A 71662-nucleotide genomic window follows, 5' to 3' on the forward strand; every position below is an offset into this window, starting at 1 on the left:
TACTATTAAACCAGTTCAGCCAATAATAAGATCTCACGCTCAGCAGCAGAAACAACCGCTAAATTTAAGACAATACTCCTTATTTTATCAAATGTACCCAGAACATACAGCTCAAAATTTCGATGATTTCCTCAAAATTCAGTTCATTGCTGTCTCAAATAATTCAATCAGTGTATCCATTAATATCTCAATAGCTGACTACGAGTTTACGTCTTCAAATAACTCATCCCCCACACTTTGATTAAAGCAAGGGAACATAAATAAGGAAGAGGTGAGTCAGACGATAGGCTATTCGTGAGAGATGTAAAGGCTGAGCGAACGTAAAACAGAAAGCAAGTAGTTAGCTACGCTACTAGTCCCTGCAAAAAAAAAATAACGTCACTCTACCCAATGTTCGTCCAAAAATATGCACACCCTCAAAGTCTCAATAAGTATGTTCATTACTATCATCCAACTCCGAACTTCTTCCTATGAGCATTCTATCAATTAACCAATTTAGTAAGTCGACAATTCCTAAGCTCCATATTTCTAAATTTTGCTATGAGTACGTCATGAATACCCATCACACCCATCAGAATACTCTTAACATTCTAACTGAGTTAAGATACAATAATACTACAACTAGATTTTAAAATTAGGAAGAAATAAGAACAAACAACACGAAAACAAATGGTTAGGGAACATGTCGTCTACCCAAATCTCCACTAAGTAAAATCCAATAACAATTAAATATAACGAATGCATTACAAAATTTACACAGGATAAGCATTAGGACAAAAAGTTAGTATACCCAGATGAAAAATAGAAGAAAAACGAAAGGCAAATAAGATGCAAAAATAGTTAGAAAACAAGTTATCTGCTCCAAGTTTCCTTCCAAGAAAATCTGGCCATAATTCTAAATCATAGAACTTAGTAAGTTAGTATTAATTAACAAATGCATAGAAAATTAGTCTTAACATCAATCTCCCCGGCAACGGCGCCAAAATTTGATACGTGTCGTTTGCGTATACAAATTAATAATTTATAAAACCTATCTTAACCTCAAAATAACAACATAGTAAAGGATAAGTAGGGTCGATCCCACGGAGAGATTGGAAAACTAATTAACTATGGAGTAATATTTACAAACTAACTTACATATTCACATGCTATTAACATATTTATGGAATTGGGGGGTTCAATTTGTGATTTTAAGCAATCTAAAAGGAACTAATTCTATTCTAATATGGAGAAGTGAAACAAGCAACTCAATTAAGCTCATAATATTCCAGTTACGTGTCAATCGTCTAGCAAATATTCAGTTTAACAATAGGTTAACTGTAGAGAATTTAGCCGCTAAAAACTCCCCATCTTTCCTTACTTTTAATCGGTAGCGAGCCGCTCGACTACCAATACTAACTAACCAATTACACGCAAGTTTCAAGGTTCCGCAAGCTGACTAGCCGCATTAAGAATTAGAAAGATCTCATTAACCATATTAATTATCTAAGTGTTATCAATACTCAAACAATTAACATATCTAATTATACTCCCAGTTTAGTCTAGTGACATCATTGCAGTCCTAAAATAAACTAGTCGCTACTCGGTTAATTAATCTAACGCCGCGCCAAATTAATCAACTAGCAATCGGTTTGTACCATCCACGATTAAAACGAGTATAATGAGAATACCGTAAAACGAATATAGCTTAATACGAAATTAACGATTAATAACTGAAAGATTAGTTCAACAAGGTTCCAAAATTCACAAAGAACAAACCGAAATTAACTAGTAATTAAGATGAGAACTAATAAATTGAGTACAGAAAACCGTCCCTTGTTTCGGTTGCAATGCCTCCGCAAGTCGGGCCTTCCATCTTCCTCCGGCCTGAGCCGCTCCACCCGTTGGACCGCTCCATCTTGAATTACATCATCGTCGATTCCCGTCGCCGGATTTGGGGTTATTTTGTATACTTGCTTCCCCCCTTCTGATTGGAAACTCGGGTATTTATACTTGAACAAGGTCGGTGTTTAGGATAGATTCGGGATAAATTTTGCAAGGAATAGGATAAATTTTGGATATAATTTGTGGGTGAATTATTGAAAATATAGAATTTGGAGATCATCGGGAGAGTTGCATTTTCCATCTTCGAACTTGGTGCGTCTTTTCCCGTAGCTTCTATTCAAGTTATTGTTCTCCTGCTTCTTTATCTTGCTTTTGTTCATATGGACTTGGAAATTAACCCACGTGTGTTTTTGAATTGGTCCACAAGTCTTGGGCTTTGTATGTTCATCACCTGTGTTTACTTTGGTCCAACAAATATTTCATCCTGTCTTCACGTGAAATCTACCTCGTCATTTCATGGGCTGCGAATTGGGTGATTAATTAATAATTACGTACGTGTCTGCTTGCGTGCTTCTTTATTTGCTTTGTTTCGCTTTTGTTTTGTTCCTTGGTCCGTTTTACACATCCTCGTGTCATACTTTTGATCCATTAAGCGCGTCATTCAGCCCATTCTCTTCCGTCTTGTAATCTGCTATACCAAAACACACTAAATAAGCTCATTTGCATTTAAAATAATAATAACAGTAATTAAATCTCGAATTAACGAATATATAATAATTTAGCTCAAATAATGCGAAAGACGACACTAACAATATCCAGATATGGGATAAAAACATATATAATTATTGGCTTATCATTCGCCCCTGCTTATCCACCAAAATTGAAATCAGTCGACTAAAACTTAACCAACTCAAACCCGACAAAAATAAACCTATTTAACGAGCCTACAATCTACATACACCTCCATCCGCTCTAATACAATAGTGACCCAAGGTTAACACAGGTCAACTTAGTCTAAGACGCCGGACCGGACCGAACAAATTAACCTAACCACGTGAACTATTTAGGCATTTTGTTATTGGACACGTGTAGTCACATGTCACAAGAGAGTGTTTGAAGAAGGAAGGAGTATTATGGAAGAAATAAACAGAAAGAAACAAGAAAAGTATTAACTTTATTTTGATGCCTAATTAGATTTTTTTTGTCTCACCCCATTCATTGTTGACACAATGAAGCAACTAACGTACTTTTCTAGATTCTTACTAAAACAAGTAATTAGTTATTCTGGAATGAAGTTTGGAGAGTTACAAGACTATCTTTCATAATACTCCCTCCCAATCACTATATTGTTCCCATTTAATATGGATACAATAGTGACCCAAGGTAAAAGAATTGTGTTGGGTTGGTGATAGGAGAGAGAGATGAATTATTAGTAGTTAAATAAAGAATTATGGGGTTAAAACATAAAGGCAAGTAATAAAATAGGAGTAAAAGAGTTGTGTGAGGTTTGATGATAGGAGAGATGAATGAATAAAATAAGAGTAAAAGTTAACCAGAAAAGGAAATGAGAACATTAGTTGACTAATCCATTTCGGGAAAATGGGAACATTATAGTGACTGGGAGGGAGTAGTAGTTATTGGGTAAAACTATCTTATATTATGTTCGATTTTTTTACAATACCCAACTCAATTTTGGAGAGTTTGAATACGAAGTTTATTATTAATTTATTATCATTACAGGTCAAACTCGAGCCCCCAATTCACTGTCGAATTATTCGAACCGAGTCAATATTGTGGAGGTTTACCCGCTCCAAACTTGAAACATTAAACCCGACAAAATTGACCCGACCTTAATTACCCTACCCGAACTCAAGACCAGAACTTGACTCGAACTCGAATTGACTCGGACTTAGTATAATCCGACCCGAATTTTATTGTTGCAAACTAATTATTATCCACAAATAACTTGATAATAGTTAAACTGAATATAATCCGAAATTGAAATGATCCGTCCCGACCCAAAATTTACAAACCCGAAATTAACCCAAACCGGACATCCCTAAAATCACGGCCAAAAAGGCAATAGTGCAATACCGTTACCTTATTTAAGTTATTTGTGGATAATAATTAGTTTGCAACTATAAAATTCGGAAGAAAAATCATATGAGAAGTTAATTTAAATTAAAAGAAATAAACCGAATAAGAAAGGGAAAGGGAAACAAAGTTATTGATTTCCTTTGTTGGTGTTTGTTTGATACAAACAAAGAGAATGAAATTCCCTTCCTTACCTCTCAATCCATCTAATTCCTTACCCCCCACCCCCCCAAGGTATGAGATTTCATTACCCTTGTTACCCTTCAACTACCTTATTTACCAACCACCACACTTACGACTCTCACCGGCCACCACACCCGTCACCATCAAGACACCACCGCCACCACCACCACCACCACCAAAACCACCACCATAGCCACCCACATAAACCACCACCACCACAACACCACCGCCACAACCACCTTGACGCCACGACCACCCCACTACCACCATCACCACCACCACCACCACAACCACCCCACCTAAACCACCACAGCCACCCCACATAAACCACCACCGCAACACCACCTCTATAACCACCATGACGCCGCCACCACCATCACCACCACCACGACCACCCTATTGTCGCCACCACCACCACCACACCACACCACACCACCGCCATCACCACCACCACAACCACTCCACCTAAACCAACACCCGTACACCAAAACAAACCACAACACACAACACTTAATTTTCTTGATGTAACCAAACAACTAGTTAAGTTTTAGGTAATCCCTTACCTTTCCCCCTCTTACCCTTTCTAATTTCCTTTCCCTTTCCCTTTCTCTAACCAAACGCCCCCTAAGTCACTAATCAATCGTTAATCCATTCACTCTTCAAGGGGCAATCTCGTCTTTTCCCCACTCATCTCTAAAATCCCCAATAAAAACAAATCAAATTCCCATTAAGTTCCTCGCTCTTTCCGAAATCCCAGATTCTTTCTAATTCCCAATTTCCCATCTCAATTCATAACCTGTACATATAAATCACGATTCATAATCACCAAAACATCAAATTTGACTTTTTAAATCAGGGTTGAATCTTCAATTTTCTGGGTTTGTTTTTTAATTTCCCGCCATAAAAACCCCAAATTACCAGTCTTAAATTTACTCCTACACATATACAATATATGTATATATAATCAATCAATCAATCAATTAATCAATTGCAATCATAGTTAAATTCAATTCAATTTTTTATTTTTATTTTATTTTATTGTGAAGATCAAGTTAAATTGAACTAATGGCGGTATCAACAATCGCGATGTACGCAAGTCCACCGACAAGTAGTATACACGATTTCGAAATACCATCCACGTCAGTATCGACAACATCCACGTCATCATCTAGAATAATCGGCGGGTTGACCCGGTTATTATCATCGTCGACGGCGACCGGGTCGACCGCCGTGTGCGGAGGTGGTGGCGGTGTAGATGATGGTGGGAGTTTGGGGAGTTCGTTTAGGTACGGAGGGTGTTCGCCGTTGAAACGGGATTATCTGCAGAGTAGTCCGGTGTCGGTGTTAACAGGACCGGTTTCCGGTTCGGTGTCGAGGAGTTTTGATGATGGTGGTATTGGATTAGGGTTTAGGGTTGACGAGGTTGAGTTTAATTTGGGGGATGATCATGGTGATGTGGTGGAGGAATTGTTGAGTGGCGCGCAAATTAGGAATAAGATATTTTGTGATGATTTTGTTGTTAAGGCTTTTTATCAAGCTGAATTAGCTCATAGAGGACAGGTATAATGATTGTCTTTTGTTTAGTTGACGGTTTTAAATGATGATTCATGTCGGTCTTAGTATAATTTATTATAGAAGTAAAGCTTTAATGGTGGTGATGGTGGAATTGGGTTGTGTGGGATGTGATTATGTGATGTGATCTGTTGAAATGACTTTGTTTTGGTTTAGTTGGGTGGGATTGTACTTTATCTGTGATCATTGACGGTTTCAAACGATGATTCATGTCGGTCTGATCCTCGATGCTCTAATGTTGGAATTGGGTAGTGTGAGATAATGTTTTATTTGAATTTTGATTATATGCTGGTGATTGATTGGAAATTTTTATCTTTGTTTGATTAATTTAGTGGGATTTGTTGTTGCTTAAAAAGTTGTGTTAGGAATTGGGTTGTGTGGGATCTGTTGTTTCGGATTGCCAAGATTTGTTAGGACTTGTAAATAAAAACAATAAGATATCATACTATGGTGTATTGAGAAATTTGAAATGTTCTAAAGATTGAATCTTGTTATCGATTTACTATGTTATTTCTTGTAACATGGAGGATGGGGTGCATATTGTTTAATGTTTAGTATTTGGGGGAATGATTCCTGAGTTGAAAACGCGATTTTGGAATGAGGATGTTTCATAGTTTGATATTGGTATGACTTGTGTATTTTGTTGCCTTAGATGTGAGGGATCTTATTTTCTCATGATTTGGGATCGGATGTTTAGCGTACGTAGAGTCTTAGAAATGTTGTTGTATAACACTTTGATCTTACTGAAGCTAGTAAAGTTTGCTGTTTTTTTGTAGCTTTTAAATCTGATGTTATTAATGAACCGCGGTTCCATTGTTGTATTTTCGAGTTCTAATTTTTAATTTCATTATTTGTTTGGCAGTTGAGAGCTAGTGGCCATTTATATCTGCAGCACTGTGTAGAAACAGCTATGCTTCTGGCTTCAATTGGAGCAAACTCGACAGTCGTAGCAGCTGGGTTGTTGCATGATTCCATTGATGATTCTTTTCTCACTTATGACTACATTTTGGCCATGTTTGGACAGGCAGTGGCTGATTTAGTTCAAGGGGTACGGCCATGTCAAAGCACTTTTAATTCACTTTTCGATTCATATTGAAAAATTGATATTTTGATTGAGTTTAGCAGCAATTATAAATATAATTTGCTTTCTGATTGTGATTAGTTCAATCATTTTTACAGGTGTCAAAACTAAGCAACGTAAGCAAGCTTGCACGTGATAATGGCACAGCGTATAAAATAATCGAAGCAGATCGCATGCATACCATGTTTCTTGCCATGGCCGACGCTAGGGCAGTTCTAATAAAATTGGCAGATAGATTGCACAATATGATGACGTTGGAAGCATTGCCTGTGCACAAGCAGTACAGGTTTGCGAAAGAGACATTGGAGATATTTGCTCCGTTGGCTAACAGACTTGGTATATCTACGTGGAAAGAGCAGCTAGAAAACCTTTGTTTCAAGCATCTGTTCCCAAATAAGCATAATGAAATGTCCTCGAAGCTTGACAAATCTTTTGATCAAGCAGTGATTGAGTCAGCTACTGAGAAACTTGACCAAGCTCTCAAAAAGGAAGATATATTTTGTCAGGAGTTATCTGGCCGTCACAAAAGCCTATACAGTATTTATCGCAAAATGCTCAAGTATGATCTCACTCTATCCCTTTTCCCATTGTTTTTTATAATATTAGACACCTAAATTACCTTGATGCTTCACTTGGACACTACTACACAAAAGCCTAGAGCATAACATGGAAGTTTTTTTTACAAATATAGCCGTAACTGACCATCGACAACGTGTCACAGCTGAATCAGAGTAACATAGCTAGCTTTATTTAGAAAATCTACATATCTTTGCTGTTAGTTTAGTTTCTTGTTGTGGTGGGTGTTTGGACTGATCGTGAACATTTCTCTATAGGAAGAAACTGACGATGGACGAGGTTCATGATATCCATGGATTACGTTTGATTGTTGAGAATGACGATGATTGTTATAAAGCCCTGAAAGTTGTTCATCAGTTATGGCCTGAGGTGCCTGGGAAGCTCAAGAACTACATTGATCATCCGAAGATTAATGGGTATGTTATACTGAACATATGAATAATTACGGTTCCAAAGTTCTCTTCCTTTTTTTGCTTTTTCTTTTCATTATTTTAGTTTTCATTACCGGTTTCAAATGATTACTCACTCAGGTTAGCTAACCCCAAATTACGGGTTAAGGCTATCTTGTTGTATCAACATTACCTCGATGCTGTCCATAATCCGTCTTGTAATGGTTTTTGTTCTTTTTTTATTTTTAGGTATCGTTCTCTTCACACAGTTGTGGTTGGTGAAGGAATGGTTCCACTTGAAGTTCAAATCCGCACCCATGAAATGCACCTTCAAGCGGAGTTTGGATTTGCAGCTCACTGGAGGTACAAGGAGGGTGAATGCAAGCACTCATCTTATGTACTCCAAATGGTCGAATGGGCTAGATGGGCCGTCAGTTGGCATTGTGAGAATATGAACAACGACCAGTCATCTGGTGTCTTTGCCGATTCAGTTAGGCGACTGTGTAAGTTCCCCACTCATTCTGAGGACTGTCCGTATTCATACAAGCCCCAAAGCAATCAAGACGGACCAGTATTCGTCATCTTGATAGATAATGATAAGGTTTGTCTTTTGCGTTCCCTCACTATTGCTTGTGCAGCTGTTAATAATCGAGTAACCAACTTTAGCGCATTTTCAGTGCGATAGCACTAACTAATCCATGGTTTTCACTTCAGATGTCTGTCCAAGAATTCCCGACAAACTCCACCATGATGGACCTTTTAGAGAGAACAGGCCACGGCAGCCCTCGCTGGACACCTTATGGCTTCCCTGTGAAGGAGGACTTGAGGCCTCGCCTCAACCACGAGCCTGTTAGTGACCCGACTTGCCGGCTCAAAATGGGTGATGTTATCGAACTAACTCCTGCCATTCCCGACAAGTCTCTTGTTGAGTACCGGGAAGAGATACAACGCATGTACAATCGGGGTCGTTCTGTCTCAATGTCAGGCAATGCTACCACACGCCCGAGGGTTGTTGGCTGGAGAAACTGACCGAGATTCAGGATGTGACTTGGTAGAAGCGTAAAACTGTGGATAAAATCGAATAACCCGATGCTTTTACTCTTGTACATAGATCATCTGTAGTTCTGTACAGAACATCAAATATTTATTTCGTTGTTTATAGTAATATTCTTGTCTAACAAAATATGACAAATTGCAGAAATGTAATTACTAGCAAAAAAAAGGTAAATAGTATTCCCGTAAATTGATATGTTTACTGCAATTTCCGTCTCATGTCTATAATCTAATCTGAATGTTCAATGTTCAAGCATTATGGCTGATCTTCCGATACTCATTATAGACTAAGGCGGAATGATCCTTTCAGATCTTTACGCTTCTTGTATTATAAAGTCGTTTAGTATTCTCGTGTCTACCATTACAGTTTTTATTATGGATCGTTTAGAAACATCGTCTTTGTGATTATATCACAAGGGCAAAATTTCATACATTAGATCCGCTTTGTGCGACAGACGGATCAAATTTTCGATTTCATAAATCTTCGATAACTCTTTACTAACTTGCATCACTAAATTTCTTAAAAGTTTACACATTATAAATTTATTCTGGTAAACAGATCAAATCTAGAATCTATAACATACAGCAAGTAGCTACATTCCGCAAGCCTGAAAGAACTAATAATGTTCAGTTCCAAAAGAAATGTTGAACTGAGGTTTCCCAAGAGAGCACCAGTATCAACATAACCAAAACACCGGCAAGTCCCCAAGAAGAGCCTCCAAACCGGACCACTGAGCTCGGGTCAGACGAAGTTAAAATCTCTTTTCTTTCTCCGGAAGATGACGAGGATGTTGTCTTAATTGCGATTATGAGTCCGGCTAACACCATAGGAAGAACAAATCCAGAGTTCCACCTTATGCATATATAGCATCATTACTCCTTGTGACATATAACGGCGATAATACAACTGCCAAAACTAAAGCTAACGCCATGGCCACCGGCCTTTGAGACGATATTTGGGTTGAGTACGCCTCGGTTGCCATCTCGATGGATCTTGAATTAAAAAACCCAACAAAGAGAATTTGATCAATGTAAGATTGAAGGAAGGTATGTTTGTGTAAGGGTGGTTTATATAGGGAAAGATTGGGTAAATGTAGATTAAGGAATCTAGTTGTAAAGTCCTGAATTTTGGGTGGCAAAAGATGTAAAGTGGCCGTCCATAAAGTTGGAAAAGGAGCATTTGAATTAGAGATGTTTTTAGAGTAAGGTATATTCTTGAATTCTTTCTTTATGAATCTTCACATTTCTTGGTTTCACACGTAATTTTCCTTCTTTATTACGAGTACAAAAAGTTATTTAAAAGCGTTACACAAGAGTCCCTTCGAGGTAAGTGTAACAGTAACTGTTTAAGGCTCGACACATTTGACCCTGGTATGATATCGAGTCACATGCGGGAGCCAACGAGCCATTGGAGTAATGTTATGCTATACCAACTATACCGTTCCAAACCAGAATGTTCAGTTTACAGTAGTACTGGGACACTGTGTTATGGACTCATGGATGGTATGAGAGACAACGACTGTATCGTTCCTGAAACCAGAATGTTCGCTCTGCAGTAGCAGTGGGAATATGCCAAGTATCGTATATATAATGTATGTCATTTACAGACTAAACATAAGACTATTTTTTACGGCCTTCACATATCACAAAATGTTTGCGTGTTAAAATGAAAATCAGTTCAGTTTCGAAAAATATTTCATGCACCCTCCATTTGCCTTTAGCAAGGCGCCGTTTGAACAATGAGCATATTAACTGAATGAGAGACTATCTATCATGCATTGTGCAGCGGAATGCAGCATTCTATCAGAAACTATATTGCAACCTGGGAATGTAATTGAGAAAAAACCATTCAACATAAATATGTATAGAACCAATACATGAACGTGGTCAGAAAAATCTCCATTATCCTGTATATGAATTAAGAGTCAATGTACTAGAAACAAGATATATGAATATTAACACGGTAAGAAGGCGGAAAAAGAATTCGAAGGACAAGAAAGTCTATCAAAGAATTACCCCATTTACAGAACTACTAATACATCAATTGCTCTCCTTCCAAATACTTGAGGTGAATCTCCCAAACCAATATCGAATGTCCAAGGAAGCCGATTGATGCCACCCCTCCACACCATTATCCAAGTACTTGTACGAGACGTCTCATCCATAAAACCAAGCTAATTAATTACTCATATAATTAAATGAGAAATATCAAATACAATGACGGTCTCATACAATAGTTACTGCCAGCCAAGATAATCACCATGGCCATCAATTCAATCCAATGCTCAACCGAACACGATACAACCAACCACATTTCTCATCCATTTGGGCTCAAATCGGGAAAAAGAATAGTAAACAATTTCCTAATCAAAGGTAGGCATAACAAGTTAATACAAACTAAATCCTCCCTTCATGATCAGTCACGCATCTTTAGAAGCTGCCTACTCTTGAAAGCCAAGAAACCGACCACCCCAATTTGTAAAATGATGGCAATGCCAGCAAATAACAATCCAATCGTTTGTCCCTTGTTGAGATTATGCTTTTTCCGCTGTGTTTCCCGATGATTAAGTTGAGAATTGGTAACCAACTCATTGGGGGACTTTGGAGGGGAATGTACCTTATATAAGTGGTATGGAGGAGGTGCTAAATGATTAGAATTTCCCGAAGGTGGTGGCGAATGATGAGGGGATGGGGGAGGAGGTACAAGAGGCGGTGGTAAAGGCAATGGCGAAAGCCGGGGAGGAGAATTAAGGGGAGGTGGTGGTGATGATGGGGGTGGTAATGGTAGTGGTTGTGATGGCGGAAGCGATGACGGTTCATTCATTTGTTGCCCATTTTGTTGTTTTTGTTGTTGTTGTGGAGGTGGTGGTTGTTGTTGTGATTCAACATTGATAGCTAAAAAAGCCAACAAAATCACTAAACTCACAAACAACTCCAGTTTGAACGGTGGTTTTTCCTCCATTGTTATAAAGATTCAAACTTTCACCAAATCTCAAAGATTTCATACATCCAACAATAATTTCCAACCTAGATTTTCCCCCAAAATCCTTCAAATTTCACAAAATCAACAAACTGGGCACTTGGGATTTATCCTAAATCCCCTAGAAATCAAATCTTTCCGTAGGATAATTTTCCCAAAATGGAAACCCTAATTTAACATCAAATCCCAAAAATCAAACCAATTTCACAAAATCACCTCAAATCACAAAAATCCAACAATATGGGCACCTAAATTCAGCTACCAATTACACAATTCTTGATTCAAATCACCAAAATCCAACAAAAAATTCAAACTTTATAAATTCAAAAGGATGAAGATAAGTGTCTGGAAATTACCATTAATTGACTAAGCAACTTCATAATTGAGGGATTGGGGAAGAAAGAGGGAATCTTACTCTCCCGATTGAATTCCCCAAAACAAATGTTGGAAAATTGAGAAGGGTAAAATAACAATGAAATTGCGTTAATTTTGGCCTTTTGGGGGAAATATGCGACTTTCTTGGACTTTCAGACAGACTAATAACAACCTGTCTCTTTGTGGAATAGAACTTGCAAGGAAATTGGGATACACCATACACCCTAAATTCAATGTTTTTTTTTTTTGTAATTTGTATGTTTTGATCTTACGTTTGGGTTGCCTTTTGGGGCTTCTCACTTTAAGAGAGACGTGCACGTTAATCGCTTGAGTTATGGAGAAACTCGTGTGGTGTCACGACGTGTGGAAGGGGTCCGGTTAGCGCTCGGGCTCAATACCACGGTTGTATACCGATTACCTGTTTTACAGATTGCGAGCCGGCTGTTTGGTGGACGGTGGCGGTGCCGTCACCGGGTTGTTTGGTGCCCCTGGTGTATCTCCGATACCAGTGAGGTGGTTTTGGAGGCCGTGTTATTTATTATTGTGTTGCATTGCATATTCATATTCATATTCACGTGTCATTTCATGAGTATTTGTATTATTGAAACTGACTTGTGTTGATTGCGTGTAAACCGTCGCCTACTTTAATTGGGGCGGCCTGTGATGAACCATATGATATTTCCGGTTATAAGGGGAGCGTTTTGAATACATGTTTGGATTTGGTAGCGCGCAGGATCACGGGCCGAGACACGGAGTTGGAATCGAGTTACTTAGTCGTATTGTAGTTGGTGTAGATGCAGTAGTGGTGATGTATAGAAATCAGTTGTATTATTCATTTATTCATTATGTAATTCACTACACATGTTATTTATATAAAATGTTACTTAATTGTAGTTTCGATTCACTGTCTCGGGAAACCAACATGGTGACATCTCCATTACCTTGACCGGGTAAGAAGGGGTGTTACAGAATACAGAATCCCCCGTTCTGAAGTAATCAACTCACAAGATCAATCATGAATGGTTCGATTATGTAACCCCAAATCACAGGATGCGAGTCATACGGGGAAAAGGAAAGGACGAGGAAGAGAACGAAGATGGTAAATATAAGGATGAATAGCTATAGAGCGGAAGAGGAGTATTATGAAATAACGTGGAGGAAGAAGGGGGAGAAGGAGGTGGACGTCGGAGAGAAGGTAAGGAAGGAAAAAGGAGGACAAGAGAGAAAGAAAGGTAGGGGAAAGAGGAGGACTGGACGAGGAGGAGTAGTAAAGGGTGGGAGGAAAAAGGCGAGTAGTATGAGGAGTAAAGGGAGGAGGAATAGTAGTAATAAAAAAAATCGGATATTAACTTGCGCATAAAACGTCAACAATCAAGATATTTAAGTAATTTGGTTTAAACACGATTTAATCATCAATTGAGTACAACAACAAACGTTATAGGTTTAACGACAATCAACATGTAAAAGAAATACGCTAGCATGCGCATGAATCATCATTGATAAAAATATCTTGGAGGACTGTGCGCACATACAGTGCAACCAACTAGTATATACATTAAAAATTGGATATTACGTACTATTTATAAAATCGTAAATACGTGGTGGTAATTTATAAAATACGTAAATACGGGTTTATTTGTAATCTTATCTTTATTAATTCAAAAGACAATACTCATTTCAGGATGCGCCACATCATTAATACAACTTTTTTTTTAAATTTTTTTTTTTTGAAATTCAGGTTATGGTGGGACCCGTTAGTGTGCAAAGTATTTATTTCTTCAAAATCCGTCAATACAAACATGCGACAAATTCCGTCTTAGAACAAATACTATGAAATAATTTTATACATTCCGAATAAATGAAATTAATGGCATATAAGCGGAATGAATTACAAATCGGAATAAATGAAACCAATTACAAATTATTGATTTACATAATTTAAAAAAAATAATAAAATTCCATAATTACGAGAAGGAATTATATTTAATTACGGGATTGAATTACATATAATGCGATAAATTACATGCATAATTTTTTAAAACTAGATAGTACTTCCTCCATTCCACCCATTTCTATACATTTCACTTTTGCACATAATTTTAGGAAAATTATTATTTTATTTATAATGACAATTATACCCCTTATTTTATGACACCCACATCTTTAATTTCCAAACCTAACCCCAGAATACAACCCACTGTTCACCTAACCCACTAGCAACCACCACCACTTGTGGCCCAAACAGCCACACCATGTTCTACTCGACCCACCACCAACATTGCTGGTTTCCGGTGAACCGCCTTCCGTCGCACTCTCTTTCCCTTTCTTCCACGCACCATACACCACAAATTATTCTCCACCGCACAAAATTAGTCAGCCACCGCCGCACCCTTTCTTTGCCTTCATCACCACCACCAGATCCGCGCACAAGGCACCCAAAAATCTGAAGGGGAGTGACCAAGGTGTGCGATTTTGATGTGCAGCGTTGGTGGGGTGTTCGTGAAGCCGACGTAGTGGGTAGACTTGGTCGGTCGTCCGGTAGAGTTATTTGATTCGTGAGGTTGCAATGGGTTTCCATTTGTGAATGGTTGTTCAATGATGGTGATGGACAATTAATGATCTTGATCTTTACAGTGCTGGTGCTGGTGGGTCTAGGAGGTGGGGTGGGGTGGTGGTGTGCGTTGTGGTCTTAATGGAGGAGTTTGTGTACGAGTGGAATGAAGTAGATGATACTATGATAGATGATGAATGACAAGGGGTAACACACAAGGGCAGCACAGTCATTTTGGCACTTAAAGTTTACTAGATAAGGAAATGTATAGAAGTGATTGAAATTTCTAAAAGAGGAATATGTATAGAAATGAATGGAAAGGAGGAAGTATGATATATTTTTTTAAAAAATCATGACGGAGTATTTACTTATAGTAAAAAAAACTCGACAACTTAACTACCAGCCGCGTACACCGAAAATGGTAGGTGACAATGATACGCTACCGAGTAAATTTACTGTTCAACAAGCGTTTCAAGCAAAATTTATTTTTTTATCTCTAAAAAAACAAATAAATGTTGACAGTTGTTGAAATATTTAAATTTACAAATTTTTAAAAATTATCACACAAATGATTAAAAATTGTTTTAATAAATATTTTTCTAAAATATAACACGATAATTAAACAATTGTAAAAATTGAACATATATATTTTTTTAAAAAAAATCCGAGGATTTATTTACTTGGAGCAAAAATTATGGCAAATTTACTATCAGTCGCGCACTAAACCCGTCCACAACTTAAAAACGTGTATGAATCCTATTAAGACATTAGTAAATGTCACTTATCTGAATCTGCTTGCACAATTGTGAAATCCGGAATATCTCTAGCAAAGGTCAATCCTCGCCCATACTCACGAGATTGTTGAATCAGTAAATAAATATGTTTTGCCGCTTATTAAAAAGGATGAGAGAAATTATTTAAGCTCCGATGAGGTGTGTAGTGATGACAGAGGTACAGATGACGGTGATATTCACTCTACTGAATTCATCAACAGTATAAAATGTGTCGGACTCCCGAATCACCAATTGAGGTTGAAGGTCGGTGCTATGGTGATGCTTCTGCGAAACATTAATCAATCACGTGGGTTGTGTAATGGTACGAGACTAATTGTGACTTATCTGGGGGCACACGTGATAAGACGTACTCTCTTAGGTAATAGAGTGCATATTGCTCGACTACGACTACTAATGTAGTCTATCATGAAATTTGTGATTCGGATATGCGTCTTTTCTACCACGACTACTAATGTAGTCTATCATGAAATTTTTCAATTTTTAGAATAATTTGCATATGTTAAAGTTGATTATTAAATTATATTTCTTTTATCGGGATGTAAAGTTTTTTATGTAGGCAAATTTTATTTACAATAGTAGATTACGTTATTTTCTCTTAAACCATTGCATGTGAACACGTATTTGTAACAAGTTTAAACATTAATTATGTAGATCGCTGATTTAGACCAACTAGATAAGTAGAATAGAAATGCAAGAAAAAAAAAATACATCCAAAAATATTAATACCGACCCAAATACATAAATTGCACGGGTTTAAAACTAGTTTCCTTAAATTTACGATTGAAGTCTACGTCGAATACCACTGTTGTAACTCGCAAGTCGCCCCAAATTCTCTCTCTTACGAAATTCTGATCTACGAAACCCTAGATTCTTGATACAATCGCAAGATCCTCTCTTTTTATTCTTCGCATCCCCTTTAACCTCAATTTCGTCGATCCTAGATGTTCTTCATCGAATTCAATTCTATATCATGACGTATTGATTGCAGGTATACTTCTTTGTTCTTCCCCAATTCGATTGAAAATCGCTTTTTTTTTGTCCCAATTTTAGTAAATTATGGTTAATTTTATGCAATTTGTTGTGTAAGTAACCCTAATTATGTCGATATGTATATGAATGTCATGTTATTGTATGACGAAGTAATGAGATTGAAACGCTTCTTTGTTCCTCCCCAATTCGTTTTGAAATTGATTTTTTATCAGTTGTAGAGTTTTATGTAATTTATCACATAAGTAACGCTAATTATGCTGATGTAGTGTATATGAATGCGATGTTATTGTATAATGAAGTAATGCGATTGAATTGTAGATTTCAGCTTATTATGTTTAATGTTTATGCAAATTCTCGACCTAGTAAACCTAATTTTGCGGACGTAAAGTTTATGAATGCGATGTAATTCATGTCTCGAAGTAATGAGATTGAATCGTTGAAGTTCTGAGTATATTTTTATTGATTTCCGCTTTATTATGTGAATTTCTCCACTAACTAATCCTAACTATGCTGATGTAATGTATATTAATGCGGTGTTACAGTATGATGAAGTAATGAGATTTAATAGATGAAATTCTGTTTCTATTGTTATCTTTCAGTTTATCGTGTTTAATGTTTATCCAGTTTGTCGACTAACTAAACGTAGTTTTGCTGATGCAATGTATATGAAGGCGAGGTTATTGTATGATGAAGTAATGAGATTGAATTGTTGAAATTCTCTGTATAGTTTTATCGGTTTCAGGTTTTTTATGTTTGATGTTTATTCAGTATTATTGACTAACTGACCCTAATTTTGCTGTTTTATATGGATATGATGTTATTTTATGATGATGAAATGCGATTAATTGAATTATATGTTAAAATTGTGTGTACTGTAAATTGTAGACTGATGGAGATGGGCTGCTTTGGTTGCTTTGGGTTCTCGAGGAGGCACAAAGCGATTGCAAGGCCGAGATTTCGATGGGGTGGGTTTGCGGGCGGGATGTCCCGAGAAAAGTTGCTGAGGCCGGGGATAGTGGAAGAGGAAGAGGAGGAAGAAGACGAAGACGAAGACAACGATAGGCTGTATAATGGAGAGTCTACTAGTATGACTCAAGGAGATGATAGTGATATGCCCAGCACAGCTAAACGGTCTGAAGAGGTTCTCAGTTTCAAGATCAAGAATGGGTTGATTTGTAGGCAATTTCAAGTCAAGGAAACTTGCAAATTAGTTCGATCTGAGGTGATCATTGTCTCTGTTTTTGTTGTTGTTGAATATTTGTTGTTGCCAATGGTAGTATTGACTAGAGATTAAATTGATTGAATGTGAATGGAAAGTTTATTTTTTATGTGGGGTTTACTCGGGAAATAGATTGTATAATAATAGCTTGGGAAATTTAGACGCTATCAAGTTATTCTTAGTGGTGTTTTTGTGAAACTTTGCTGCTGTTTGTTCCTTTTATAATGTTTTTTTAACAACTCAAAAAGTACTCCAGTTCAGAGGCTCTGCAAACGATGGGGTAATGGGGTTTGATTTCAGTGTATGGAGGCTTGCCCATGTGCTAACAACAAATAGGGTTTGGTTTTGGATGACCCTTGATGAAAGTTGGGTTGGGTATTGCATTATTTGTTCTTCACAATAAGCAGAGGCGTAACCATTTTAGCGAGTCATTTCGATCTATTCCACCCTTCTACATTGTTATCATGTTAACATTTATTGTGTTGATTGTTCTTCTGTCGATTTATAGCAGTATTGACGATTGAGTGCACATTAGATGGGACGATATGATCTCAGATTGGGATTCGTGAGTCAATAATGCATTTAGTTTGAGAGTACAATGTGCATTGTTGTTGTAGAATTCTTTTGCCTGGCAGTGCCATCTCAAGCCACGTTTTATCCTGTTTTGTACTTGATGCAGTTGCATTTTGAACTGCATGAATCTGATTTGGAAACTTGTACTCTCCGTTATCATTTGGTTTTTTCACTATGTCTGTTGATTTACCATTATAATTTTCCTTTTCTGTGTAGCAAACTTGTCTGCTTTTGGAGTATTTAGGTTGCTTCTTTCTCCTTGTTTTTCTGGAATAGTGTCTTTGTCGTGCTACTTTTGCTGTTTTGCCTCTCTAAATTTATTTAAAATATTGTGTTCATACCTTTTACTTCTTATACCTTGTTGTGTCTGAAAGATGTCAACTGCCATGTTTGATAGTGTAAATGGCTGTATTTGTTCTGATTACGCATAAAGTGAAAATATCCGTTGAATCGTGATCATTTACCTCCTTTATTCGTTTTTGCCTTCTGGTGTTCGCTGCAGTTTAATTCGGCTTTTTGCATTTTCAGGATGAAAATGGAAATAAGATGATAAATGAGTACGTTCGAGAGTGTAAAATTGGCTCTGGGAGTTATGCCAAAGTGGTGAGCTATATATTAGTGTACTTTGTGTTATTGGTGGCTTAGTAATATAAAATTTTCCAGGTTACATCTGTCTACAATGTGACAGGTTCTGTATCGGAGCAGCATAGATGGGATAAATTACGCAATTAAGGTGTTTTTCCATCTTTATCTTATGTTGTTACTATCTTTATTCCCAGACCCTAAATGAGTCTTAAGATTTGATATATAATTTTTTTTTTGACTCAGTCCGAACACTCATATTTTTCCACTTTACCCCTTAAAGACTCAAAAACTCTCTACCTGTGTTACTTAGACACGCCGACACGTGTCGGTGTCCGACACGAAATTCCTGAATTTGTAGGACACGCCGACACAGTCAACGGTGTCGGCGTGTCTTGACCAACATAATAGACACGACACGGCACGGCAAAATTTGTTTCTAATCCTACAACTTTTTTTATAAAGAAAATAAAATAAAAATAAAAAACACAAAGTTTGTATGAAAATAAAAATAAATTAAATTGTGTTCAAATTTCAAAGTAAAAATGCAAAGTGGCGTTTTATCGTTTACACAACTTGTATATGGGGAAAGAAAGTACCCTTGAAAACTGTGAACTAAACTAATTAATAATAATAAAAAATCTCAACTTTTCTTCGTCTTTTTGTTCGGTGCACCTGTTCACACTTCTTCTCCCACTCTTCATCTTCCACATTAAATTAAAAATAAATGAATGCTCTTCTTCTTCTCCTTACCCCCTGCAAACCTCATTCCTCTGCGACATCAAGCCCAGATCTAAGCTTCATAATGGTCATATTTCAGTGAAGCCTTTAACCTAATCGGCATGTAAGTTGCCTTCTCATCCGTGTCAGTGTCGTGTCTATGAAGGACGTGTCAGACACGTGTCACTTGTTGTGTCGGCCACCGTGTCGTGTCCGACACGCGACTGACCTGCCGTGTCGGAGTAACACAGCTAGTCTCTACGACTATATGTAGCACCCACTTTTCCGTTCACATTTCACTATTCACGAGTCTCAAGTTGAGGCAGCTAAAATTCGTCTATGATGCTCTGAGCCAACTTCGATCTTGGGATTAAGTCTGCCTTAGTATGTCAGATTTTCGTATATAATATGTCCAGAGACAGGCATGTCACATGTTAAGCATGTTCCCGTAAAGATGATTAAGGATTCAATGATTTAGTTCTCCGTTCTAAACGATACTGTTGAGCATGTTCTAAATGATACGTTGGTAAATGAGGGTGAGGATAATGGGACGAACTCACCTTGCTATAAAATTACTCCATGCGTCTGTTGAGCATTTAAATTGTTTCAGTTTTTGGTGAGTTATCTTACTGACCTGCTAGAGTGATGCTACATTTATGCAGGCATTCCACAAGTCCCATTTGCTAAAGCAACGGGTTGCACCCTCAGAAACTGCTATGACAGATGTTCTACGGGAGGTACGTAATTTTTGGAAATTGTCTTGTACCGAAGTTAAATTTTGTTCCAGTACCTAAGAAGTATCCTGTTACAATAGCATTTCCTTTACTCGATACGTATGAACTTCTCATATGATTTTTCTTCCTAACACTTTAAAAGTAGAAGCTATTGCCGCGCACTGATGTGGTCGTTTTAAAGTGTCCTTCATGCTTGTTTAGAGCATGTTTGGCCTAATTTGTTAAAATTGAGCTTTTATTTCTCAAGCTTAATTTTCTAAAATTGGTTTTCAAAAACTAGAAACACCAAAATGGTGCTTCTATTTTTAAAGGGGAAAAAGATGGTTTTTGAGCTTTTAAGAAACTACTTTTAACTTTTAAATAATTGTGTATTTGGCCAATTTGTGTTCTTTAAACAAAGAACATTTTGAAAAGCTAGGTCAAACACACAATAAATGTCGTCGCTAAAGCATCTTACTTTTTCCTTTGGTTCGTATATGTGATATGGTTCGTATATGTGATAAGCTTTATATGGCAGTCGCCATGGAGCACGACTCTTTTTGGTCATCGGGCTATTAATATTATTAGCTACTTATTTTCAGTTATTCCAATTGCATGCAGGTACTAATTATGAAAATTGTGAGCCACCCTAACATAGTCAATCTCATTGAGGTGATTGATGACCCAGACACTGATCACTTCTATATGGGTATTCTGACTACCACTTAATCAATTCCCCTTGCTATGATTTACATGTTTGACTTTGGAAAACCATTGTTATTTAGCCTCGCGACCCTTGTTACTGATACTGTTCTTCTATTCAGTTCTCGAGTATGTTGAGGAGAAATGGGACCACGAGGGTGCTGGTCCACAAGGTGGTTTAGGAGAAGCTACTGCTAGAAAATATCTGCGCGATATTGTTTCTGGTCTAATGTATCTTCATTCACATGTAAGTTCCTTTAACACTATTATAATGAACTTCACTCTCAGAATACATAGGTGGAACGGATTTGGTCCTTTTAGCAATTTAATGTGCTATCATTGGTTGTGGAGCCGTGATACTGCCTTTAGCAGAGCCCCCTTTCCTCAAAAAGTTTTTTTTTGCCACGTAGGTAACTTACTCACGAATCTGTTACCTGTACGTCTATATCGCGGAGTAATCATCTTCAATAAGAAACTGGTATCTTAAAGCAAATGTGTCCATTGCTATACATAAAGTTGTGTGATTGAACAACTGTTCTTTCCTGCCCATAGTTGATGCGATTGTAGTTGGTCTGGTAAAATGTCCTTATTTCTGTATTTGGGAGGTGAAATACTATTATTCAAAATGATTTTTCACATTCAGACGATAGATATGCAATTCAAAATTCATTTTTTTTATGTTTTTGGTCCGACTAACTAAATCATATTCTCATTGGTCAAATCAAATGTGGGTTTTGGTGAAGTTTATGAAACAATTAGAAATCTTTAGGGGCGTGTTTTGATTGGGGGATTTGGAGGGATGAAAAATCCTTTGTTTGGTTAACAAAATGGAGGTAGAGGGAATTGGAACCCTCCATTTTCCCTTCTCCAAGCCAAATTATTTCCCTTCCAACAAAGGAAAACTTTGGAGGGAAATTCACCTCCTCCATTCCCCCCTCCCCTTCCCTTCCCTCGTATTTTGGTATCCAGCAAGGCGTAGAAGATTTTTCGGACCTCTTTCTCTTCTATGTGACTTTTTTTGTGGGTTTTTGTCCCTCATATGTTTTTCGTTGACAGCCTTTGGTTCTTTCAATAGCTTTTTTCATGATCAATCCAAAATTAACTCTATAAGATTCTGTGATTGTGTTCTAGAATTCCTGGCCTCAGTTTTCTTTTTCACTTTGATGTATGCGACTGTGTGTGGCGGTTAGCATTTGTATGATGATTGAGATCATTACGGGTCATTTTTTTTCCTTTTACAATCAGAAATTCAGAGTATAGTGCATATGAATTTAAGATTCTGTGGTTGTGTTCTTGACTTCTTGTCCTCGACTGAGTTTTCTTTTTCACCTTGATGTGTGCATGGTGGTTAGCATTTATATGATGATTGAGATCATTACAGGTCATTTTTTTCCTCTTACAAACAGAATATAGTGCATATGGATATAAAGCCGCAGAATCTTTTGGTTACTCGAAATGGCACTGTGAAGATAGCAGACTTTAGTGTCAGCCAAGTATTTGAGGTAATGTAGTTAATGCCAAATATATTTCTGCTGGAGATGACTTTTAATAAGTAGTTTCGGTCGTACATTTGTTATTTAGTGTGCTATCTCATATTATTGCGTATGAAACTAAAGAATATAATATTCTCCTCACAGTAAGAAAAAAATCTATTAAATGCCGTTCTTTTTTAAATTTGAATTATTTTTCTAGACAAAACTGTTGGTATCAAACTATCAAAGTGTGATCCGAGTTGACCATGGTCGTTCTTTTTAGATAAGCCTTTCTGATAGCAAGAGGAAAGTGATGAAATCGAGGTTGCCATATTTTTCAAAGAGTTTCTTGAGAACAGTAAATTATCAAATTGTTATCTCAAGACATAATTTCCATATTTCCAATGGAGCCAAAGACTCATTACTCTTTGGTTATGGATTATAATGGAATAAATCAAAATGGCTCACTAAAGTGGTTGCGCTTTTTTCTTTTGTGAAGTAGCGGTCCTTCGATGCAGTTCTCGATGCAATTTCCATATTGGGTCATTCGGAAACATCCTCTTTGTATTGCTAACACAAGGGTAAGGCTGCGTACATCCGACCCCCCCTTACCCCGCAATTTGCGGGAGCCATTGAGGCACTGGGGTAATGTTGTTGTTGTTGTTGTTGTTGTTGTTATCTCAAGACATAAAAAAGAGTTTCTTATCCCAGAGTAGTAGTTTGATGACAATTTGCCTGTGTGTGTTAGCAACACAGGGGTACGACCACGTGCACCCAACCCTCTCTTACCCCGCAAGGCCGCAATTTCCGGGTGTCTTTAAGGCATTAGAGTAATGTTGGTGTTGTATCACATTTAATAATCATTTTTGTTTTCCTTTGATTGCTTTCTCTTATCATTGCTAATTTTTCAGGGTGATAATGATGAGCTAAGGCGCTCTCCTGGTACACCCGTTATAACTGCTCCCGAATGTTGCTTAGGTGAGTTATTGTCCATCGACCATGTTGAATTATTTTGCTAGTGCCTCGTGGAGATTCCTATAACCATTTGGCTCTCCTTGAACAAACAGGTATATCTTATCGTGGGAAAGCAGCTGACACATGGGCTGTGGGAATCACATTACACTGTATGATAATGGGCAGCTTTCCTTTCATTGGAGAGACACTGCAAGATACCTATGACAAGGTCTGATTTCTGCTCATAGTCTAGTTACCTCAATACCTTATGCCACTTTATTATATCTTTGTAGCTTTTTTTTGTTTTTTGTATATCTGACATTTTCTTATTGTGCAGATTGTTAATGATCCACTGAATCTCCCTGACAATATTAATCCACAACTCAGAAATTTGCTAGAGGGGCTTCTTTGCAAAGGTAATGAACTCATGTCTTTTTTGAGTAATACTCCCTCCGTCCCGGTCATTTGTTTAGCTATTCCATTTATGGGTGTCGCGGTCATTTGTTTACCTTTCTATATTGGGAATATTTTTGAAGGGTAGTTTGGTTATCCACATAACTCATTGTCCACTTGTCACTCAATAACATCTCTTCCCCTCTCCTTGGTCTTTGTGTCAAAACCAAAGGTAGACAAATGACCGGGACGGAGGGAGTATAAGGTTATCTATAAGTGGCACTGTGGCAGTTGAGACAAGTTGATTTTGAATAGGGTGATCATCTTGTCATCAGTCACGGGTCACCATAGGTCGATTCCAATTCGGGTTTGAGTGGGACACATTGGATTGTATTGATTATCGCCTTATCGGTTACCGTCACAGGTAGGGTTGGGGTGCACAGAATTTTGTGTTCTATACTACCTAGTTTGTTTTATTCTTGGCCTTGTTTCCCTTTTGATTTTGAATTTTTAAATCCGTGGCAGACCCGAAACAGAGGATGACACTAGAGGTTGTTGCTGAACATCCATGGGTTCTTGGTGAAGATGGACCACTTCCTGAGTTTTTGTGTTGGTGCAACCAAAATGGCTTGCAGCGGGATTTGTTAGCCAACGGTGTCGATGAAAAAACAAACGGTGGCGAAGGAGAGTTTTGATTTATCCATTTTGTTCTCCTGTTTTTTTTTTTTCATCAAGTTATTTTGCTCATGCTGTCAAATCATGTATGTTGTACAGTAGCAGAGCGCTAGGAATTGTACCAGTAATTCTTATACGAGGGAGAATGGGTGTGAGAAGATATAGTAACCTTTGTGATATCACAAAATCTCATTGAAGACGGCACGTATACCATTACTTCTCACAAATGACCCAAATAGAGGAGAGAGGGAAGCACATGGGGGTGCCCCCACCTTATCCCCCTATCCGTTTTGTGAGTGGTATTACCCGTCACTTGCTCCGACCCGTCTTCAACAAGACTAACTGTTGTGATATATATTTTGCCTTTTTTAGTTGTGAAAAGATTTGATGTTGCTTTGGAAGTTTCTTGTTTCGTCTCTTGCCGAAAATGTGTAGACTTGAGATTCTTTATCCCGTAATTATCTCCTATTTCTTGTGTATATACCTAAACTAACACGAGGCGACAAATGGTCAAGGTAGTGAGATACAAGATGAGGAGACCGGAAGACTGGATGAAACTAACTTTGCTTAACGACCTGACATTGTAGTCGAGCTATAAATTCTTTCATGGCTTGAGCGGCTGTACCAACTGGCCTGTTTGCTCTGGAAGAGCTTTTCGAAGGGTTTTTTAGCAGCTATTTCGGAGTTTAAATATCACTTAGGTAATCAGCTCAGCAAATTATAAGGCGTATTGACGTGATCGAATAAATGTGAGAGATCAGTAGCGACAATAAAATAAAATAAAAACAGTACTATAACCAGAGATTTACAAATAAATGGATCATAGAACTGCTTCTGCGGAACATCATTGGGTTTTGCGCTGTTTTTCCATGAGATCTGCAAAAAATTGTTTCCAGTCTGAAACCTTCTCCTCTCCATTTGCTACCTATTATTCAAAGCAAACAGTTGACACATAAATGCTTGCGCAACTAGTGCCTCAAAGGTCCCCAGACAGCCAGAGTATTGAGAGGTCAACAAGGTCGTACATACACGGCCTTACCTTTGTGTTCAAAACACAAATATACAGTTTCAAACCATCCATGGTGAAATTGTATTAAGAGTTGCACCAGTTAAGTTTTGTTTGACATATAAGACGCGTATATAGCTTAGTGAGCAATTTTGTTGTATTCCAACATATTCAGGAATAGTGGCGGAGCCAGGATTTTAGATCAGCGGGGCAAAGTGGTTATACTATAAGGCAACCTCATAAAAATCCGAAAATTTTAACTAAAAATTTCAAAATTTTCAAATGCCAGCGGGGGAGGGCGCCCCTGCTATCCCCCGCCCCCGTTCCAGAATCAAAGATCATCGATTCTCTGACTTCACTGGAAACGGAAAAATAAGGTGAAGATCTCTGACAAAATAAATGCCGTTTAGTGTTGTCTTGTGTGATGCTATCTATGGTATGCACAAGGAACATGTGCATCTGAATTTAAGATTATGTATTTTCGTTAAACTGACCTCTATTATTAGTCCAGTGTCTGGAATGGATTCAAGAGCCTCAACACAAATGAAGGACGCGTCTTCCTTGCTCAGACTTCCCTTAGCTGCAACACCCTGTCAATGAAACAAAATATGCTGGTCAGTTTTGTTATCTTTATTCCCAATGCTTCTATTAATTTCATCAGAATTAGCAAATATAACACCTTGTCAACGAAACAAGGTACACTGATCGTTAAGGAATTACTTCTCAAGTGGGGTATTAGGTTCGCTCTTTACCTTTCAGCCCGTCAATTAGCTTCAATTTTTCTTTTTACTTTATCTAATGTTTTGGAGCTCCGAGTAAATAAGAACCTTATTCTGAAAAGAGAGCGTATAAGCATACCTCTTGAAAGCTAAACCCTTGTGTTCCGCCCGGGGAGTTCAGTAACGAACCTGCTCTGATAATAGTATACGGAACTCCTAAGGCCATCAGCGTAGATTCATCTTGCTCAGCCAACTTTCTTGCAGTGCTAGTCATTAAAGCTTGAATGCCATCAGCACCTTTATACACAGATAACTGTGATCTTATCAAACAGACATGCCGGGGTAATTTCAGTAATTCCCACCATTCTCACACGCAATCTACCATGATGAGCTAGAAATACCTGCGATAAAAGAATAACATGTTGTACTCCTTTTAAGCTCCCGACTTTGGATACGAAACCTTCCTGTAGAACAGTAAATTAATTTAGGGGATCAGATTTTACAGCCTACAGGTACTCGGAAAAGTAAAACCTTTCAGGGCAACAAATTTTACTGCTGCTACAGGTAGTAACTAGAAGAGAATGCAATGTACATACGTTAGGGCATATAACTGCACGAACACCCTTCAAGACTTTCTTAATAGCTGCCTTATCATTTGCATCTCCGGAAAATGACTGTACATATTTGAACCACCGGACTGCGTGTTAAAATCTCGAAGGCAATTTTGGACAAATACGTCTTGACAGGAATCAGAAGGATGAGAGTCGTAAATACTCAGGCAAGTACCTCAACATAAGTTCCGAAGGCTTCAAGGGCTGCCCGCCTATCTTTAACTAATGCCTTCACTTTGGCTCGTTTGACAATTAGAGACAGAATCACCATCTAAATAAGCTAAAATCAGAAGGCTCAGACTTCATCCATTGTAACAGAACATAGGATTGAGAGACACAGGAAGCTACTGTTATCAGTTATATCGATAGACGTAAAATTCATCCATGGTAACAAAACATCGGATTGAGATAATAAACAGGAAACCAATATTACTATATCAGTTATGGTCACGGACTCATGGTAGTCACCATGAACTATGGTAATAGTGGTAATGATCGGATTCTCTCTATAAACGAAACTGAACTTGGACCTCTTCCTGATCAAAGGGGTCTAAGATTCAAACCCTCAAGAACAACAGCAACAACAGTCAATGATGGGTAAGTTTTATTCAACGTTTCAATCCGAAGGTTGAAAGCAGTCAGTGCTCAACCATAAGGGTAACAGTCGCTACGTGTTAGTTTCTTCAATGAAATGTTGATGAACTTAAAACGGCCAAAAATTCGCCTATATAGACAATGGCTAGCTGATCATACCTGACCAATGTCGCTGTCTCCATCAGTTACCAAAACGGCGTCCCTAGCGTCTTCTACATCTGTTTTCAAGTTCATAAGGTAAAACATGAATGTGTACATCTCTCTGCTCATACCAGTATAGTTTTAGACTGTAAGTACATGCATATGTATAGACTATAGTATTAGTAGTACCAGGATCATCCTCTTCTTGGGTTACTGATCCATCTTTCGGAAGGAGTTCAGGTGCTCCATACCATTTTCTTAATTTTGGTCCTCCTGCAAAGTACAGAATTACAACACTATGTCTATACATACGATAAATTAATACACCCGATATTTGTAAATACTCTCTCCTTCCTAATCAGTAGTTTACATTGGCTTAGTTGTCTCTGTTAGATTTCCTAGTCAGTAGTTTACATTAGCTCTCGAGTGCCCATTGGGCTCGAAAAGTGCCCTCATAACATGTGCTGAATTTCCACTTCGTAAGTTTCTGGGGTTGTCAGGGTTCGAACCCGAAGGTCAAGCTGGCCAAAACCTTAAAGGGATGGTTGAGGTCCAACTATTATATCTATTCCTATTAGTCTCCTCGTAAAATAAAGCAAACGTAAACAGAGGGAATAACAAATTACATACGATTAATATATGTACATAATATATACTCCGTAGTACTCTATTAAGGAAAAAAGAAAGGGAAGAGTAGACCTTCAATATAATCGAGAATTTGTTCAACAAAACTGGGTTTCTTGGTTGCATTGCATTGCAAACGATGGTTAGTTGAGAAAAATGGACAAGTAATTACAATTGAAAATGGTGGATGAAAAGATGAAGAAGCATTTGAGTTGTATAGAGAGAATGTTGAGGGGATCACACGAGCCATTCTTTGGTGATCACAGCACTTTGGTTGCTATCTTTCTTAATTCTTAGATAAGGTGACAAAGGTGTTACTACTCTACTAGTCTCTCATTTGTCAATTTGAGTCGTATAAGACAGTTTTACACAAGTATAAAACGAATTTAAACATGATGGTAACACTAGTCAAAATAATTATTGCAAGATTTGTTTTACAGTGAATTTACGCAAGTATTTGTGCTCATTTATATCATCTTGCTTTAAATTCATGAAGAAATTATCTTTAATAAGGTGATTCTCAGAAGTTCTACTATTAAAGCTAAATATTAACATTACTAAAGTGTAACTAATAGAAGTATTTCAACTTTTAGGGTGCTCCTCTTTCATGTACATTTGTACATGATTTTTATTCAATCATGTACATAATTGACCGTTTTGCCCTTCTTATTTCAAAATCTCTTTTTACAATTTTGTTCACGTCATTAAACTTCCTCCAACTATCAACTCCTACCACCCAATAAACCACCGCGTCACTTCCCTGCCCACCACCAGGCAGACTAGCCAAACCGAGTCACTCCCATACCCGCCCCTTTCAGACTAGCCTACCACAGGACCACCCCAACCTCAGATCCATACCCCATCGACTGCCTAACCAATCACTACAGATCTGCCTCTGCTCCACCGACCACACGAACGACGACGCCCCTCCTTCGCCTCCATGTATGTCCGACAACCACCCGTGTGGTGGCCCACATGGACCCCTCCCCGCTTTCCCCTGTAAGATAAACTATATTCACTGTTGAGTTTATGGATTCAAGTACCTAAGAGGGGGAGGGGGTGAATTAGGTACTCTTTTAAAAAAATTTAACTTCAACTTTATTGGATTAAAGTAAGTTAAGAGAACAAAAGAGATTAGAGGATACTTTGAATAATATGGAAAGATTGAACAAGTATCACGATGAATGTTTGCTGAAGTATGAAAGCAACAATCGTTCTGACTGTATCTATTTGTCTCAGTTTGTGAAATATTACTGCAGACAAATGCGACAAAGATGATGAATCATTACTTCTAAGTTTAAGCGAAACAAAACAAACAAACAAAGTATAAAGCAGCGGAAATAAAGTAAACACTTGAACACGAGATTTTTGAATTGGTTCGGCAAGAAACTCAAGTGCCTATGTCCAATCTACCTTTTTATTACTTTCCTTTAGTGATCTACTCCGACAACTAAAAGATCCTTGTAATAAAAGACGCCAACCTACTCCGGTTGCAAAGCTAGTACAAGAACTACTCCGTTCTTATGACAAGCTAACTCGCAATCTACTCCGATTGCCAAGAGTTAAAGAACTACTCCGTCCTAGAACTCAACAACTCACAACCTACTCCGGTTGTCAAGAGTTAAAGACTACTCCGTCCTAAACTCTACTAACACACTTAGAATGTTATAGGATCAAGTTTCCACTAACACATTCTTAACAAAGAATAGAGGTGGACAACTTTTACAAGATCAACAATTCTTAAGCAAGAGAGTTTAGTATAGAAAAGCAACAGTAGCCACGACTGTAGAAACTGAAGATACTTGAAGACTTTTAAAGGATTTTGCAAAGAACACGGTTTTAAGCTTTTAAAAACAATTTGCAAAACATGAAAGAATTAATTCAGAAAAGTCTTAGGAATAAATGAAGGAGGGACTCGGTATTTATAGAGGAGGTGAGTGAAGGGGTTGCTAGGGTTTTGAAGGGTCAAAGACCTCACATGTGAAGGGCAATAGCAACCACCTAAAAACTTGCACCAAAAAGGAGTCTTTTGCAAAGGTAAGAATAGAGAAAGAAGGTTTGAAAGATAACCTTAAAAGCTCATGCATTTTCAGAAAACAAAGGATGTGAGACAAGTCACATGATGACAAGTTAACACAAATATGGCAAAAAGCAACTTTTGTTTTCTTAAAAACCAAAGGATTGAATTTGCATAAAGAGGAAACATTTTGAATAATTCAAACCACTCTTTATTGGATACTACCTCCTTAATAAAAATCTGAATTTTTATCTTTGAAAAATATGAGTCACGTGAAGGCATTTGAAAGATAAAAGGAAGCTTCAAGTTTTTACGAGTTGTGGCACATCCACTCAAATTTGTTTACTTGTTGAAGCAACAGTCATCTGGACCGTTTCTATTACTCTATTATACTTAACTTTCTCACTTGTACATTAGATGACACACGACTAATTACAATGGGATGATAAACAACTTCAACACTTCTTAATCCAAGCTTGATTACATCATTAATCCTGAAAAGGTAAACTAAGATAACACAAATCAAATGGGCATGTTATCATCAACATAAGGAACCCAACAAATTCCCCCTTTGATGATGACAAGCCCCAAACGAATGTATAAACAATGTAAACACCTTGATTCAAGAATTTTAACAAGCAAGATCAAATGATAGAGAAGGGACAATATTATCTTACCAAGGGCAAAAGCTAGAATCAAACTATCATGACAATTTTACATTGCCCCAAACAAGAATCAAGCTAAGAAGGTTAGACAAGCCATTAGTTTAATCAATAAGCAAGAAGATTTAAAGCATGAGTTTACCTTTTCCCCCTATTGACATCATCAAAAGGATAGAGATGTCATAAGCATTAGAGTGCAGATATTTCATAAGAAAACACAAAAAGACACATGGAAGTGTGACAAGGTAACAAGGTCAACATAAACAAGGATTAAGCATATGTTAATCAAAGTTCAACAAAGCTAAATAGAGTTTAACATACACCACCAAATGTTCAAAATAACAAGCAAGAAAACAAGTCTTAGAGAAGCACAACCGGTGGAACAAAATGAGATGGCAAGGGTAAAATATTGATAGGCCGAGAGGGAAGGGAAAGGCTAAGGGGAGGAGGCTTGTTCACCATCCGAGCCACTACCCAACAGATCATCATCCACATTAGCATCTTCACCAACCTCTTTTGTTGACACAAGGGTGGAAATAATATCCACCTCTCCACGGATGAGGTCCAAAGTAGAAGCAAGGGCCGAAATTGCCAAGTCCTTTTGACGAGCATCTTCCCTAAGCCACGCACCCAACTCAGCCACGGCATTGAGCACTTCCCGCATACCACCCGTATTCACTTGACTTGATGACCCAACTTCCGGGTCCTTCTTAATTTTCACAGAAATTAACTCATCATTCTCAACCTTGATAAGCATCTTCCCCATTTGCCCATCACTCATAACATCACACATATCCAACGAACCCAAGCTAGTGTTTACCAACACCCCTTGTGCCTTGAGCACAACCGATAACCACATGCCATAGGGTAGGTAAATCATACTAGAAGAAGGTCGACGAAGCTTGGTCGAAATAAGGTGAAAGCGTTTAAACATTAACCCGACTAGGTTCACCTTCTTATGGGTAGCAATATGATAGATTAAGTATTGTTGGGCTATGGTGAGTTTTCCCCTATCACCCGAGGGGTAAATAGACCTACAAAGCATGTTGAAAATGATACGGAGAGGAGGTGGGATTTGGGTGTTGCTCACGGGTCCAGGAGAAACAGTTTTGGGACAAACGGTTTGAGCAATACTAAGAGGAGAGGCATATGGTAAGGCAACCCAATTTTCGGAGGGGAGTTTGTCATAGCCTCCGACTGGAATATTAAGAGCAGTAGCGAAATCAGATTGAGACAATTTAAGGGGCTTACCGTTCACCTTAGCCGTAAGAGCCTCACCCGACTTCTCAACCCGAACCGTTGCAAAGAACTGAATCACCTCGCTCACAAATACCGGCTCACGCATTTCCAACAGCTTCTCCCAACCTTGAGCTAAAACCATATCACGGACTGAGTGAAAGGCATGCGGGTCAAACCAAGTTTGGTTGTAAGCCCGAGGGGAGTGAATGGCTTTGATGTTCATTAACCTCTCACAATTTTTATAAATGGAAGTAGGGAGGTCAATACTCTCAAGGTGATCCCAAACCACGGCCAAGTCCCATTTTGAGGTTAGGGAGACCGGATCAGAGGGAGCAAGGTATACAAGCTTTTTCTTCAATGGTTTCGATTTTTTCTGAGGAGGTTCACTGGGATTTTCAATTGGGGTATCAACAATGGGGTTTTCGATGTTACTTTGTTCAACATTTTCTGAGATTGGGGGTAATTGGGATGATGAGGCTTTTTCTTTCCTTTTGTTGGTCTTTTTCGCCGGAGTCGGGTCAGACTCGCCGGACTTAGACGGATTCTCATTTAAATCAAATTCGGTCTCTTCTTCAACATCTTCAACAATCACTGGTTCAGAGGAAGAGCTTGGAATAGAGGAGCTTTTCTTTCGACCACCTCGTGTGCGCCGTCCTACCATAGTGGCGATAGGTATGTCGTCGGATGATGGAGGGGCAGTAGGGTTCGGTGATGATTGAGGGTTAGGTGGATCTGGGTTTGTTGAAGGGGTTGTGTTTGAGGTTTGTGGAGGGAATGCGTAAGATGTTTTGACTGGAGTCATGGTTGGAGTTGGTGATGTAGGCGGATTTGATGTGACAGGGGAGGTAATTTGTGGGTTTGATGGGTATGGTTGTGTTAAAGGAGGTTTTTACCATTGTGGGTTAAGGGTAGGTTAGCTTTGATGGAGTTAATGGATTTGGGAGATGGAAGGGTAAGTGGGTTTAGGCGGTTTGGACGGGTAGAGATAGGTAGTGGGTTGAAGTAGTTAATGGCCCATTTAATGAGGTAAGTGAGGTGGTTGGCCCGACTAGACAAAATTTAATCACTCGAAATAAAAACGCAAGGTAGCATATAATAAACGTAAATTTAGATATGAGGTTGAGTGATTACCGACTCACAAATACGGTGTCAATTTTGGTCCAAACATGATGTCAATGCACTTAGAACACTTAATAACATATATCCAAATTTAATTTAATCAATTAAGGAATTTTGTAAAACTCATACTAAAAATCACAAGCTATTAATTAACCCAATTTCTAGTCTAAATTTCTCAAAATGTTCTCTTGCAAGTGGTTTAGTAAAAATATCGGCAATTTGATTTTCGGTCTTGCAAAAGATAAGTTTAATATGTCCTTTTTCAACATGATCACGAATAAAATGGTGACGAATATCAATATGTTTGGTTTTAGAGTGTTGAATAGGATTTTTGGAGATATTTATTGCACTCGTATTATCACACATTAAAGGAATGGAGTCAAAAATAATACCAAAATCCAAGAGTTGTTGTTTTACCCAAAGGAGTTGAGAACAACAATGTGCCGCACTAACGTACTCACTTTCGGCCGTAGAAAGAGCTACCGTGTTTTGTTTCTTTGAAGCCCAAGAAGTCAAGCAAGGACCCAAGAACGTTGCAATTCCGGAGGTACTCTTTCTATCTACCGTGCACCCCGCATAGTCCGCGTCCGAAAAGCCTATAAGATCAAAAGGACAATGTAAAGGGTACCATAGGTAAAGATTTTGTGTTCCAATCAAATACCGAAGAATTCGTTTAACGGCTTTGAAATGTGATTCTTTCGGATTTGCTTGGAACCTAGCACATAAACACACGCTAAAGAGAATGTCGGGACGACTTGCGGTCAAGTAAAGAAGTGAGCCTATCATACCTCTATACACCTTATCACTAACATTCTTACCGAGTTCATCCTTGTCCAATTTGGACCCGGCTACCATAGGTGTATCATGAGACTTACCATTAGTCATCCCAAATTTCTTAAGCATTTCTTTGATATACTTTTGTTGATGGATCATGATTCCATCCTTTGATTGCTTAATTTGGAGCCCAAGGAAGAATCCTAGCTTACCCATCATGCTCATTTCAAACTCCGATTTCATTAGTTTCGAAAAATATAAGTAAAGGAGTTCATTTGTTGCACCAAATATAATGTCATCAACATATACTTGTACAACCAACAGTTCACTGGACTGTTGCTTCAAGAACAATGTTTTGTCAACGGAGCCTCTTTTAAAACCATTTTCAATAAGAAATTTAGACAATCTATCATACCAACATCTTGGTGCTTGTTTTAAACCGTAAAGAGCTTTGTCTAATTTGAAAACATGGTTAGGCAAATCATTGTTCTCAAAGCTTGGTTGCTGCTCTACAAAGACATCTTCTTCCAAATATCCATTTAAGAAAGCGGTTTTGACATCCATTTGGAAGAGTTTAATGCCTTTGTGAGCCGCTAAAGCTATAAGCAATCGTATGGCCTCAAGTCTAGCTACCGGTGCATAGGTTTCATCGTAATCAATACCCTCTTGTTGGTTATAACCTTGCACCACTAGTCTAGCCTTGTTCCTTACAATTTCTCCCGAGTCATCAAGCTTGTTGCGAAAGACCCACCTAGTACCAATGACGGTGCGATTAGGCTGGTCTAGGGACTAAGTGCCATACCTCATTTCTTTTGAATTGATTGAGCTCATCTTGCATGGCAAGCACCCAATCTGCATCGGTCAAGGCGATCACATTTGAAGGCTCAATTTGAGATAGGAAGGCATTATGGGCACAATACTCATTGAGGTGAGCGAGATTGTTGACGGATGATCTTGTTCGAATTCCCGAGTTGAGATTGCTTGTGAGATTAGTGAGTGGATGAGAGCTTTGATGTTTCCACTTCTTTGGAACAATGGTTTCTTGTTCCCCCTCAACAAAGATCAGATCACGTGGATCTGTTTCTATTGGCCTGGAAGGTTCTTCATCCTCACTGTTTTGGGTTACTTGATTCGGAGGTAGATGCAACATCGTTGGGTCTGTTGCTTCCAGAGAGGGATCGAAGTACTACGTGTTCCCCCGAGTTGCTGCTCTCCTTTGAAGGTGACAGTCTCGTGTCTCGTTGCAATTCGATCTTTGGGAGCTTCTTCATCCGTGAACACGAAGTCTTTTCGAACAAGACCAATCTCAAACTCATCATCCTCATCCTCCTCATCATCATCCATGTTTTGTACCTGCCCAAGCACACTAGATTCATCAAAAATGACATGGATGCTTTCTTCAATTAACAAGGTTCGTTTATTGTAAACTTTATAGGCCTTGCTATGATCGGAGTACCCAATAAATACTCCTTCATCACTACGTGGATCGAACTTACCCAAGTTGTTTTTACCATTGTTGTGAACAAAGCATTTGCTTCCAAAACATCTAAAGTATGAAATGTTGGGTTTTCTTCCACGCAATGATTCATAGGGAGTTTTATTTAAAATACTCCTTATCATGACACGATTATAAATGTAGCAAGCGGTATTTACCGCTTTTAAAAGTTCTTAGGCAACTTACTAGTTAATAACATTGTTCTAGCCATTCCTTCAAGGGTTCTATTCATCCTTTCAACCACACCATTTTGTTGTGGGGTTCTAGGAGCCGAGAAGTTATGGTCTACACCATTGTCATCACAATAAGCACCAAATGATGAGTTTTCGAATTCGGTTCCATGATCGGTTCTCATTGAAACAAGTTTTAAACCAAGTTTATTTTGAATCTTCTTTAACCAAATTAGAAACTCATCAAATGTCTCATCCTTAGAGCTTAGGAAGAGTGCCCAAACAAACCTAGAGTAATCATCAACAATGACACACACATAACGACTACCACCTCTACTTCTAGTTCTCATTGGTCCACACAAGTTGATATGTAAAAGTTGCAAAGGTTGAGATGTGCTCATAATTCTTTTGGATTTGAAGGAACTTTTAACATGTTTACCTCTAGCACATTCATCACATACTTTATCAATGTCAAATTTTATATTAGGAATGCCTTCAACTAAATCAAGTCTTTTAAGGGTATTAAGAGTTTTTGTACTAACATGACCAAACCTTTTATGCCATAACCAAGGATCATTGTTCATTACACTCATGCAAGACATGGTGTGACCGGATAGAGAGTTCAAATTAGTTAAGTAAACATCTTTGACACGTCTTCCTTCGAGTATTAGTTCATTAGTAGTGGCATCAAAAATTCGACACATATTGGCACGAAATTCAACAACATTACCCTTATCACAAAGTTGAGAAATACTAAGGAGATTATGTTTCAAACCTTTGACAAGCCGCACATTGTCGACACAAAGTAAGGATGACTTACCAACTTTTCCAATACCAATTACTTCACCTTTCTTGTTGTCACCAAACCTTACCGTGCCACCATCATACGCTTTAAGTGAGAGGAATTGGCTTCTATCACCCGTCATGTGACGCGAGCATCCACTATCCAAGTACCAATTGCGGCCGCCTCTCACCAAGCCCTACACAAGATTAGTTTTTGAGTTTAGGAACCCAAATGAATTTGGGTCCCTTTTTGTGATCAACATAACTTGTGGTGTCTTTCTTAATGTTCATTTCTTTTAATGCTTTGGTATTCTTATCAATGTCATCAAATCGTTTTGTACATCCATTAAAAACATGACCATTGTCACCACAATAATTGCAAATGATGTATTCGGGAAGACCTACATACTTCCTTCCTCTAAAATCATTTTTAGGCTTCTGGATGCAACAAATGATCACCGACTGTTCCATTTGAACCCCAAACCAGCAGATTTCTCACATTTCTCGGTTTGATTCGTGAGGAAGTTTAACACGGTTTGACTTCATTCCCATTTTTCAGTGATGTTCTTAGCATTAACAAGCTCATTGGTCAAGTCATTGACACGAGAGAGAAGATGCAAATTCTTTTCCTTTTCTCTTTTAAGTTCATCATTATTAGCACTTTCTATGGACAATCTTTTCTCAACAATGAAGTCATGGGTGTGATTGTTGAGTTTAGACACGAGATAAATGATTCTTTCTTTGGACTCTTCATATTTAGATGTCATCTCGTTAAGTCTCTTGCTTAGATCAACGACTTCATCGGATCTATGGTGAGGAGAAGACCTAGAAGTGCTACATTCGGGCATGCCTTTTTGAAAGAAAGTAAGCCTATCATGGAGATCATCTATTTCATTTTTGAGACAAACAACCTCACTTTTAAGACACTCATTTTCATTTTCCAACCATTCACTTTTTCTTTTAAACTTGTCTAAGTCGTGGTCGGAAACAACAGTCTTAGAGATCAAGCTCTCAAGTCTACAACTTCAACTACAAGGTCATAGATCTCATTTTCAAGAGCATCTTTGTCCTTCAAAATGTCATCACGTTCCTTGGTTAGTTGGGAAACTTGCATCACCAAGGTTGTGTTGACATTTTCAAGGTCAGAGACGTCCGTGGGAGTCGACCTAAGACTCTCTAGTTATTTAGTCAAATGTTTGTTTAACTTGTTGACTCTTTTGACTTCATTATATGCCTCAGAAGTGACAGTAACGCAGTCTGTTGCTTTTAGTTCATTTTTTAGGTTAAAGTTCTCTTGAGCAATTTCCTCAATCTCATTTTGCATTACATTAAGCTTATTAGTTTGAGACCGACACTTATCAAAAAGTTGGTCAAGAAGCTTACATACTTTCTCTTTGGAGTAAGTTCTAGCCTTGGCCTTTAGATGATTTACCTCGTTGTCGGAATCGGAGTCGGAATCGTCGGGGTTAGCCATGAGGCATCTTAAGTGTTCAAGTTTTGAGGTTTTTGAGACTTTTTCTTTACCATGATTTGCAAGACACATTTTAGCCTCAAGTTCCTCCTCGATGAGTTCCTCATCTTCCTCGGAGTCGGACATTCCCCATATAGCACTCATGCCTCTATGTTTATAGTCCTTTTTAACCTTTTCTCTTTTTTCCTTAGATTTGATTTCCTCCCACTTGGGACATTCTTTAATTTGATGAGTTTTGTCACCGCATTTAAAGCATCCCACGGTGGAAGTAGGTCGTCTCTTAGGAAAGCGTTTTTTCGAGTAATTGTTAGTGAACTTTTTGTTACCTTGTCCATTGACCAACCCGGCTAAGTTTCTTGTGAACATAGCAAACTCGTCTTCCTCCTCATCTTCTTCATCACTTGGAGAAGATGTGAGGGCGAGACTCTTTCCCTTTGATGACTCACTAGAATGCTTATCGAGATTAAACTCGTGAGCCATTAGTGATCCCATTAGTTCATGAAGAGATAGAGTTGACAAGTCTTTAGCTTCCTCTATGGCGGTGACTTTAGGTTGCCATTTAGGGGTTAGACGACGAAGGATTTTTCGAATGATGTCCTCGGACTCGAAATTCCTTCCTAGACTTTGAAGCTCATTAATAATACAAGAAAAACGAGAAGAGAAACTATTTAAAGACTCGTCCTTTGACATTCTAAACATTTCATATTGTTGCATGAGAAGGTCAATACGGTGTTTTCTTACTTGGGATGTCCCTTCATATGCAAGTACAAGGGAATCCCAAATAGATTTTGCCGTAGGACACCCGGAGATTCGACTAACTTCCCCCTCACCAACACAACGTTGAAGAATCGACATTGCTTTGGAATTCTTTTCGGCAAGCTTGAAGTCGTTCTCATTGTAATTTCTTTCCTCTTTTGTCTTGGTGAAACCGTTAAGAATATCGGTTTCCTCAATGGAAAGAGGTCCATTTTGGATGATGTTCCAACATTGATAATCGATACTTTTGATATAATGTTCCATTTTGAGTTTCCACCATCCAAAATTCGAACCGGTAAAGACCGGGATCTTGGAGTGTTTCTCGGAATCCATTACCCACGAATCAAACTCTAAGGCGGTTAGCCTCGATCAAGAGCACGAGGCTCTGATACCAATTGTTGAGTTTATGGATTCAAGTACCTAAGAGGGGGAGGGGGTGAATTAGGTACTCTTTTAAAAAAATTTAACTTCAACTTTATTGGATTAAAGTAAGTTAAGAGAACAAAAGAGATTAGAGGATACTTTGAATAATATGGAAAGATTGAACAAGTATCACGATGAATGTTTGCTGAAGTATGAAAGCAACAATCGTTATCCGATCTATCTATTTGTCTCGGTTGTGAAATATTACTCGCGGACCAAATGCGACAAGATGATGAATCACATTACTTCTAAGTTTAAGCGAAACAAAACAAACAAACAAAGTATAAAGCAAATGGAAATAAAGTAAACACTTGAACACGAGATTTTTGAATTGGTTCGGCAAGAAACTCAAGTGCCTACGTCCAATCTACCTTTTTATTACTTTCCTTTAGTGATCTACTCCGACAACTAAAAGACCCTTGTAATAAAAGACGCCAACCTACTCCGGTTGCAAAGCTAGTACAAGAACTACTCCGTTCTTATGACAAGCTAACTCGCAATCTACTCCGATTGCCAAGAGTTAAAGAACTACTCCGTCCTAGAACTCAACAACTCACAACCTACTCCGGTTGTCAAGAGTTAAAGACTACTCCGTCCTAAACTCTACTAACACACTTAGAATGTTATAGGATCAAGTTTCCACTAACACATTCTTAACAAAGAATAGAGGTGGACAACTTTTACAAGATCAACAATTCTTAAGCAAGAGAGTTTAGTATAGAAAAGCAACAGTAGCCACGACTGTAGAAACTGAAGATACTTGAAGACTTTTAAAGGATTTTGCAAAGAACACGGTTTTAAGCTTTTAAAAACAATTTGCAAAACATGAAAGAATTAATTCAGAAAAGTCTTAGGAATAAATGAAGGAGGGACTCGGTATTTATAGAGGAGGTGAGTGAAGGGGTTGCTAGGGTTTTGAAGGGTCAAAGACCTCACATGTGAAGGGCAATAGCAACCACCTAAAAACTTGCACCAAAAAGGAGTCTTTTGCAAAGGTAAGAATAGAGAAAGAAGGTTTGAAAGATAACCTTAAAAGCTCATGCATTTTCAGAAAACAAAGGATGTGAGACAAGTCACATGATGACAAGTTAACACAAATATGACAAAAAGCAACTTTTGTTTTCTTAAAAACCAAAGGATTGAATTTGCATAAAGAGGAAACATTTTGAATAATTCAAACCACTCTTTATTGGATACTACCTCCTTAATAAAAATCTGAATTTTTATCTTTGAAAAATATGAGTCACGTGAAGGCATTTGAAAGATAAAAGGAAGCTTCAAGTTTTTACGAGTTGTGGCACAATCCACTCAATTTGCTTACTTGTTGAAGAACAATCATCCTGGACCGTTTCTATTACTCTATTATACTTAACTTTCTCACTTGTACATTAGATGACACACGACTAATTACAATGGGATGATAAACAACTTCAACACTTCTTAATCCAAGCTTGATTACATCATTAATCCTGAAAAGGTAAACTAAGATAACACAAATCAAATGGGCATGTTATCATCAACATAAGGAACCCAACATTCACAACTCCTCAATCCTCATTATCCTTCTCGAAAGTTATCAATACTTTGTATTTGGCAACGATCCTGGCACTTCGTATACACAAAATATATTAACATCTCAAATTTATTTGTTGTTCCAACGAGATAAACTAAACTAAATTAAAACAAGACAATACACATCAGATCTCAAAATAAACAAATACTCCCCTCCGTCTCGTTCAATTGAGGGCTATCAGCAATTGAGGCGTATCAGTGTATTACTCATTTGTTATCTATTTTTAATTTTGATAAATTTACACAAGTGAACAAATGGATATGTATTTATGTAATGCGGAGAAGTCCGACATTTAAAAGAGCTCCTTTATTTTTCATTATTTTTCTCATTTTTCTGATCGTGCCAAAATAAATAGTTATGAGGGAGTTCAAAGTACAAAATGACATCAATTTAAATTTAAATTTTAATCCATTTTTAAACACTCAACCAATCAGAGTTCATTAAAGTGGTTAAAGAAACATTTTTGGTAACTCAAAACCCACTTTTTCCCTCGGACTCCAAAACTTACTCAAGAAACTCATAAAATCCATTTCAAATCCGTGAACTGTAAAGCCAAACAAACACTCCAAACATATAGTAAAAAAAATCAAATCAAATTAATTAATCTTTCTGTAATTCTCTTCAACTCCCTGTAAATTTTCTACTTAGTTCAATTTCTTGCACAATAAGTCTACAAAAATTTTACCTTTATATAAAGTCACTGTCATTTCTATTTTTGCCGCTAATTTCACCACTCTTTTTCCCCTTCTCTCTCTTCTTTCTATCTCTAAAATCCGTGGACTGTACAGTTTAGTCTTGATCATAGTGTAAAATGATCACAAATTAAACAACATGGTGTCAAAATTGGGACTATTTTATCATCTGGGTCAGTTTTATTTTTGTTTAATTTTGATTATTTTGAGTTAATTTTGTTGATTTATATTATTACTGTTAGATAGCATGTTTTTAATTGTTTTTTTTGGCATGTTTTGTGTGATTATAGTGAGCTTTGTGGAATTTTGCTTGTAAATTTATAGAAAGTTGTGAACTTTGGAAGAATTGGTGCTAATTTATCATGTGGGTCTGTTCAATTTTTGTTTAATTTGGGGTAATTTTGTTGATTTACATTATTGCTGTTAGATAAGGTTGTTTTTAATGATTTCTTTCACGTGTTGTGTGATTATGGTGAGTTTTGTGAATTGGGTAATTGTTTTTTTGCTTAAATTTACAGAAAGTTGTGAACTTTGGAAGAATTGGCAGTAATTTATGACCTGGGTCAGTTTAATTTTAGTTTAATTTAGGTTAATTTTGTTGATTTACACTATTAGTGTTAGATGGGTATGTTTTCAGTGATTTTGTTGGATGTTTTGTGTGATTATAGTGTGTTCTTTTGGAATTGGGTAATTGTTGTTTTGATTATAAATGAAGAAAGTTGTGAACTTTGGGAGAATTAGTACTAATTTATCATCTGGATCAGTTTAATTTAAGTTTAATTTTGATTAATTTAACTCAATTTTGTTGATTTACATTATTATTGTTAGATGGGAATGTTTTTAATGATATATAGCATATGTTGTGTGATTGTGGTGAGTTTTTCGGAATCGGGTATTTGTTGTTTTGCTTTAAAATGAAGAAAGTTGTGAACTTGGAAAGAATTTTGTTTATTTTGTAGTTGCCACTTTAATTTTTTGTGGAATTATTGTTCCGCCATATTTGCTAAGTTTTGAACTTTGTTTATGATATTGAGCAGGTTGTGTTGTTATTGTTTGATTTTATTACTCATAATTATGATGCTTGTATGCTTGTGTTTTAAGCATTATAAGTAACCATGATGATATTTTGTAGTGATACAGTAGTCAATTTGAAGTTTTGTTCCATTTTGATATGTGTTTGTTGATTCAAACTACTACTTTCTTATGAAATGTTGATAATAATCTAATTTGATTACATAAAAGGTGAAAAATTAGAATGTTGGGCTAAAAAAAGAAGGGAATCAATCTTTTTGCAATTTTTGTGTTTGTTATATAGATTTCATTTCGTAGACAATTTTTATTGCTTTATCTGATAGGAGTAACTCTTAATTTACTCCCTTGAATCAATTAGTTTTATAGAGCATATTTCTGAGTTGATGAGCTGTATATTGAGCAAAATTTCGATTTTGAATTTTGATGACAAATTATCAATGTTATGTGCTTTGGGTTTCAGGTATGCCCTTTTGACTTAATCAGAGTGATCGATCAATGGAAGTGGTGGTTCAAGTTGAAGAGAGTGAGCAAGGCCTTATCAAGGATCATGGGAAACCTGGTTCCGAATTAGCCACACTGGATCCAGTTGCTGATCCTGTTGTATATAAACTTGTTAAGGTAAACGATCTATGCAAAGTTGGGTGAAGTATGTGCCTTGTGTCTATAGTTGATCATTCTATATGCTTTGTTGTTTATGTGACTGGAACTCTGAATGTAATCTGTAGAGTAAAGCTTAATTTTTTTCAATGATTTGAGAAAACATGATTATTGGTTGTCCCTTGATGCCTGGAAGGATATATATTTAGTATTGATTCCCTTTTAAGAAATAATGAAGTCAGCTCCGAACTTCAAGCTTCATTTGCAGAACCATGCCTAAGCTTATGCCTCGTAGGGATGTATGAATGTACATGTTATAATTAAGAACCTTTCCTATAACTCCCTCCATTCCCACTGATGGTTGCATTTGCTGTCAGGATGGAGTTTAGGGCTGGGAGAGTGGGAGTGTCTTGTACAACTTTACCCCTATTGTAACTGTAACTTTACTCTCACATTGTCACCCTCTTTCCTTCAATCCTGCCCTACCCCACCCCACCGGTCAGTATTCCCCTTCCCCAGTCATCGTTAACCACCATCTTCAAGACCCTTCTTAATTCGTCTCAGCTCAGATCTGTTATGCCGTGAAAGAGGAGTATCAGGAGTCAGGACCTCATTTCTAACGATACGAGGAACGACGAAGAGGAAAAATAGACCGAGGTGAGTTGAGTAATGGTGACGATGATCTGAGTTGTGCCGGCATTCCGGCAGTGATTGTGGGTGGGTGGGTGGGTGGGGACTAGTGGTTGGCTGGTGAATAGGATGGGGTAGGGTTGGCTGTCGGTTGACTGATGAATAGAGTTGCTTGGGTGGAAGGGAATAGTAGATACTGATAGAATTCAATTTGTCATCTTTCCTATGGGATTAACATAGGAACCATAGAACTCTTTTCAACTGATTTTTTTTTTCCTGCTGACAAATTGAATTATCCTTGTTATTACTCCGTATCATCGTGGATGAACTTTTGTTCTTCACCTGAAGTAACATTTTACTCTGATTTCTATTAATTTGTTCCTTGCAGAATACCTTTGCCATTATAATATATCATATTCTTAATTCTTCTGCAATTATCTTCATATGTTTGCATTGTTGTCACCTATATGTTGATTTGGTTGCGGGTGTTGGGCGTGGTGTCAAGTGTCATACACGGATTTTCTGAAAGCCTTTCACTTTTTTGGTTTAATTATGAACTATGAAGCTTTAAAGTTTTTAAATCGTGTCGGAAACAGTGAAGTTTCTAAGTAATACATGTTGTCACTCTTATGTGCATTTTTTGCGTGATTTTGCCAGTTATTGTTTCGAAAACTCAGCATATATGGATTACTGTGCTCAAGGTTCTTATACGCTGTTTAATTACTAGTGTTAGTATGCATATTATTGCATAATGCTTCCGAAAACCAGTTATTACTGTTTAAGTCCTTAAGTGAACAATTCATTTGTTTCTTCAGAAGTTATGCCTGCTTTGTAACTATCTTGACTTGTCACCATAGTCCTTTATGCCTCTACCCTACGTTCAGGATTTTATTTTATGAAACAGCAAAGCTTAGCCTTTTTTCATTTTCTAGGTTGATTACGATGGAAGGTTGGTGCCTGCTACTGATGATGAGCTTATGGAGGTAGAGAATTTGTTGGAGTTAGAGAAAAATGAAACTGTTGATGTCATGGAAACTGTTAAACCAGTCTTGGACAAAGATGACTCAAAGACTTCTCAAAACAAAGGTAAATGCTGTGTCCCTCTCTATCTCTTCTTTCCCTTTTCATGGTTAAAGGCATGTCACTCTCAATATAGTGATACATCCTACAGTTTCAATTGGGATCTGTATTGCAACCATTTCCTTGAACATTTATCGTTATGAAATCCTGTGGAGAGTTGTTTGGTAGCTTTCGTGCAGTACTTTCAGAGAATAATCCTGATATAATCATCACTTGCACAATTCTATGGGTTGTATATATGCATTCTCTTCGTACAATATTCCATGTTGTTTTTACATGCTGCACGATAATATTTCCTCGGATTGTCTCTTATGATTGTGACATATTATGTTTTTAGGCTCACCACAAATCAAGAACAAAGAAGGTGATGAAGTTAGTGTGAAACTCATTCAGGTATGTATTTTGCCAATGTAATATGCATAAATTCTCAAATTGAAATCGAATTTAGTGCTGGGTTTTCCCCTCTTTGTGTGATTTGGATCTTTGTTTATTCTGCTTGCATGGCAATAACATATCAACTATGAGAGTTCTATACTCTATTTTGCATTGTCCTTGTTGCGATGGGGGACTCAATATGGACCTTTTGTTTCAGGACTCTTTGTACACATCACGTATAAATTCCAGAACTGATATATCTGATGACATTATGGATGAGCCAGACCTGGACTCCCGACCTAATTTCTCTTTGTTGGAGGGTGAGATAAATTTGGATAAGTTAAATGTTCGAGAGCTCCAGGAAACTTTCAGAGCTACATTTGGACGTAAAACTTCTGTCAAAGACAAGGCGTGGCTTAAGCGGAGAATCTCTATGGGGTTAACTAATTCTTGTGATGTATCTGTGACAAGTTTTGTTATCAATGATGGAAAGCTTTTGAATAAGATGGATGATTTGTGCAAAACCATGGCCTGTGAGGATTCAATGGCAGGAGAAGCCGGCAGTGCATTGGATGACGTGTCTGTCAACTCAGGCTCACACTCCAATTCAAGAAAAGATGTGGTGGTTGATATGGCACTTAAGAGTTGTCTTCTAGAGTCTGCTTATAAAAGTGATGATAGCCTTGATCATAGAGCTGCAAAAAGAGTCCGAAAACCAACGAAGCGGTACATTGAAGAACTATCTGATAAAGAAACAAACGACCCTTCGGAGAAGTCAATATCCCCATCCAAGCGTATTGAGCAGGACAAGTTTTCTTCGAGTTCAGCAATCAAAACTGCTTGGAGTGTCAACACAGGTGCTTTCGTGACCAGGCGTGATTCAATCGGAGGATCTGGTGTGCAGGTACCATATGTTTCCCGGGTCCGGAGATGCCGTCCAAGACAAAGCATCCCTACCCTCTTTGTAAGTATTTTCCTCTTCCTATGCTCCACTTTGTCATACTTCAAGATATGCCATTTTCTTGTAGTCCCCCCATTGTTTTTATATTGCCCTCGGTTGACTTCGAATGTCAACTTGGACTCATGTTTTTCGTTATTATATGATAGCCACAACGTTTTTTAAACGATAACATGAAAAATATTTGTTTTGTTAAATTAGGCCTGGCAAATTTTATATTGTACCCAACTTATGTTTTGGAGAAATTAATGGTGAAAGTTGACATCATTTGACCACCAAAATCAAATTTCGTACTAGTATAGGAAGGTTATTTTTTAGCAAGTACTTGCGTGTGTTGCAATTAAATGTAGTTTCAATGACAAGTTGAGGATAAACTTTTCTGGGTTCGGCCAAATCTCATGTTTTTTTCCTGACTTTCACCATCTGTGCATTTTTTATTTTTTTTTTCTGCAGAAATTTGGTTCATGTGACGTGGCTATAACGAGTAAAACTACCGAAAGTTCAGATGCACCAAATACTCTCCACCCTGGTACTGGCTGCAAGGCTGAACTTGTGGACACTAAATATCCTTCAGAAGATGCGGTAAGCAGAAAATAATCTTTTGCTTCCGTCTTCAGCTTTTGCCTTTAAATTTCATTTTCTTGTATTGGAGCTTATCTTCCCTCTTTGTTTCCGATGGTTGTTCGATGGAAGAGGGAGTATTTTTATAAATATATATTTCATCTGTAAATGTCTTTCAGAAACCTTGGTATTAGTTTAAGATAATTATAGAACTATACAAGAGATAGGATTAGGGTATTTTTACATTTGACTTGATTTGGGAAATCGCTCTCGGAAATGACTCAGCTCTCCACTTAATACATAAAGCCTTCCATCAAGTTTGTTTGCCAACTATTCCACTTCCACTTTCCGATCGCATGGATTGACTTACTGATGAGTATAGAGACTGGCAAGAGCGATTTCTATAGCATTTACTTAATACGAGTCGAGCTCCATTAGTTATTAACTTATTATGACTTTGAATTGATCTGTAAGGCAATAAGATCAATGGGCTGAAGCTTTACATTAATCATCGCTTTTGTTTGGGATATTTGAATTTTCACAGATTTCTTGTGTTTGGGATATTTGAATTTTCACAGATTTCTTGTGAAGATTTCATCGAGAAACAAAGTGTAGCTAGTATGTCAGACAGTTCTCGGGATAGAGAGCCAAAAGGCGTGGATTCAGGGGGATGTACTTCTAGAGATACCACAACTGGCACCAATTCTGATGATAATATAGCAATTATTCCAACTGCAAAGGGTGGAATGAGAAGGAAGCACCATCGAGCTTGGACTCTTGCAGAAGTTATGAAGCTCGTTGATGGTGTCTCGAGGTTTGGACCTGGTCGCTGGTCTGAAATTAAACGGCTTTCCTTTTCATCTTATTCGTATCGTACCGCTGTAGACTTAAAGGTAATTTATTGAATTTTTATTGCTTTAGATTACAGGATTATACAGAGTTCAGAAAAGGGATGTTCAGTTCACATTATTGATTGGGTTGTTAAATTTTCAGGACAAGTGGAGAAACCTCTTGAAAGCTAGTTCGTATAACTTACCAGCCGAAAAAGGGGTACTGTTCTCTCTCTCTGTGCACCCCCAGGCCCCAACCTTAACCCCAAATGAAATTACAGGGGTTGGCTAACGTTATTCATCATTTAGAACCCCTTTTAATGACGTAAAATAATGAAAAGATAAAAGTAAAGAGACACACAATAAGAAAATGTCTATGAATCTACCCTCAATTGTGATGTTAAGTATGGCCCGCAACACTGCCAAGCATTAACAATTTAACATTAGCATTAGCATGTTCTGGTGGTTATAGCGACCCAATGTTATCCAGCATCGGCCTCATTTTTAGCCGAATGACCAGGATAAGACTACTGCAAGTCTGCAACTGATCCCATGATCGGCTGATGCAAATAATTAATACCATGGTCTGAAATGTTACTAAGAAGATTAATGATGCTTTTATTGCTTTCTGAGAGTCTTGAGGAGCTAACTAGGGTTTCGTTGATTGATGCAGATGAATCCTCGTGCGAAGGCGCCTATTCCGATTCCGGCTCCTATTTTGGTGAAAGTGAGGGAGCTTGCAGAGCTAAATGGGCAGTCACCTGGTAAGCAGGGACAATGGGAGGTCAACTGGTCAAGTGTAAATTAAAACAGATAAGAGATCAATCTGATAATCTCATGTATATAAATAATTACCACCCCCTTAGAATTATAGAGATGTATGACGCGTGCCTGTGTGGTGACACTGAGATATGATGTGTGGCGACACTTTCTGCAAGGAAATGTACTTGTTGTCTTGTTGGCCTATACTTCCCGGTCTCTTCCCATTGTACTTCTATCCCGTCAGTTAACGTGGAACATCAAGAATTCAACTTTGTGCCGCTAACAGATGGGTAAGATATAGTCCAACATCGTCTTACCAGTAATGTGCGGGATTCTTTGAGGCATCTGGGTGAACTGGTGATGTTTGTTCTGAAGAGCTTCAGGGCTGTGCAAATGTTAATACGAGTATTGTTTTTCAGTTTTTGACTGTCTGTGCTGTTCTGCTAGGATGGAATTGTGCTGTAAGTGCATGATGAGACTGTCCGTTGGCGCTGCAAGCGCACTTCGTCCTTGACAGGGCATAAGGTTGTATAAAATGAACAGGGATCGTGACATCTATCATTTACCCGCTTCAATTTTGAAAGAACGGAAAGTGGTCAATTGACGCTAATCAATTGTAGCTTTGTAGGTGAAGGAGAACTTTTGTATGGCTAGGTGCCCTGGTCTTTGGAAATCGGTAACAAAAAATGCTAGTACTTCGTATCATTTTTTTTTTTGAAAAACACCCAAAAGGGCTTAACTAGCATTAGCACAATTGAACAAAGCAAGCTCGTCAATATTTAACGGAAGTACATCGACCCAACTACGCTTACCAAAATACAAAGGTCTAACATGAGCAAGCTCATGGGCAACCCTATTGCTCGAACGCCTAGCATAATGGAATTCAACAACCGTAAAGAAAGAACATAACGAATAAATGTCATAAACAAGACAGATATCACTTATGCCCTGCTTTTGCTTGCGCAAATCTTCAATCACGGTCCATCTCGATCTCAATTTTCATCAGCTCCTTGCTCTTTGCCTCGGTGAGCTCCAAAAGAACTGCTTCCGCCTCGAGCGAAGACGAATCTCGAATCTCCCCCTCCTGCAAAGTAACTCCCCATAACACCTTCTCATCATCGCGGCATACCGCACCCAATCCCATCCCCACGCCCTCAGCTCTTCCCGCGTCAACGTTGATCTTCACCCACCTTGACTTTGGCTTCCTCCAACCACGAGCCGCCTCCCGCGCACCTTCTCCCCTTCCACCTCAATCCCCTTCATCTAACTAATTAGCTCCCTCACCCTCCGCAACACTCCTTCTACACTCCATCTCACCCCTTCGAAAATGACCTTATTACGCATCTCCCATATTGCCCAACACCCCGTCATAAGCTCCACGCATTCCTTAACCCCCGTCTCCCTCATCATAGCCTCCACCCACACCCTCACCTATGGACATGGCCCACCTGCAAGCCCACTTCGATCTGTGGACATACAACGGTCTTTTTGAAAGCCACGCTCGGCGGCGTAAAAATGCTTTCCACCGGATCATTTTAGATCGATCGGTTTCGTCTCGGTAAGGGTCTCGAAACGATTAGAGATGTTCGGAGTCGCCACCAAGCATTTGTGGGATGCCTGGAACCCGTTCGAATTCCACTTTATACCTCGGTCAAATCGAAGCACAAAGCAGCGTTTGACATAGGTACTAAAGATAAGGAAATCGTCCCTCTTTAGCATCCTATCTCTAGAATGACTATCGTACGCCCTGGATAAGGTCGTCCACTATCCAAAGTTTCTGAGTAAGAGGTGAAGGTACGTATTGGGAAGCCCTTTAATCAGACACCCAATCCCGCCCGCGTTTAGCGGCCTCTACTGATCGATCTTGATTGGTTGAATGCAAAAGTTGATAAAACGGTTTAAATGCATGAATGCGCATCCAATGATTTAAACCTAACATGTGAGAGCTTTCTACGTCGGTTGATTTAATCCAAGTATCAAGTATAAGATGTCGAGTTGGATTAATGATTGATTTGCATGCAAGACGGAAATTAAACATCCATTTACCGTATTAGGTTTAGGGTGCATAACATGATCCATTTGTCTTAGAAAGGCATTTGGCAAATATGGTTTGAATAGTCGTCTGATCCGTCCTATATCCGGGTTAACCGGAGTCGGGATCACCCTAGACTAATGCTGGAAGGGAACAGGCCCTGTACCAGACGGCTGTATGAGGCGCGAGCGAGCCGGCGGTGTAAGGGGCTTCCCTCTGGTTTTGAAAATGAGAAATGGAGAGCCTGTTTAGGCGCGGGTTAGCCCACGGTTTATGTGCCGTATTCTGACCTTTTAGAAAACGTTATAAAACGTGTTTGAAAATGGGTATTTGAACCCGGTTTGATTTGAAGGGGTCGTTTAGACCGCATTTGTTGATTTGAAGAACTAGACTCGAATAATCATCATTATTTGATAATATTCGGTGTCGGGTTCGATTTGACAAACTTGACATGAATAGTTTTGAAAAATGATTATGGACTAATCGTTTTAAGTCCATTTGAATGTTATTAATCGGTACTCATCATCGTACCCGGGTTAAAATCCGGCATGGTATGTAGAACCAAGGATGATTTTGTGTTGGTGACTAATATGTTTGTTTGAAAATGTAAAAAAATGAAATAAAAGGCTTTAAAATACCTTCCAAATGTCATTAACCAAATATTATCACCGAAACACGGATTTAACCGTCATGGTATGAGGAACCAAGGGTGAAAAATGCTTTATGTTTAAAACATGTGAAATGAAACAAAAAGGTTTCGAAAATACTTGAAATGGTGAAAACCGATTACAAATATGAAAAATGGGTTAAGGGAAATAACGAGAACAAACACGGTTGATCTCTGGTCTGAATACCCCATTTAGGCGCGAGCCAGTTGGCGACCTAAGGGGCTTCTGCCGCAGACCAAAAATCAGTTTTGGCTCGTTTATTCCATGTTTTGGTTCATGTTATGCATGTTTTAGCATGTTAGAGTCATGAAACAAATGAAAACATAATAAAAGATGATTTTTACACCCTCATATCTACATGTTTGGCTATGGCGAGTGACCGACGTAAGTGTAATAACTCGTTTGATCGGAAAAAACTCGGTTTAAAACCGTTTTGGTAAGTAAAAGAGTGTTTTAAAAGTTTAGTGATGGTGTAGTGGTCGAAGTGGTCGGTCAAGTGATTTAATGCACGATGACGGTACCAAACAATGTGTAAGGCTCGTATTTACGATCGGTAGGTCGTAAATACGCGTCGGATTGTGACTTTAGAAGTCGAGTCGAGAATTTTAAGGGAGAAAAGAGGGGGCGGACACTCGCGTAACTCTCAAATGGGTGGCATTTGAGGGGTATTTATAGGAGAATGAGTGGTTGTGTGAGTTTTGAGCGACGTGGCCACCTGGGCTGCTCAAAGAGGCGCGAGCCACGTCGCGGGTCTTCGAGCTGTGTTGTCACTTTCACAACAAACGCAATCATGATTTGTTCTATCCTAGGTTTTATAGTCACATGTTTGGTACTTGACCAACATGAATCCGGGAAAACTTAAGGTAGAAGGTTTGAAATGTTTTGTTTTTGGTGGTTGACTCGGTTTGACTCGTTGTTGGAGTCAGGATTTGAATTTTTGAGTCGGTTTTTGGCCCGGTGTCGGTTTTGACTCTAGTTAGTGTCATTGCGACCCCGTCGTCGTGCATTAAACACTCCAGGTATTTTTGAAATGTTATGAAATATTTTATTTTCGAAATCGTTTTAAGTTTTCCGACGTAAAGTTGTACACAAACTGTCGATCAAACGCCGCGATTCCAAAACATGTTGTAGTCCGATAATCATCGGGTGTTTGTTGGAGTCTCAGCAGATACGGGTATCTACAGCCCCCACTTTGACCGAGGCTTGACAGGGCGAAAGTCAGTAGAGCCCTGTGTCAATCGAAGATTACAACCTGGAGACCCGAGCGACGTCGAGGCGGCTCGAAAGGATTCGGGCCAAGGACCTGCCGTCGGGAAGGGCGACGCCAAGGCGACTCGAGGGTACGAGCCAAGGACCTGGCGTCGGGAACAGTTTAGAGTCTGTCGACTGTCCGTGCGGGTCGTTTAAAGTCCGTTAGACTACGTACAAAGGCTCGCCAGCCATAGGAAGGAGTCATACCTGAGGCATCTTCGGATATGTCCTTGCACGTTTGCGGATAAAGGCTCGCCAGCTGATGTAAGGAAATGTACCCGAGGCATCTTCGGGATCTGTCCTTGAAAGGTTGCGGACAAAGGCTCGCCAGCCAATGGTAAGGAAATGTACCCGAGGCATCTTCGGGATGTGTCCTTGAAAGGTTGCGGACAAAGGCTCCATGGTAAGAAAATGTACCCGAGGCATCTTCGGGATGTGTCCTTGAAAGGTTGCGAACAAAGGCTCGCTAGCCATGGTAAGGAAATGTACCCGAGGCATCTTCAGGATGTGTCCTTGAATGCTTGCGGACAAAGGCTCGCCAGCCATGATAAGGGAATGTACCCGAGGCATCTTCGGGATGTGTCCTTGAAAGGTTGCGGACAAAGGCTCGCCAGCCAATGATAAGGAAATGTACCCGAGGCATCTTCGGGATCTGTCCTTGAATGCTTGCGGACAAAGGCTCGCCAGCCAAATGGTACGGTCGGTTAATGGACCATGGGAGTAGCCGCGTCGAATGGGCTTGTTTTGAAAGTAGCGAACTCGTGATGCCGCTGTGGGAATAGTGAGTATGGATTCTCACTATCACTGTTTTTGGAATGAGCGGGTTCCGCGAGGAAGCCCCTGCTGGTACTTGAAAGAATAGTGAATTTGGCATCTTCACCATTCGTCGTTCTTCTTTGAGCTTGAAGTGACGGTTTTGATCGCCGTTTATTTTTATTTCGAGGGAAAACAGCAATTTTGAGTTTGCTATTGCGTTTTGAAGTGACGGTTTATGTGCCGCCGTTGACAGGTGTGGAAATAGTGAATTTGGAATCTTCACTGTTAATTGAAGTGACGGTTTATGTGCTGCCGTTGACATTTGATGAGAATAGTGAATTTGGAATCTTCACTATTAATTGAAGTGACAGTTTATGTGCCGCCGTTGACATATGTGGTGAAAATAGTGGAATTCAAATTCCAACTATTATCTTGAAAATGACGGTTTTAATTGCCGTTGCTTAAAATTTGGAGAAATAGCGGCTTTTGAATTTCCGCTATTATTTTTGAAATTGAAGGAAAATGGTGAATTTTGATTTTACCATTATTTTTGAAATTGGCGGTTTTGATCGCCGTTTGCTTGAAAATTCTCGAAAATAGTGAATTTAAATTTTCACTATTTGTTTGGAGGGACGGTTCATGCGCCGTCGTTTAAAGCTTTTGAAAATAGTGAATTTGAATTTTCACTATTTGTTTCTGGGAAAAATGACGACCTTTAATATCGTCAAATGGAAGTTTGAAGTTTGTCATGGGAAATTGGGCTAAAGCCCAAAATCCGCTGAAAGAGCAAGGGGGAGGCCTGCTTTAGGCGCGAGCCACCTGGCGAACCAAAGGGGCTTCCCTATTTTCTGTAAAAGACTCGAGGTCAGGCCGCATATCATTCATAATTCCGCCTTCTTCATTTTCGTCATAAAACCTGCGAAAATCGCCATTGAAGGACCTTCTTGCTTGTTCGAGTTCTTGCCTTCATCAACAATGTCATCTCAAGGTAAGTATTTCCTCTTGAATCCATTCAAATTTGTTGATCTTTAGCTTGATTGAATTAGGGCGAATTTTGCCCTAAAAATCGAATTAGGCGTTTTTGATTGAGCCCATTTTGAGTGAAATTGATGCTTGCATTAGGTTAGAAACCTGTTTAGGAGTATAGGGGTGCTTTTAGTTTGCATTTTGGTCCCCGTTCCCGCTCCCTATGCTCGAAAAACGTGAGTGAGGCGAGAAACCGTCTCATTTCACAATGCCAAGTTTATTTGCTTGGGTAGTGGGTCCCACTAGGTTGCATTGTAGTTGGGAAAACCCGTATTTGCCATTTAAGGACCTTCGTTGGATGCTTGTGGGCAAAATTGGGCTTTTGCCTTTTGCGACGGTCTTACGTCTGACCAAATAAGCGCCTGTTTGGGCTTGAATTGAGTCAGTTTGCCTTGGATTGGACCTTATTGGTAATTTAGGTCACCTTGAGGCGTGATAAAATCACGTTTGCCTTTTTGCGGTCGTTTTCGAATTTTGACCGGTTTGGGTTCAAATTAGCGTATGAATTGCCTTTTTGAACCGTAGAAAAATCCCCATTGTGTCGGGAATGTATTTTGGGTTGTTGGCGGACCTTGTATGGGTCTTGAAATGCCGTTTTTGTGATTTTGACTCGTCTTTTGCTTGAAAAGATGGGCGAGTCGTTTTTGTGTTTGTTTTGTGAACCGTTTTGTTTGGTTGGATTTTGGGCGGGATTGCCCTTGTTTTGCATTGCAGGTTGTTTTTTTTTTTTTTTTTTTTTTTTGGATTTATCCATTTCATGCCGTCGTAATGCCGAAATTCCGGCTGACGTTTTTTGTTTGTTGTTGCTTTTTGATCGCAGGGTATCGTCTGGGACCTATGGGGTCCGTCATTGAGGCTTTGGAGGAGGAAGTCGATCCTGGAGGGGCTGTAGCGGCCGAGGAGGCTGCCGTATTCGAGGCGGTGGTGGAGGATGCTTCCGTAGAGGAGGAGAGGCGGCTGATATGGCCGGCTTGTCCTTTTCGCTGTGGCTCATAGACAGGGGTGGCATGAGTGGGGTTCGATGATCGGAATGGTGCATCGCATCATGGTTCTTAGCCTCCTCATCATCTCAAGTCCGCAAGACACTCGCTTTTCTTTTTGTCATGGAGCGGGAGCGGGGGTTATCGTCATGGTAACCTCCTCTGCTTTCGCTGTTGCTCATCTGTTTCCCATGTTGCTCCCTTTCTTTTCTGATCGGAAGGGTAGGGAGTGCTTAGTTCGGTAGGTGGCGGATAGCCCCCAGTTCGTTGTCTTAGGCCAGTGTCTGTATGATAGACGTTTGTTTTAGGCAAGTGTCTGTATGATAGACGTTTGTTGATGTATTTTGCGTAAGGCGGTTTGTATATATGTGTTTTTGGACTGTGGTTTATTTTGTGATTTTGGCTTTTTTTGTGTTGTGTTTCGGAGGAGCGCTGCCGGCTGTTGATTCTCCTTTTGCTTTGCACGAGTTCCTGTATCGTTAGTGTAAAAAACAGGCAACAGATAGCACATACGCATAAACATAAACACGTAGAAGCATTTGATTGAAAATCAAAAATTAACCAAGATGATTTGAAATTAAAATTTGAAATTTTGAAATGAATTTTGAAAATTCCGTGACAAGTCGTCACGTTCGGAATTCAAAAGGAAATGATTCGAAAATTTGAGCAATTAACTCGTGTCGTGAATTAAATTGCATCGAAATTATTGAAATTGACTCGAAAAATTCAAACTCAAACCGTCAGGAAAAGAATTTTGAAAAGGATTTTTGCGAGTATATTTGATTTTTGAGGTCAAGACTCGAATTTGTGAGTGCTTGAATTTTTGAGAAAAATTGACGTTGTATTATCAATTCTCGATTTTGATTTTTGATGGAAAATTGCGAAAAAGCGAATTTTTTTTCGGAATTTCGCCTGACATGGAAACGATCCATTGCGGATCGGGGCGACTAGCCCTTCCCCCCTTTAAAAAAAGAAATAAAAATCCGTATGTTTAAAGCTGCGTCATGGAAACCGTGTCGGATTTCGTAAAACGCGAAAACAAGGAAATGTGAGTGTGAGGAAACACAAAATGTTCTGGATCATCCCGAAGAGGCGCGAGCTTCCTGGCGGGAGGTTTGAGGTGTCAGGAGAAAACACATGTTGAAAGAGACAAGTCAACAGCGGGAATCCTGGGGAAGCCTGAAAGAGACGCGAGCAGCCTGGCGATGGAAGCCGACTCTCCCCTTTTTCTGAAAAATGCGCTGATCATTTTGTATAAATAGGGATGTTTGTGCTTCATTGTTTCATCATCCGAAACAGAAAATCATCTCTACAAAACCTCTTCTTCTTCCATAAAAATATTTCATGGATGCTTTTGAGAACGCATTGCGACAATGGTGCCGGGATTTGTCGCCTCCCGAAAAGCATCAACTCGTTAGCATGGGAGTTGGTCAATTGTTGGTGCTCCGTCAAGTCAAGGTGCAACCTTCGTTTCTTGAAGCATGTTCTCGGTTTTGGGATTCGAAACACCATGTTTTCGTTTTCCCGAAAGGCGAGCTTTGTCCTCTTGCCGAAGAAGTTGGAGCCATTGGTGGGTGGCCGGGTTGTGCTCCGGTGCTTCCTCCGACTCGGTTGTGCTACAAGGAGAAATTCCGTTCCATGTTGGGCTTATCAACAAGCCAAATCAACTTTCTTCTTGCTCCACATGGTGTGGATATGTTAGCTCTTATCAACATCTTTTCAAACCGATTAGATGGTAATGTCTTGGAGGTGGCTAGGAGAAGGGCTCTTGCATTTTGCCTTGTCCATGTGTACCTCTTTGTTGATGTCTTGAAGAAGGAGGGGCCGAGATGTCATGGTAGCATGACCCTTATCCATGTGATTGAGCAAATGGAGCATGGTAGAGATCCATCGTGGTTGGTGCTTGGAGAGATTATCCAACCTTTGGACAAGGAAGGCTTTTGTGGAGAAGTTCCCTCTTTCGGATCCCCAAGGATCCTCCAAGTGTGGCTATTGGAGAGGCTAAGGTATGTAGAGCCTCCGGTTGATTCTTCTTCTTTTTCCTTCCGTCACCTTACCATGAGGAAGAAGTTGTACCCGGATAGTTTCGCTTCCACCGAGGCCTATTGGGCCGAAAGATTGGCGGAGGAGGGTGGCCCTCACATCCGTTGGGTGGTGCCGTGGTGGCACTTGAGGTCCTTCACGGGGTTGCCCGCTTCGGGTGCTAGTCCTCGTTCTTTGATGGTGGTGGGTTTGAAGGTTGTTTCCTTCATTTATCCCGAAAGGCTCATGAGGCAAATGGGGCGTCAACAAAAGGTGCCCGCTCAAGATACTCTTGTCCAAGAGAATATTTTCCGGAACTCCGAGCTCGTGGAATTCTTCGAAAGATGGTGGGCCACTCGGCCGCTTTGGAAGGTACCAAACCCCGTTGCTACGACATGGGTGACTCCCGCTTATGTCAAGTGGTCACGAGCTCCGTCCTTGGAAGAGAGATCCAAATTTCGTAAGGACGAGGTTGTCGACTTGAAGTACCGAGAGGTTGGCAAGGCCAACCGTGCCTTCTTTGAGGAGTATGTTTATGGAGCTACCCCCGATGTGATGAGACCACCGAAGAGGAGGAGTTCCGGCCCCAAGAATATGGTGGGCCGTGCATTGGCTCGTCTTGGGTCGAACATGGGGTCTTGTGCTAGACCGGAGGCCGTCGCCATCTTAGATCCGTTGAGGATCCGTTCTGAGGAGGCAATCCATGCTAGGCGGGCCAACAAGAAGAACAAGGGGAAGATGTACCCCGAGGGAAAAGGCAAGGGTAGAATGGAAGAGTGAAGACCTCCATTACCCGTTTTATTATTATGTTGTATTATTGCTGTGAGTTTTTATTATGTTGTACTAGCTAGTTGTTGTGTGTTTTGTGCTAGTTTTATTATGTGAGGTGTGTTAGTTGACACCTTAGCTTCGACAAGTTGTAGACTTGTCGAGCTCTATTTGTTGAAATTGTAATCCCTCCCATTATTAATTAAATAAGAGGATTGCTCGTGTCGAAAATTGTGAACGCTTGTTTCTTCCATCCATTTGGTAAAGGCAATTCGATTTGAATCGTCCTAAACATTTGCACTTGGGAAAGTGGTATTTTGTGGAAAGGGAGAAAGGCTCATTTTTGTATTTTTGTGGGAAAGGGAATGGTTTTCCCTTTTCTCCTTTTTTTGATAGGGATTTTTGTATGTGGGGATGGTTGTTTTTTATTGTGGGAATGGTTGTATCCTTCTTGTGTAAGAGAGGACTGCCTACGTATTCACCGGGAGAGGTGAAATCAAACCATGATCGTAGTTCGAAATGTTTTGTGAATTTGATTGGGTTTTGTGGTTGTATCCCTCAGGCATAAGAGGGACTGCCTACGTATTCACCTGAAGAGGCGAAATCAAACCATGCTCGTAGTTCAGGGGGTGTTTTGTTTTAGTGCAAATGGACGTTGCCTTTGACGGATCAAAGGACATTCGAAACGGGCAAGGTGCCACATCTTAGACTCGATGAAACATGCAATTTCAAATCAGAACACATTGAGGAACTTGACTTGAAAAGGGTTGAGGTCGTTGCTAGTTGTAAAACTAGGCTTAGGTCGTTGGTTGCTATGGTTCAAGGGTAGTATTTCTTGAGTTGGTCTAGGTTGGTCGGTTTTGTAAAGTCCTCTCCATCTAGGTCACTCAGTCTCACTGCGCCCCCCGAAAGTATTTTCTTGACCAGGTATGGCCCGGCCCAGTTGGGTTTGAATTTTCCCCTCGGATCGACGGGTAATGGTGCTCGAACTGACTTGAGGACCAAGTCGCCCTCCTGGATGTTTCTGGGTTTGACCTTCTTGTTGAATGCCCATTGTATACGTCGTTGGTATAGCTGGACGTTGTGCAAGGCGTTGAGTCGCCGTTCGTCTAGGAGAGTGAGTTGTTCGTACCTTCGACGGGTCCATTCCGCCTCAGGGACTTGACTCTCCAGTAGAATGCGTAGAGATGGGACCTCTAACTCTACCGGTTGAACCGCCTCCATACCGTATGCTAGGTAGAAGGGTGTGGCGCCTGTCGGTGTTCGAATGGAGGTTCGGTATCCCCAGAGTGCGAATGGGAGTTTGCTCGGCCAATCGCGGTAGTTGTCTTGCATTTTCTTGATAATGGTGACAAGAGTTTTGTTCGCTGCCTCCACCGCTCCGTTAGTTTGGGGGCGGTAGGGGGATGATCGATGTCGCTTGATCTTGTATTTGTCCAGCAAAGCTTGAGTTTCCGCCCGGAAGTGAGAGCCTTGATCGCTGATGATTTCATGGGGTACCCCATATCGGCAGATGATGTTGTTTCGAATGAACTTGGCCACTTGTTTGGCGGTCAAGACTGCATATGACTGTGCTTCCACCCATTTGGTGAAGTAGTCGATGGCGACGAGGACGAAGCAATGCCCCTTGGTGCCTATCGGGTTGACTTTCCCGATGATGTTGATGCCCCAGGTTGAGAATGGCCAGGGTGACGTCATGGTGTACAAAAGGGATAGTGGTATATGTTGTATGTTGGCGAAGATTTGGCAATTGTGGCAATGTTTGACGTAGTTACGGCAATCAGCTTCCATGGTGGTCCAGTAGTAACCTAGTCGCATGATTTTCCGTGTAAGCATCATTGCACTCATGTGAGGGCCACATTCTCCGTCGTGAACCTTTCCCATGACTTTCTTGGCTTTGTGATGGTCAATGCAAAGGAGGAGAATTCCTTGGGGTGTTCTTTTGTAGAGTTGATTTTGGTTTATCACGAATTGTGATGCAAGTAAACGAATGACTCTTTGTCCTCTTTGATCAGAGTTGGGAGGGAATTCGTTTTTGGTTTTGTAATTGAGGATGGCTTGGTACCAAGGTTCATCATGGCTTTCCTCATCGTCGTCGATAATGGCACAAATATGGGCTGGCTCGCTCTTCCTTTCGACACATAGGGGCATTGATGTCATGTCGTCAGGTATGTTGACGAGCGCGACAAGCTTTGCCAGGGCATCAGCAAATTGATTTTCTTCTCGTGGCAAGTGGAAGTAGTCGACTTGGTCGAAGAATTCGGCCTCTTGACTGATCTTCGCTTGATAGGGAGCTTAGCTGTCCGATCGGATTTTCCATGATCCAGACACCTGATTGATGATGAGCGAGGAATCGCCATGGACCCTCAATCTCTTGATGCCAAGTGTGATGGCTGCTTGTAGGCCGATGAGACATGCTTCATATTCAGCGGCATTGTTGGTGACGACAAAGTCTAGCTTGACCGAGATCGGAACGTGTTCTCCCTCTGGTGAAATTAGAAGGATTCCTACCCCGAAGCCTCTCAGATTAGATGCACCATCGAAGTATAGGTCCCATGCGTCGGAATCGGCACAAAGGATGTCTTCGTCAGGAAGTGACCATGTGTCGGTTGTTGGATCCTCGTTGACGGGATTTTCTGCTAAGAAATCAGCGACTGCTCTTCCCTTGATAACCTTGAGGGGTACAAACTTGAGATCAAACTCGGACAGCATTAGTGTCCATCTAGACAGCCTTCCGTTTAGTATGGGTTTTTCGAAGATGTATTTGACCGGGTCCATCTTGGAGTAAATGTGGACCGTATAGCTGAGCATGTAATGCCGCAGCTTCTTTGTTGACCATACTAGGGCAAGGCATGTCTTTTCCAGTTGGGTATACCTCGTCTCGTACTCAATGAACTTTTTGCTGATGTAGTAGATGGCTCGCTCTTCGTTGCCAACTGTTTGTGCTAGCATTGCTCCCATGGTCGTGTGTCGTGCAACGATCGGGTATAGGGATAGAGGAATCCCCGGTTGAGGTGGCATGAGGACAGGAGGTTTGGATAGGATTTCCTTTATCCTGTCGAAAGCCTTCTGACAGTCGTCGTCCCAATCGGTGTGATCGGAGGCGCGAAGCTTTTTGAATATTGGTTCACAAATCATAGTGAGCTTGGCAATGAACCGGCTGATGTATTGAACCTGACCGAGAAATCCCCGAATCTCCTTCTCGTTCCTAGGCCGAGGCATTTGTTGAAGGGCTTTGATTTTGGTTGGATCAATCTCAATGCCTCTTTTGCTGATGACATATCCCAAGAGTTTTCCGGAGGTGACCCCGACTGCACACTTCTGAGGATTTAGTCTCATGTTATATTTCCGCAAACGAGCGAAGAATTTCCGGAGGGCATTGATGTGGCTATCCCGTTCTTTAGATTTGACAATCATGTCATCGACATATACCTCTACCTCCTTGTGCATCATATCATGTAGAAGAGTGGTAGCGGTTCTCTGATAGGTTGCTCCGGCGTTGATGAGGCCGAAAGGCATGACCGTGTAGCAATATGTACCCCACTGTGTAGTGAATGCAGTTTTGTGCATGTCTTCTTCACCCTCTTTAACTGGGTTGTACCAAAGATACCCGTCCATGAAGGATAGGAGAGCATGCTCGGCGGTATTGTCTACCAAGAATGTAAACATGTGGCAAAGGGAAGTCGTCTTTTGACTCGCCTTGTTCGATCCCCCAAGTCGACGCAAACCCGAATTCTCCCGTCTTTCTTCTGCAGACAGAACAATGTTGGCCACCCAATCAGAGTATTCAGACACTTTGATGAACCCGACCTTGAACTGTTTGTCCACTTCTTCCTTGATTTTTAGGGCCCACTCGGACGCATCCGGCGTAGCTTCTTTTCACGAGTTTAGCCCCGGGTTTAATGGGTATTCGGTGCTCGCAATTTCTCTGTCAATCCTGGCATATCTCTCGTAAGACCAAAGGCGAACACGTCCTTGTATTCGTGGAGGAGGTCAATGAACTGTTGTCTTTCCGAGGGTTCCAGGGTTGTCCCTATCCTAAGTTCTTGAGGTGTATTGTCGGTTCCTACATTAATAGGTTTGGTCTCCTCAATGATGGGGGTTCTGGTTTCCCGTTTGTCAAGTTCTTTGGCTAACTGAGGTGGGTAGTCACTCAAGTCAAATTCCTCATAGTCATTCAGAATCGCATTGCAGTTAAATTGAGATGAGTCATAAGCAAACTTAGCGTTCGTTAAGTTGACACGAGCGAAAAGCTCGGAAAGGACAGACATCTCGTGGTCAGTCAGAGGCGACACAACAGAGGAAGTGGCCCCTGGAACAGCCTCTAGGTTGTCACCTTTCATGGGAGTGGGGGTGACCCTACTAGACTCAGCCTCTGAATCAGCCACGACCTTGTGATAAAATAGTGGGAAGGGGACCTTGACTGGGACATCAGGAGTGTTAGGAGCTACGACAGACTCTGACTCCGACTCAGACTCAGACTCAGATCCTTCTTCACTTCCCTCCTTGAACATAGGGCCTTCTCCAGTTGTTATCTTGAGAATGCGGCCCTGGCGATCGGTTCACTTGATGGTCTTCCTCCAGCCTTGGGTGGTTTTCTCCGGGTCAGTATCGGAGATCAAGGCGGTTGGATCAAATTGATTGTCTTTCAGAGCGATGTTGATGATTTCCTCATAGTCGAGGTGTTTGACGTTATCTTCCCCAAAGAGGAGTGTGACAGCTTGTCCGTCAAGGCATGGTGACGGTTTGGACTCAATTGATGCAGCTTCGATGTTGTCGGGGATAAAGTAGCAGTCCTGGAAGACCTCCACTCCCGGGTACCTAGCCCTGGCCACAGAGTCATAGATCGGTTCCGGAAAGCCGTGGTAGAGTTCAGACTCTCCCTCGGGGACAAAGTATCCGTTGAGAGTCAGGTGGTAAGGACGGAGGATGACTCCGTGCTTCTTGCGTTTTCGGATTAGGAGGTTCATCTCTCGGATATCTTCGTCAGTAGGTTCGTATCCCAGTCCAAAGGGAATGTTGGGGACCTGAGCCTGTTTCAAGGGAGGCAATGGGTCCTTTAGTGGATTGAGCGGCAAACCCGGGAAGTAACCCTGGCGCATCATAATACGGTTGACCGTGAGGTTGGTGAACGGGGCACACTCAGAGGTTGCCGATTCATTAGTTATGGCGTTTACGGCTTGGAAACCCCACATTTCATTGTCGTCCTCCTCAATGGCTTGGGAGGCTGTCCCCCTTCTCATAACTGCTTTGATTGGGGAAGCGGGAATCGTGATCGTTTTCCTGTTGAAGGGGACCCTGATCTTCTGGTGGAGCGTTGATGTGACCGCCTTGACGGCGTGAATCCAGGGACGTCCCAGGAGCATGTTGAAGGACGCGTCGATGTCGACCACTTGAAAACTGGTTTGTCTTTCTAAGGGTCCGGTTGCGACGGTCAAAGTGACTAGCCCAGCGAACTTGCGACGAGTGCCGTCGTAGGCGCGTACTCCTTGATTCGTTGGGATCAAATCAGATTCCTTGACACCCAGCCTGTGGCCAGTTTTGAGAGGAATGACATTCACGGCGGAACCGTCATCCACGAGGACCATTGGTATATTCTTCTGGAGGCATTGTACGGTGATGTACAGGGCCAGGTTATGATTGGCTCCGAACGGAGGGATATCCTCGTCGGAGAAGACGATCGGGTTACTCAGATCAGGGGCGTCCCTCGTCATGTGTGCCACTATTTCTTCTGGGGAAGAGGTGGAGGGCACGGTTAATTTCCCCAAGGCCTGCAGCAAGGCCTGTCGATGCTCAAAAGACGTTGCGATTAGTTGCCAAATTGAGATTTCAGCTTTTGCTTTCTGGAGCTGTTTCAGGATTGAGTTCTCGGGGGCCTTTGGTTGAGTGTCCACCTCTGGCACGATTTGGTCATTCGTTGTTGGAACGACCGTTGAATTGTTCGGATTTTGATAGAGACGTCCGAACCGGGTGAGATGTCCGATTTCTTTCGCCCGCTTCTCCTTCCCTGGGAGGATATAGACATCCTCAACATCATCCCTTCATATGCCGTTAATTTCAGAGTCTCGAGGATACCTTGGAGGGGTATTCCTCGGTGGGTATTTCTTGTGGGGAATATTTTTGTGAGGGCGATTTTTATGGGGGTAGTTATTTTGAGGGTAGTTATTTTGAAGGTGATTATTTTGAAGGTGATTTTCGTGAGGTCTATGCCAGAATGGTCGCGGGAGCAATCCATCCTGGGGTGGGTAGTTTTGAATGCCTGGGGAATTCTCCCTTGGGCGCGGTGTTGGGGGATTAAAGATGAGTCGACGGTAGGCGTCGTCGAGTCGGATGATTCTTTCAGAGAGGCTGGCTATGGCCTCTTCAACTTGTTGAAACATAGTGAGCATAGTGGCAGCACTAAACACAAACACTCCGTCTGAAGGATCCTTTTCCAAAACATTCACCTCGTCGTCAATCGGCAAGATGAGGTGAGAGCAGTCTAGGGTCGGCTCATCGTCAGAGATGGCGTGAATCCCCAGAGGATTCGTCTTGTTGTTCGATTTAGTTAGTGGAGGTATAGGCAAGTCTCCCTTCTCAATCATGTCTTGAATGAGGTGCTTGAGTTTGAAGCAATTTTCGGTATCATGCCCTTTCCCTCGGTGATACTGACAGTAGGCGTTGGGGTTCCAAAATCGGGACTTCTTGGCGTCGGTCAGATCTGGGGTGGGTCCGATCGGTTGTAACTTCCCTTGGTCCATGAGCCTTTTCAGGGCACTTGCATAAGTCGACCCTATGTTGGTGAACACTCTCTGGGGGCGCTCAGTTTTCTTGGCAGATGGTTCGACGAGGTTGACCTCATCAATCTTGTTTGTCTGACCGTAAGGGCGAGATCCGGTTGAGGTGGATCCCTGGTAACCCCTGCCAGTGGTCTTTGCTAAGACACCCTTTCGGAGGTCGTCCTCAATACGCGTCCCCAGAATCTGCAGATCTTGAAAAGTTTTGATATTCTGATACCTCAGTAGGTTGGCATAAACCGGGCGGAGATTGTTGACAAACTTCTCCACCAGAGTTGATTCACTCGGCTTACTGACCAATTGAGTACTCACCCTCCTCCAGCGGGTTAGGAACTCAGTGAACCCTTCTTTGTCGTTTTGGGTTAACACCTCGAGAGTGCGAGTGTTGGCCTGGATCTCGACATTGTCGGCATACTGTTTGGCAAACTCAACTGCGATCTTATCCCAAGTAGTAAGGTTTTTCGGGTCCAAGGAGTAGTACCATTGGCAAGGAATCGGCTCCAAAGAGGATGGGAATATCCGGGTAAAAAGCTCCTGTTTGACCCCCTTAATGGCAATGTAGTCCATGAAAGCACGGATATGGTTGAGTGGGTCCTCCACTCCCTTGAACTTAGGCACATCACGGGGGTGAAGTTGTCGTAAACCGGTCCCCAACAGCTCGAACCTTCGGTTGTTCTCAAGATGGATGTTGTTACCCCAGGAGTTGTTCTTCCAAGAGTTTCGATCTCTTCTCGGTTTCGATCGAGGTGGGGTATTATGTTCCCCAGTTTCCTTGTTCTCCAGGGCGTCGATACGGGTCTCGACGCGATCCAGGGTGACCTTAAGAGCGGTAAGCAGGCTGGCTAGCTGATCAGTTGTGACATCTCTGTTGTTATCATTGTTGTTGTTGGACGAAGCTGAAAACGAGGCCATGGCTCTGAGGTAGAAAAACGGCTCACATTACAACTCAATCCGACACGGTTCCAAGACTGAACGCAGACAACACAAAGGACGAGACAAAGACAGACTCAACAAGACGGGGTGACCGTGTGTGGTCCCTCGGTGCTGACTCGATTTATGACGTGACGGTGTTTGAGCGAACCTTTGACACGAGTCCAACATGACGGCGTGACGCCGTTGGACGGGTCTCGTGGTGAGACGACTCATAAGTAAAGACCCATAAGTACGTTTGCTTTGACTCGATAGACACAAGGCGGAATTGGAATGGTGAACTGAAGTTTTCGAAAATAGGAATTTTCAAAAAGATTCATTTGTCGCTTTAATGGGCGGCTTCCGAAGATATAGATCTCCGCAAGTCGATCAGTTGAAAGGGTTGTCTTAAGTTTATTTGCAAAAGACGATTTGAGTTTGAGTCGGCTCGGGAAACAGTGCATCGTTTCCCAAGACGGTTTTGAAATTCAAAATTGTATGTTTTGAAAATCGAGTTTGAAATGTTTGAAGAGGTCACGGGGACGGTGCATGGTCCTCGGGATCCCGAAAGTGTCTCGAGAAAAGGGTGTGTGCTTTTCTCTGGTTTTGAAAGAAAGCCATTGTCGGCGCGAAACGGGTTAAAATCCGTGTCTAGACGCGGCGATTATAACGGCGTAAAAAGGTGATTTGAAATGGTTATACAAAACCGGGTTTGAAAATCGTCATTATGACGGCCTAGAAAGGCGTGTTTGAAATGGTTATACAAAACCGAGTTTGAAAATCGTCATTATGACGGCCTAGAAAGGCGTGTTGAAATGGTTATACAAAACCGAGTTTGAAAATCGTCATTATGACGGCCTAGAAAGGCGTGTTGAAATGGTTATACAAAACCGAGTTTGAAAATCGTTACGACGGCCTAGAAAGGCTTGTTGAAATGGTTATACAAAACCGAGTTTGAAAATCGTCATTATGACGGCCTAGAAAGGCGTGCATCGGTCGGCGAAAGACCGAGGTTTGAAATGACCATTATAACGGCGCAAAGAGGTGTTTTTGAAAGTTTGAAAATGACACGGAAGGACTTATGATTAGATAGCACATAAGCACTCGCAGTTCATTATATTATGCATTATGCTGACACGGGTTTTGGCTTAAAAGGGTGGGTTACACACCAAGCAATCAAACCCCGATTTGCGAGAGGGATACCAGTCCAAACAAAATGTGTAAGGAGGGTGCCCTAGCCTCGTGCTCGAAAGTGATGAAATCTCTTTGACGAAACATGAATGTGTGACGTCAACGGTATGCTTGACTCAATCGGGATTCGAAACGCGGGGATGAGAAAACTCACGCCGACGAAACGAGCCAATTGGTCGAAAAGGGTTAGGTTGTGGGCCCGAACAAGGAACCCGACCGTGACTGTAATATAAATTAATGCATTCCAACCAAGACCTCGTTCGAGTCTCACCATCTAGGGATCACAAAGACGTAAGTGTCCTAGTTTTCCCCAGCGGAGTCGCCAATCTGTGGACATGGCCCACCTGCAGGCCCACTTCGATCGTGGACATACAACGGTCTTTTTGAAAGCCACGCTCGGCGGCGTAAAAATGCTTTCGACCGGATCGTTTTAGATCGGTCGGTTTCGTCTCGGTAAGGGTCTCGAAACGATTAGAGATGTTCGGATTCGCCACCAAGCATTTGTGGGATGCCTGGAACCCGTTCGAATTCCACTTTATACCTCGGTCAAATTGAAGCACAAAGCAGCGTTTGACATAGGTACTAAAGATAAGGAAATCGTCCCTCTTTAGCATCCTATCTCTAGAATGACTATCGTACGCCCTGGATAAGGTCGTCCACTATTCAAAGTTTCTGAGTAAGAGGTGAAGGTACGTATTGGGAAGCCCTTTAATCAGACACCCAATCCCGCCCGCGTTTAGCGGCCTCTACTGATCGATCTTGGTTGGTTGAATGCAAAAGTTGATAAAACGGTTTAAATGCATGAATGCGCATCCAATGATTTAAACCTAACATGTGAGAGCTTTCTAAGTCGGTTGATTTAATCCAAGTATCAAGTATAAGATGTCGAGTTGGATTAATGATTGATTTGCATGCAAGACGGAAATTAAACATCCATTTACCGTATTAGGTTTAGGGTGCATAACATGATCCATTTGTCTTAGAAAGGCATTTGGCAAATATGGTTTGAATAGTCGTCTGATCCGTCCTATATCCGGGTTAACCGGAGTCGGGATCGTCCTAGACTAATGCTGGAAGGGAACAGCGCGCTGCACTGCACGGTACAGATGAGGCGCGCGCCAGCCGGCAGTGTAAGGGGCCTCCCTCTGGTTTTGAAAATGAGAAATGGAGAGCCTGTTTAGGCGCGGGTTAGCCCACGGTTTATGTGCCGTGTTCTGACCTTTTAGAAAACGTTATAAAACGTGTTTGAAAATGGGTATTTGAACCCGGTTTGATTTGAAGGGGTCGTTTAGACCGCATTTGTTGATTTGAAGAACTAGACTCGAATAATCATCATTATTTGATAATATTCGGTGTCGGGTTCGATTTGAAAAACTTGACATGAATAGTTTTGAAAAATGATTATGGACTATTTGTTTTAAGTCCATTTGAATGTTATTAATCGGTACTCATCATCGTACCCGGGTTAAAATCCGGCATGGTATGTAGAACCAAGGATGATTTTGTGTTGGTGACTAATATGTTTGTTTAAAAATGTAAATAAATGAAATAAAAGGCTTTAAAATACCTTCCAAATGTCATTAACCAAATATTATCACCGAAACACGGATTTAACCGTCATGGTATGAGGAACCAAGGGTGAAAAATGCTTTATGGTTAAAACATGTGAAATGAAACAAAAAGGTTTCGAAAATACTTGCAATGGTGAAAACCGATTACAAATATGAAAAATGGGTTAAGGGAAATAACGAGAACAAACACGGTTGATCTCTGGTCTGAATACCCCATTTAGGCGCGAGCCAGTTGGCGACCTAAGGGGCTTCTGCCTCAGACCAAAAATCAGTTTTGCCTCGTTTATTCCATGTTTTGGTTCATGTTATGCATGTTTTAGCATGTTAGAGTCATGAAACAAATGAAAACATAATAAAAGAGGATTTTTACACCCTCATACTTACATGTTTGGCTATGGCGAGTGACCGACGTAAGTGTAATAACTCGTTTGATCGGAAAAAACTCGGTTTAAAACCGTTTTGGTAAGTAAAAGAGTGTTATAAAAGTTTAGTGATAGTGTAGTGGTCGAAGTGGTCGGTCAAGTGATTTAATGCACGATGACGGTACCAAAAATGTGTAAGGCTCGTGTTTACGATCGGTAGGTCGTAAATACGCGTCGGATTGTGACTTTAGAAGTAGAGTCGAGAATTTTAAGGGAGAAAAGAGAGGGCGGACACTCGCGTAACTCTCAAATGGGTGGCATTTGAGGGGTATTTATAGGAGAATGAGTGGTTGTGTGAGTTTTGAGCGACGTGGCCACCTGGGCTGCTCAAAGAGGCGCGAGCCACGTTGCGGGTCTTCGAGCTGTGTTGTCACTTTCACAACAAACGCAATCATGATTTGTTCTATCCTAGGTTTTGTAGTCACATGTTTGGTACTTGACCAACATGAATCCGGGAAAACTTAAGGTAGAAGGTTTGAAATGTTTTGTTTTTGGTGGTTTACTCGGTTTGACTCGTTGTTGGAGTCGGGATTTGAATTTTTGAGTCGGTTTTTGGCCCGGTGTCGGTTTTGACTCTAGTTAGTGTCATTGCGATCCCGTCGTCGTGCATTAAACACTCCAGGTATTTTTGAAATATTATGAAATATTTTATTTTCGAAATCGTTTTAAGTTTTCCGACGTAAAGTTGTACACAAACTGTCGATCAAACGCCGCGATTCCAAAACATGTTGTAGTCCGATAATCATCGGGTGTTTGTTGGAGTCTCAGCAGATACTGGGTATCTACATCACCCGTTCAAACCCAATGTCCTTCATCACCTCCAAACCCAGCCCATCCCATACTCCCCCCACCCAATTGCAACCCCGTACAACATGGAGACAAGTCTCCACATTGCACAAACATATAGGACAACCATTTGCTACTCCACTGAGCCTACGCGATACATTATGTCTCGTAGCAATGGCCTCATTTTGAAGGTGCGTTTGTTATAGAAAAGTAGAGTTACGAAGCGATTCCTATGCTAAGCCAAAATTTCAATAATTCAGTAACAAACTACCATATTACAATGTCCCAATAATCGACCAATTTGTGTGCTCATAATTAACATATGAGCACGGGACAATATAACGAACTTCAATATATTTACTTCTATCGTTGCATTGCGAAAATGATCACGATTAAGGAATACACATTTATACAATTATATAATCAGGCAATATTAAAAACAAAATAGAAAAATCCGAGTAAAAAAACTATACTCCATATATTTTAAAAATTGTCTCCAAATTCGAGTGAAGAACATAACCGTCATCTACTTAAGATATAGGGGTAATTCATGTGGTACCCCCGAGGTTTGGCTTAATTCACGTGGTACCCCTGGGTTTAAGTTTGTGCACATGGTACCCCTCAACTTTCATTTTAGTGCACCATCTACCCTTTTTCATAAACGCTGTCAAATATTAAACGACAACAGGTTTATTGACTTGTTGACCTTTTTTGGAGGGAAAGTTTGTTGAAACCCAACAACCTTTTGAATATCCAACTAACTAAAATTTGTAACTAACTACAACTAACTAATATGACTTTCACCAACTACCCCTGAAGTTTGAGATTTGTGTACCAAATACCCCTTGTTACCAGAAAGGACCTATAACGGCTAGAAAAGTAGCCGTTGGACTGGAGTTATTGCATATAAAGAGAGTTGATGTTAAAATTGAGAGCAATGACTCTTAAAACACTACTACAAACACATTCCTACTATAATAATGCAATCATCATCTCATCCAAGATCTAATTCAAAAGAGGTGCAAATTGATAACAAAAATTTCCCTAAATGTAAGACGAGATTCAACATAAGGTCATAAGGTCATCTGGACCTTTGGCAGCAAACCCATCAAGATTGTTGTAGATACCCGTATCCGTCGATATTGGAATTTATAGAGAACCCGACAAACACCCGATGATGATAGGACACATGTATTCTTTAGTTGTCATTGTCATTATTTGGGTTCGTTTTACGATGTAGAATGGGCGTCGTCGATGAAGTATTTTATTAATTTAAATGATATTTAAATTAATGTTTTTTTAGTGAGTTCATTTTATTATTTTAAATGATATTTAAATTATGGTTTTTTAGGTGAATTCAATTTATTTTATTTTATTTTGAATTTATTTTCCCAAGTTTATTTTATTGAAAATAAAATAAATAATTGATTTGAAAAATCATTTTATGAATATATTTGATTTGAAAAATCATTTATTTTAATGTGTTAATTGATTTGAAAAATCGATTTTAAAAGCGAAGAAAACTCGTTTTAGAAGCATGTTTTTGAGCTCGATTTTAGCTCGGTTTTTGGGCCCGTTTTCTTTACGACTTGGCACAAATATCGAGTACACTAACCAACCTACGCCTCTACCCATCCACCCTTGTTCGAACCCCCTATCCACGGCCCAAATTCCATCCCCAAACACCCCCCAACCAGCCCGCGCATACAAACAGCCCCCCTGTTTTGCGTGATGAATCCCGAGCCCAAAACCCGCTCCAAATACCACCAAAACCCGTACCCATTAACCCTAACCCATACCCTAGTATCCTACCCATATTACCCTAGCTTAATCACCAAGAAAACCTCTCTCAAACCCTCACAAAAGCTGCTGGACAGCAGCTATGCGTGAGCAGGCCCGACTGCCTCTCCCTCTCTTTTACCCTACTTTAACTCCTTATAAATACCACCCCTTCACCATACATTCATTTCTCTAAGTTCTCCCCACATCCTACCATCACTCACAAGCTTTAAACCTCAGAAACAAACCCTAATTGCCTCTCAAAAACCCTCCACAAAACCGACATACAAACTGAAACTGTTTGTGGGTCCTCCTCGAAAAACAATTCGTTCCTCCCTCAAACCTCCATCAAAACTCGATTTTCTTGTTCCTAATTAACCATATAACATCCATCTACACATTAGACAAAGATTTACGAGCCAAATTGCCCTTGAGAGTACACGAAATCCCTCGAAAAACAGAGTGTTATACACTCTGTTTTCGCGGTTTGTTCTTGTCTGTCCAGTTCTGTTTGTGCTCGTTTTTCGTGCCCAACAACTCAAAAAGAGCAGGGGTTGCTTTAAGAT

At 40.1% G+C, this 71662-nt stretch overlaps 4 protein-coding genes across 4 annotated transcripts; 3 read left to right on the top strand and 1 right to left on the bottom strand.

Annotated features, from left to right (window-relative positions):
* Positions 1–4936: 4936 nt before the first annotated feature.
* Positions 4937–8980, top strand: LOC141633601 (putative GTP diphosphokinase RSH2, chloroplastic). The gene is made up of 6 exons (XM_074446042.1): positions 4937–5661; positions 6536–6721; positions 6853–7313; positions 7588–7746; positions 7969–8320; positions 8434–8980. Exons 1-6 carry the CDS (start codon positions 5167–5169, stop codon positions 8746–8748), a joined length of 1968 nt encoding a protein of 655 aa, XP_074302143.1. The 5' UTR covers positions 4937–5166; the 3' UTR covers positions 8749–8980.
* Positions 8981–16235: 7255 nt separating this feature from the next.
* On the top strand, positions 16236–24866 carry LOC141633603 (serine/threonine-protein kinase GRIK2-like). The gene is made up of 12 exons (XM_074446043.1): positions 16236–16460; positions 17348–17684; positions 18783–18857; positions 18943–18987; positions 20219–20293; positions 20891–20978; positions 21094–21218; positions 22378–22473; positions 23355–23421; positions 23511–23626; positions 23735–23813; positions 24316–24866. The coding sequence occupies exons 2-12, from the start codon at positions 17352–17354 to the stop codon at positions 24483–24485; spliced, it is 1269 nt and encodes a 422-aa protein (XP_074302144.1). The 5' UTR covers positions 16236–16460; positions 17348–17351; the 3' UTR covers positions 24486–24866.
* Positions 24867–25183: 317 nt separating this feature from the next.
* On the bottom strand, positions 25184–28479 carry LOC141633604 (uncharacterized). The gene is made up of 9 exons (XM_074446044.1): positions 28236–28479; positions 27726–27809; positions 27555–27613; positions 26977–27072; positions 26787–26864; positions 26592–26654; positions 26330–26503; positions 25966–26061; positions 25184–25390 (listed from the first exon to the last, which is right to left on the bottom strand). Exons 1-9 carry the CDS (start codon positions 28408–28410, stop codon positions 25310–25312), a joined length of 906 nt encoding a protein of 301 aa, XP_074302145.1. The 5' UTR covers positions 28411–28479; the 3' UTR covers positions 25184–25309.
* Positions 28480–41142: 12663 nt separating this feature from the next.
* On the top strand, positions 41143–48827 carry LOC141633610 (uncharacterized). The gene is made up of 9 exons (XM_074446046.1): positions 41143–41507; positions 42827–42984; positions 44526–44679; positions 45011–45066; positions 45266–46012; positions 46460–46588; positions 47146–47460; positions 47561–47617; positions 48071–48827. The coding sequence occupies exons 2-9, from the start codon at positions 42862–42864 to the stop codon at positions 48203–48205; spliced, it is 1716 nt and encodes a 571-aa protein (XP_074302147.1). The 5' UTR covers positions 41143–41507; positions 42827–42861; the 3' UTR covers positions 48206–48827.
* The last annotated feature ends 22835 nt before the right edge of the window (positions 48828–71662 follow it).

This window comes from Silene latifolia, chromosome Y (assembly GCF_048544455.1).
Source record: "Silene latifolia isolate original U9 population chromosome Y, ASM4854445v1, whole genome shotgun sequence".
NCBI classification, from domain to species: domain Eukaryota; kingdom Viridiplantae; phylum Streptophyta; class Magnoliopsida; order Caryophyllales; family Caryophyllaceae; genus Silene; species Silene latifolia.

Coding starts and splice junctions, on each gene's coding strand:
- LOC141633601 (XM_074446042.1), top strand. CDS start 5,167: ATGGCGGTATCAACAATCGCGATGTACGCAAGTCCACCGACAAGTAGT. Junction 6,722..6,852: donor TGGCTGATTTAGTTCAAGGG/GTACGGCCATGT, acceptor TCATTTTTACAG/GTGTCAAAACTAAGCAACGT. Junction 8,321..8,433: donor TCTTGATAGATAATGATAAG/GTTTGTCTTTTG, acceptor TTTTCACTTCAG/ATGTCTGTCCAAGAATTCCC.
- LOC141633604 (XM_074446044.1), bottom strand. CDS start 28,410: ATGGCTCGTGTGATCCCCTCAACATTCTCTCTATACAACTCAAATGCT. Junction 27,614..27,725: donor CCAAGAAGAGGATGATCCTG/GTACTACTAATA, acceptor ACTTGAAAACAG/ATGTAGAAGACGCTAGGGAC. Junction 26,062..26,329: donor AAGGGTTTAGCTTTCAAGAG/GTATGCTTATAC, acceptor TTTCATTGACAG/GGTGTTGCAGCTAAGGGAAG.
- LOC141633603 (XM_074446043.1), top strand. CDS start 17,352: ATGGAGATGGGCTGCTTTGGTTGCTTTGGGTTCTCGAGGAGGCACAAA. Junction 17,685..18,782: donor GCAAATTAGTTCGATCTGAG/GTGATCATTGTC, acceptor TTGCATTTTCAG/GATGAAAATGGAAATAAGAT. Junction 23,627..23,734: donor TGCAAGATACCTATGACAAG/GTCTGATTTCTG, acceptor CTTATTGTGCAG/ATTGTTAATGATCCACTGAA.
- LOC141633610 (XM_074446046.1), top strand. CDS start 42,862: ATGGAAGTGGTGGTTCAAGTTGAAGAGAGTGAGCAAGGCCTTATCAAG. Junction 42,985..44,525: donor TTGTATATAAACTTGTTAAG/GTAAACGATCTA, acceptor TTCATTTTCTAG/GTTGATTACGATGGAAGGTT. Junction 47,461..47,560: donor GTACCGCTGTAGACTTAAAG/GTAATTTATTGA, acceptor TTAAATTTTCAG/GACAAGTGGAGAAACCTCTT.